The 61,616-nt window shown below is 40.8% G+C and overlaps 1 protein-coding gene and 1 long non-coding RNA gene across 2 annotated transcripts; both read right to left on the reverse strand.

Moving 5' to 3' along the window:
* Positions 1-2,170: 2,170 nt before the first annotated feature.
* Positions 2,171-9,419, reverse strand: LOC111551064. Its single transcript, XR_002734262.2, has 3 exons — positions 9,242-9,419; positions 3,190-3,274; positions 2,171-2,477 (listed from the first exon to the last, which is right to left on the reverse strand). It is a non-coding gene; the product is annotated as an uncharacterized LOC111551064 (long non-coding RNA).
* A 30,574-nt stretch (positions 9,420-39,993) lies between these two features.
* On the reverse strand, positions 39,994-46,152 carry LOC111551078 (zinc finger protein 669-like). Its single transcript, XM_026448882.1, is given in 5 exon segments — positions 39,994-40,736; positions 40,739-40,995; positions 41,419-41,476; positions 41,672-41,798; positions 45,903-46,152. Coding segments are annotated over 5 exon segments (1,134 nt in total). The 5' UTR covers positions 45,906-46,152; the 3' UTR covers positions 39,994-40,047.
* Positions 46,153-61,616: the final 15,464 nt, after the last annotated feature.

Consider the following 61,616-nt stretch of genomic DNA (forward strand, 5'->3'; position numbering starts at 1 on the left):
TTCCTTCATCCAGTTATACTGTCATTCCAGGTAGAAGTGACTTTTATCTATATTTGACTAAGCTTAATTTAAAAAAATTTTAAGTATAAGTTACATGTACTTGCTTACATACTTACCTAAATGTAAGTATACAGGTTGAAGAAGTTTCACAAACTGAACACACTGGAATAATCAAGAATCTGAACACTACTAGCACCCCAGAAACCCTTTCTGCAGTCACTACTCCCACCTAAGGGTAACTACAACTCACACTTCGGGATATAGATTAATTCTGAACTTTATAAAAGTGGAATTATAACATGTGCACTCTCTTGCATCTAGCTTCTTTCTCCTAACATTATGTTTATGAAATTCATATTGCTATAGTTATTTGTGAATGATTCATTCTTGTGGTGGTATAGTATTCCATTGTATGAATACTATCACAATCTAATTATGCATCTTTCGATGGGCTTTTTGCTACATTTAACATTCTGATGTATGTCTTTTGGTGAAAGTATGTATGCACTTTTGTTGTGTATACAGGTAAGAGTAGAATTGTTGGGCCATAAGGTATGTGTATGTAGATACTGCCACACAGTTTTCCCAAGTGATAACATCAATTTACATGCCCACCATTAATGTACAAGAATTGCAGTTGCTCAACATCCTCACTATTACTTGAAATCTCTAAACTGGCTGGATGTGGTGGCTTACACCTTTAATTCTAGCACTTTGGGAGGCTGTGGTGGGAGAATTGTTTGAGGCCACAAGTTCGAGACTATCCTGGGCAACACTGTGAGACCCTGTTTCTACATTAAAATGTTTAAAAATTTAAAAAATGTAAAAATTAGAAAAATATTTAATCTATTTTATTTTACTGATTCTGTTGGCATTGCATTGTGGTTTTAATTTGCATTTCTTTGGTTATGATCTAGAGTCCTAGTTTTTAAAAAACATTTATGTACCCTTTATTATTCTATAATGTCTTCTATTATGTATATGTACATGTCTGAGAGCAGAGATTAAATCCTGAATATATTTGTGCACTTCAGGTCATCTAACTTTTGTATGGTTAGTAATCGATAAGTATTTATTGAATAAATATGTAATCATTATTACCACTAATAGAGTATTTATTTTGTGCCAGGTACTATAATTAGTATTTTATATACATCATTATATTTGTTTGACACCCAAATGCTTTTAGATAGCTAAAAGTATTCCCCTTTTCCAGATAAGCAAATTAAAGCTCAGTTAGTTTAAGTGATTAAGTTTTTCTACTAGGTTTTCAGCTAGTGAATGAAGGAGCTGAAGTTTTATCTCTTTTACTCCACATTCTATGCTCTTAATTACCATGCAAAAAGGGAGCATGAAAAAAAATTTCAGTTTATTTTTTTTAAAGTGTCTGGTTGCAAGAAACAGAAACCAATCTGAAATGGCCTAAACGAAGAAGGGAGAATTTATTACAAGAATGTAAGGACCATATGAAGAGGCCAGTAGTTGGGGAACATGGAAGGAAGAGGATCAGTTTTGGAAAGCCATTAGGAATCTGGGATATATTCTCTTTCCATCTTTGATCTCTCCATTTCTGCCTTATGTCCATGTTACTATTTTCCTCTTGCTTTAGCTTTCTCTGCTGATCTGCCCTTATGACAGAATACAGCATCTCTACAGCTCCCAAGCATGCAAATTGTACCTACAGCCATGAAAACAGACTGGCTGGCTTTCCTTTGGTCTGGATTCCACATTCCTGAGAAGAAAAATGATTAGCTCAAACTGGGTCAAATTTTCCAGTTAACTATATCCAGATGAGTAGGGAGTTACAGACTACCAATATGATTCCTAGAAGCCCAAGCTATTAACTGGGGAGCCATTCCCTTTTTTGGGAAATGGGTTCAGTAGACCCTTCTAAAAGCATCTATCCCAGAGTTCCCATCCAGGCAATGCAGAGGCCCAAATCAATGTATAAAGGAGGGTTGTCTTTCTTCCTGTGAACCCCAAAAATTTGAGACAGGTGTCAGTTAATTTAAAAGTTTATTTTGCCAAGGTTGAGGATGTCCCCATGACACAGCCTCAGGAGGTCCTGACAACATGTGCCCAAGGTGGTTGGGGTACAGCTTAGTTTTATACACTTTAGGGAGACATGAGACATCAATCAATCAATATATGTAAGAAGTACAGTCAATATATGTAAAAAGATAGGTGAGACAGGAAGGGCTGCATTATTTTGAGTTTCTGCTTAGTGTTTCCAAAGGAGGCAATCAGATATGCATCTCAGTGAGCAGAGGGGTGCCTTTGAATAGAATGGGAGGCAGGTTTGCTCTAAGCTTGTGATTTGGGGGCCTCAAGATTTGTTTTCCTTTCACATTAAGCATTTAACTAGAAAATAAGTCTCTGGTCTCAAGTTTCACCTGATCTTTCATGGCTAGAATGGTTTATTCCTAGACAGGTAGGTCCTGAAGGCTCATTTTTAGCAGGTTGTGAAGTCTCATGTCCTGTGAAGAGCAAATAGTTGAAGAGGAAGTGAGAAAGAACAACAAACAAAAGAACACTCTTGGAAAATCAATATAGGCCCGACTACTCTGAAGTCTATACATCAGTAGCAGGTATGAAAGTGGCTTATGTATGTAAATAGGTGGCTGTTATTTTCTTCCGAACTTTAAGTTGTCTAGTTTCAGTTTGCAGGGCTTTAAGAAAGCACAGCTTGGTTTTCAGTGACTCCCAATAAGGAAAAAATAGAAGGAAAAAAAAGAAAAAAAATTGAAAACATTATTTTGAAGACTTGTAGTCAAGAGAAAATTGGAATTTAGCCCAAACCGTAGAAATAATAAAAATTGAAAAACATTAGGCAAGATTAGAATCTAACAACAGGTATACAATTGTTTTTGAAACATAATTTTTCTCTCTCCAGTTTGCCATTTTTGCTATGGACAAATCATGGTAGGACTGATTCGCTTTAATATACTTGGCCTAATTACTTATATACAGTGCAGAAAAAAAATAATTATTTTTTACATAGGCTTTATATTGGCTTTGATGGAATGTTGTTCCATAGAAGGAATCCCAGATAAGATTTTTTTAAAGCAGAGCCCAGCCATGGATTTGTGCCATCAAATATCTATGAGTTGGGTGAATTTTCTCTTCTCTTGAGGTTCTAAGATAAACCAGGGGCTTCTGTGCCTGTTAGAAGTGACATTCTTTACTTACCACAGATCAGAAACCGTGTACAGGGACTGTGTACACAAAATATGAGGTCAATTTTTTCAAGGGCTCCATAAGTCAAGTTTGATTCCTGAAACGAAAGCACACCATTCCAGTCAAAGCCTTGGCAAAATAATCAGTTTCTCCAATTGTGGTCTGTTATTAATGAAAACAGATTCTTATTGCACTTATGCAAATAACTGTATTGCCATAAGTTAAGAAGACTTACAAATAGTTTCCAAATTCTGGAGAAATCAATACAGAGAAACAAATATGCTCCCAATTTTGTTTATGGGAGTATACTAAATTGTTAAAAGCTGCCGATAGCTCAAAAGAAAAGTTAAAAGAAAAGTTTTAAGACTGCAAAACAAAACAAAGGATCAGCAATATTTTAAGCAAAAAGTCAAAAAGATCATTTCAGTCCATGCAGTTAATTCCTGTTCTGCTTGATACTCATGAATATTTTATAGCTCTCCATGAGTCCTGAACGTTTTTCCTCTATTCTGATGTCACAATCTCCAAAATTATCAGAAACCTGCATTCAAGAGCACCTGCTAGTTTTACAGCCGAGCATAAAACCACCTTCTAAAGAGGACCAAAACAAGACAACTATTGTCCACAGATGACAAAAAGTTTTAGGATGGCCATAGTCAAAAACACAATTGAAAAGGACATTTGTTACCCCTGTGGCACACAATAATTTTAACATAACAATTATGATTATTACTGATAGTGTACACTGAGTTATATAGAGTTATAGTAATTTCCCATAATTTTGGAACACATACTAATAACATATTTTACAAATACAGTCCTCCAAAAAACCAACACCATTTCATATTTAACAATGCTTCCTGTATAATTTTTGTACCAAATAAGCCAAATTATGTTATTTTCTGGACTTTACAGAACCTAATATGTTAAAGCTTTAATTAGGTCAGAAAAAGACATAATTTATAATTTGATTTTGGAAAGTTTGTCAAATATCAAAGGTTTTAAACACTTGATATCACGAAATTGGATCACAGGTTATTGTAAAATAAGTCATTCATTTAACCAAAGTGATAACTTCCGGACTTTAAAAAAAGGCAAGAACCTTTATTCTTTGAGAGGTGACTTAATTTTCCAAACAATAAGCCCTAATAAAACTAGCAAGAAGCCAATTAAATTTGTTTTTCAACATTTTATAAACAGTCTATAACATTTTTAATCTTGACCATAAGATACAGCTTCCATAGTGCTTTATAATCTTTATGACCTTTACTAAGGAGTTGGTTAATGCTTCAAGAAAACCTTGTTAATCTGACACAGGGACCCATATGCTGGTCTTGCATCAGTGTGCCTTTGACATTAATGATTGATTTATAAAGAAACTTAACTTATTTTATCTTTCAAAATTGGCCCTTACAATATTGCGTGCCCATCTCTTCTGTGATAGTCCCTGGGCCTTGAGGAGTTGAAATACCTTTAATTTCTTGCCCTGTGTCACGGAAATGTAGTTTATTTTGACTGGCATCTTCTACAAGGCCTGAAGATGAGGCTTTAATTGCTGTCGGTGTTTAAGATTTAACAGGACTTTGTGTCCTTTTTAGATGCAGGAGTTAAAGCCCTGTAACTCAATGTCACAAGGACTTTAAAAGCACATACAGAAAAATACATGGATGTAATAACCTTAATTAAAACAAATTTTTTTAATCTCAGTTTTTTTCCCTAAGCAAACCAAAACTTAATAATACTTGGACTTTTTGATTTGTCCTGAACATCCCTCCTTTTTAAACAACCAGTCATTTTATTTTAGGACTAAAGTTTACCATGTAAGATTCTTTCTCATATAAAATTATTTCTCTTTAAGCTTTCTTTCCACACACACACAAAAATACCTCTTTATTTTTATGACTTTACATCTCTTTTTATTTCATGGTTCCTTTTACCTTTGTTTTATATATAACCTTTAAATAAGCTTTGAATTAGACAAAAATTTTTAACCTTTTTTCTTTGTAAGAATATTTTGCTACAATATATATTTATTGGAAAATACCCAAATAATGAAATATATATTATTTAATTTAATATAACTTTATATTCTAAATTATGAAATTATGAACAGTTGGTCTACAAGTATTTATCCCATTACATTTATCTATTTTATTTTAATTGTCTACCTAGATTATTTATGAAAACTGTGATCGTCATGAATTTAAAGTTATGAAACTGCCATTGCAAAATTATATATAACTGAGACAGTGAATAAGGTTTGGCCAAATTGACTATAACCTGCTCTTAACCTCCAAACTGTCCTTTGTCCTAGGCGTAGGCCAAACTAACTTTGGGAGCAACTTAGTTTATAGCTTTGAAACAAAAGTGGTAACAGCCCTTTCCGAAAACAAACTTCCTTATTGCCTGTAGTCTAGACTGCCTAAAGCCACAGGATTAGAAGTTATGGTAATCTTACTAAATTCAAGATGCAGCTATTTTCATTAAACCCATATCAATGTCTTATTAAAAATTACACAACCAAAAATCATTCTGTTGTGGACTGAGTTTATAGTTTCATAATCCCATGCCAAATTTTGACACGTTATAGCATTTGGCAGGGATAAGTATGGAATTGCTTGATTAATAAATGCAAAACAAAAACTATGTGCTGGCAATTCTTAAGACATTTCTAATATTACTTTACCAACAATTTTAAAGCTAGCTTATATGTTAAATATTTTATTTAAGTTACATAAACTTGAAAAAGCGTTTGACTAGTCTTTTTTTTTTAGTATCTGATTTAAGAGCTTTTATTTTCCTGTAAGCCAATTAATTAGAGCTCTTTTATATATTTTGAGCAGTGAAACATTTTGTACACAACACATAAATACATACAAAGATGTATTAGGCATGCCGATGGAAGTACATTTTATAGATTTATAAAGACCCTGCTCCTTTTTTTTCCTATCTCAGACTTTCAGATTCTTGACAGCCTGTTTCACAACCCTAGGCAGTTGTCAGCTAAAGAGCCTTAAATTTACACACTAAAGGAAACAACTCAGGTGAAAATCCAATAGCAAAATTTACATCATAAGGTACAGAGAGAAAGAGAAAGTGTGGTGGTGCTAGAGGGAGATGTTTTTTATTGTATTTTGAGCCAAATGAAACATAAAATTAAACTACACTCTTTCTTAAAAACACAAGAGTAGCCTCTGTTGCAATAACTATTTTAGTTAAAAAAAAAAAAAAGAGAGAGAGAGAAAATCAGGTGAAAACAGAATTCAGTCAACTGAGAAGAAAAAGAAAAAAAAACTGAGAAGAAAAAGAAAAAAAAAAGACAAGGTCTTAGGAGAGGAAAACAAAAAGCAAAAACTTGTAGGCCTTTCAAATACAAAAATGCATTATCTGCACACATACACACACACATCTTGGATAGCCTTTTAATTAAGTTGATTTTTAACATTGAGCTCCTTTAAAATTTTTTTTTAAATCTTATTATATTTCAACTAGGACAAAATGCTGCTAAACTAACAATGATCACACAAAAATATACTATTTCTGAGCGCTCTAAGTGTTAAGAAGAAATTAACACCAGCTGGTTGTTAAATGCTAACTTTAGTCATTTAAAAGGAGTTTGCAAGATAGAAGCCCAAACCAGTTTTCTACCTAGTGATGGGTCTCAGGCTGTAGACTGCTCTCTACCATCCTAGAAGCAGGAAAAAACAACAACAACAAAAAACCAAGCTCATCTTCTCTGTTTTAAGCGAGCTCAAACTCTGTAAAGGAATTGCCTGCCTTCGGACATCATGGAAGCAGGAAAACTTGCCTTCCTTGTGTTGGGAGCAAGTAAAACTCAAAAGAAAAAGAGGAGTTGTACAGCAAAATAAAGTTGGATCATGACCAAATTTTGGGAAGTCAGGGATTCTCTGGAGGGGGTGCTCTCAGACCTCAGCAAATTGTTCTTTTGGTTTGAGCCATAAAGTTAGCTCCTGCTGGTATCAAGCACCAACAGGAGACTTGTCAAAGGTCAGGGCCATCTCCACTCAGAATCCCTCCATGGTTATCAAAATGCGAACCCTGAAAATTTGAGTAGAAAGTTTATTTTGCCAAGGTTGAGGATGTGCCTGTGACATAGCCTCAGGAAGTCCTGACCATGTGCCTAAGGTGATGCAGCACAGCTTAGTTTTATACATTTTAGGAGACGTGAGGCTTCAATCAATATATTTAAGAAGTACATTGGTTCAGTCTGGAAAGGCAGGACAACTTGAAGCGAAGGCAGGAAGACTTGAAGCAGGGAGGGGGGTCCCAGGTCGCAGATAGGTGAAAGAGTGAGGGTTACACTCTTTTGAGTTTCTTTCGAGTCTTTCCAAAGGAGGCAATCAGATGTGCATCTATCTCAGTGAGCAGAGGAGTCACTTTGAACAGAATGGAAGGTAAATTTGCCCTAAGCAGTTCCCAGCTTGACTTTTCTCTTTAGTTTAGTGATGTGGGAACCCCAACTTTTATTTTGCTTTCACATCCCCAGCCCTTCTACTTCATGTTTTCTATTTGTTTGTTTTTGTTTTAAACACACAAATTGAGAGATATATTTTTTTCTGATTTTAAAAATTGAGAGAGCATAGGAAACCTTCTTAGGTGCTAGAAATATTCTATATTTTAATCAGTGTGATGGTTACATGAGTGCATGTACATGCAAAAATTTTAAAAAATTAAGGGAGCATCAACAAATTAGGATCAAATTGTGATCCCTGATTCCAGTCCTATCCCAACAATCAGTGTGAAAAAGAAACTTACTTGAAGATATTTTCACAGTAAATTTTTGCCAGGCTGGAGACTAGATTAGTGAATTGAATGCATCCCGATCTGGAGGTTCTCAGAGAAGCAAACTTATTATTTGCAACACGGGGCCTATTTTTCTGCATTAATCATCACTCTAGGTTTACTTGATAGGAAAGAGGCCTTCCCGAGGGAAGATAAATGAGTGTGTGTTTCTTTCAAAGGCAAGACTCTGAATGAAGGGGTGATATTGGTGAGTCCTTTTTAATTTCCTTCAAATACCATGTTCGTGCTTTATTTAATCCACTTTTGTTTTGTTTTGTTTTTTGAGACAGGTTCTGGCTCTGTCGCCCAGTGGCACAATCAGCTGACAGGAGTCTGGACCTCCTGGAACTCAAGCCATCTTCTCACCTCAGTCCCCCAAGTAGCTGGGACTACAGGCTCGCACCACTGCATCTGGCTATTCAATTGTCATTTTGGGGGGCATGTTGAAGCCTAGAAGCTGGGCATGGTGGCGTGTGCCTGTGGTCCCAGCTACTCGGGAGGCTGAGGTGGGAGGATCACTTGAGCCCAGGAGGTTGAAGCTGCAGTGAGCTGTGATCGCGTCACTGCACTCCAACCTGGGAGACAAAGCCACCAGATGGTGAAAAAAAAAAAGGCCAGGCGCAGTGGCTCACGCTGTAATCCCAGCACTTTGGGAGGCCGAGGCGGACAGATTGCCTGAGCTCAGGACTTCTAGACCAGCCTGGGCAATACGGTGAAACCCCATCTCTACTAAAATACAAAAAATTAACCGAGTGTGGTGGTGCATGCCTGTAATCCCCAGCTACTCGGGGGGCTGAGGTAGGAGAATTGCTTGAACCCAGGGGGCGGAGGTTGTAATGAGCAGAGATGGCACCACTGCACTCCAGCTTGGGGGACAGAGCGAGACTCCGTCTCCAAAAAACATAAATACACAAATAAAAATAAAATAAAATAAATAAAAGGCAAAGTCTAATAAAAGTGTAAGATTTTAGAAATGCAATGGATCTACAAGTTTCTTAAAATGAGACTACGTTCTCGTTGCTATCCTTTGTTTCAAAGCAATACTGCCACCTATTGGTATAAAAAGACAGCTTTATCTCATTGTTTTTTTCTGAAAGTCCTGTTGCTGGAATGAGGCCCAGGTAACCACGGGCGAAAATTAAACTGTTAATTCAACATTGACACCCTGCCTGTCCCTCGCAAACTTCCCCTAAAGACATAGCTCACAGGAGTCTTAAAATTATGCCATCAAATAAAACAGACTAAAGCGTATTACCAGTACCTTAGAAAGCTGGAATTGTTGACTTCTGTATTTGCTTGAGAGAAACTTCCACTTTCATTGTCTCATTGTTCACTTTCGTTCCACCTAAGATTTTAAGATCAAAAAATACTTTTTCGGGGCCGGGCGCGGTGGCTCAAGCCTGTAATCCCAGCACTTTGGAAGGCCGAGACGGGCGGATCACGAGGTCAGGAGATCGAGACCATCCTGGCTAACACGGTGAAACCCCGTCTCTACTAAAAATACAAAAAAAACTAGCCGGGCGAGGTGGTGGGCGCCTGTAGTCCCAGCTACTCCGGAGGCTGAGGCAGGAGAATGGCGTAAACCCGGGAGGCGGAGCTTGCAGTGGGCTGAGATCCGGCCACTGCACTCCAGCCTGGGCGACAGAGCGCGACTCCGTCTCAAAAAAAAAAAAAAAAAAAAATACTTTTTCGGCTGGGCGAGGCGGCTCACTCCCGTAATCCAGCACTTTGGGCACTTTGGGAGGCAGTCGGATGGCTTGAGCCCAGGACTTCTAGACCAGCCAGGGCAACATGGTGAAACCCCGTCTCTACAAACAATACAAAAGAAAAATTAGCAGGGCATGGTGGTGCCTGACTGTGGTCCCAGCTACTCAGGAGGCAGAGGCGGGAGGATCACTTGAACCGGGGGCCTGCAGTGAGCCATGATTGTGCCACTGCATTCCAGCCTAAGCTACAAAGCAAGACCTTGTCTCAAAAATAATAATAACGATAACAAATATAAAGAAATAATTTCAAAAACAAAAAAACCCTAATTTTTTCATTTTCATGGTAGAAAATCGTCCTAGTAAATCTCTCACTTAATAAAAGAAATGTGTGTCATTATGTTTTGTATATTTATTTGGCAAATCCTACCTTATTCATTGACTTCCATCATTCAGTTTTATATTTTTTATTGCTGAATGTAATAGAGTTTTATTTTACCATGCAAATAAATGCTTTACAAAATAACAAGACTGGTCTGAAGGTATGAGTTATCTCAATTGATTGTTCATAGTTACAGATTGAACTTGTTGTTCCACTCTTCCCTGCCTTCTCGCTACTGCACTTGACTAGTCTAAGTTTTTTTCTTGATTGAAAAAATAACAAGAGAAAATACTTTTTTTCTGATAAAATACCAAAATTTTATGTTAACTATAACACTAATTATGTAACAGAGACCATAAGTAAAAATAACACTAGGAAATGTGTTCTGTGGACATATGACAATTTTGTTTTTTAGTGCATTTTTCTCTTATTTGTTTGCTTATTAATTTTCCCAGCATTTAATAGGAACCTACTATATGCCAGCACTATGCTAGAAGCTGGGATTACAAAGATTAATGAGACACAGTCCATGCTCATTGACATGTCACATTGTAGGTGGGTAAGACAGATACCAAGACAGATCATTATAATACTTTGTAGAAAGCATAGTTATAAAAATATTTTGAAGACATGGGAGAGGTATCCCAATCCTGAGAAAAAAATGGAGAGGAGGGAAGCTTGGTTTCAGGGAAGCTGAGTTTTAAATTATGTGTAGGTGTTCGCTTAGCGAAGGGTAGAGGTTAGGGGTGATGGGAGGGCTGGTATGGACTTTGAAGTGTTTGTAAGATTTCCAGCTATAGCAGGAATTGCAAATGGAAGTCAGAAAAAAAAAGCATAGGTAACAGTGTGAGATATAGACTTAGGACGTTACTCAGAAAGACTGTGTAGTAAGAGAAGACTCGTGGGCTGGGGATGACACCTGAGTAGGCAGAGGGAGGTTGGCTTACAAAGAACCACCAGCAGCAAAAACCAAATATTCCCAAAGAAAACCAAGAAAATTCAGCCATGGAATCCGGGGGGGCCTCATCCACAGCCTTTAGACCAAGTTGGCCCAAAGTTTCATTTTGTTTTCCTCACCAGTGTTTATGATATTAAAAAAAAAAAAAAAAAATAGTTGCCAACAGTTAAGAATTGAGAGGTATCTCAAAAAATCTGCATTTGTAGCTTCATTGGAAACACTGGAAATTTTGTTTTTAAGGCTGGAAGGCAGTCCCTCATAGGGGCCAAGGGGCTGCCCTATTGCTATGGGGTACATGCTCTCCAGTTCCCTGCAGGCTTTAGTATGTTAAGCCAATGTTCTTATCTTAATGTGGCTTTCTTCATTAATTGACACAGCTTTCCTGATTTCTCTTGGAGTTTGAATTTGAGTTCTTTCCCTAGAGTTTCAAGAAGGGTGTGATTTGTAAAACTTTTTTTACAAAGACAGGCTTCTTGTGGGCTATAGTTTGCCAAACCCCAGATGAGGTATATTTGTACAAGGGATAAAATGTTAGGTTGAGAGGAACATGAGCAGGTCTGTAGATACTAGAGGAGGACTCAGTGGAAAAGGTGAAGTTGAAGTTAAAGGAAAACAAGAAAAAGATTGATGAAGCCAATTCCAGAGGGAGCAGGAGAGAGTAGGTCCCCAGTGGTGGTGAGGGCAGGAAGAACGTGCCCTCTGAGACTTGGGCAGAGGAAGTAGGCAACTTTGTAGTGTGTATGAAGAGGATGATGTATGACGTTGTGCTGACACTGCCAATTTTGTAAATAAAGTATGAGATGGGGTGGTCAACTGAGAGCCACTGAGAAGTGGGATGAAAAACCTGGTTAAAGACAAATAGGAAGGTTGACAAATTGCTCAGGGCTAGGCTGAGATTGAAAAGAACAAATGAGGCAGGGCGCGGTGGCTCAAGCCTGTAATCCCAGCACTTTGGGAGGCCGAGACGGGCGGATCACGGCTCAAGCCTGTAATCCCAGCACTTTGGGAGGCCGAGACGGGCGGATCACGAGGTCAGGAGATCGAGACCATCCTGGTTAACATGGTAAAACCCCGTCTCTACTAAAAAATACAAAAAACTAGCCGGGCGAGGTGGCGGGCGCTTGTAGTCCCAGCTACTCGGGAGGCTGAGGCAGGAGAATGGCGGGAACCCGGGAGGCGGAGCTTGCAGTGAGCTGAGATCCGGCCACTGCACTCCAGCCTGGGTGACAGAGTGAGAGACTCCATCTCAAAAAAAAAAAAAAAAAAAAAGAAAAAGAAAGAAAGAAAAGAACAAATGAATTGTATAGTAACTTTGTGCCAGTGTGCACTTGCAGCAGGAACACCAGAGTTTAGAATCAGAGAAGGTAGGTTGTAACATTGATCATAGGTTTTGATCTTTCTGGTGAGGTAGTAATTTGGAACGAAGGGGTCTGGGCGGTGTAATGGAAGAAGAGAGACTAAGAAGATCCTGTTAGACCTTAATGAAAGCACAAGTCAAGGAATTAGGAGTCTCTGTGAATAGACGGTTTGAAGGTAGAGACAGCAGAAAGGATAGGGGATGATCTGACGCTAGACAATTGGAGTTAGGATTTCTGAATTGGGGCATTTGGAGGATATTAAGATCCAAGATCAGCTCCTTGGATTAGGAGGCTGAAATGCAATGCAGCAAAGGAGATTCAGGAATTACAAAGCAATATTGCTCACTGGCTATCTAAATAGAGGTTGAAATCTCTCAGGATTTGTGGTGGAGAAGATTTCTACACAATGACGTACAGTGATCTGAAGGCAATAGATGACTGCAATGAAGAGGAGTAAAAGGGCGGTATACTTAGATGACATGAGCATTAACAAGAAGAGGGCAGGGACACCAACACTCATTGCAGGCTTGCAGATGCCTGCCTGGTAGTCCTGCTGAGCATGCATGCCTCCGTTGCCAAGGAGACCCATTCATCACTATCTCCACATACAAGGCAAGCTGGGGCCTGCTGTTCAAGATACTGAGGAGTCTGCTGTTTATCTCTAACCCTCCTCTTAATCCACACAAGCCCTGCCATGAGCTCTCCTGTGACATAGTCCTGTTCATAGAGAATGTCAGCTTTCGCTGCCTGCCCATGGGCTACATGCTTCTTTTGCCTGTCTCTGACTCTGTTCAAATTGCAGCTCTAGCCACTAATGGACTGTCCTATCTCCTCTTTCTTCTGCCAGCAAAGTGATTGCAATGCCTGTTCAAATGTGTCTCTGGAGAAGAGCCAGGTGTCTTAAATGACACTGCCACAGTCTGAAGGGTCTGTAAGAACTGGGCTGTGGCAAAATCCATTTGGAATCTCATGTTAGGGATGGTGCAAGCTGTGAACAGTTAGTGACCACTCTCCTCCCAGCTCTGCCCTGAGACAGGCCTCAAACCAAGACTGTCCAAAGGGAGGATCACTATCAATGCAGTGATCGAAGACAACTGTAATAATGAGGTCTAATGAAAGAAGCCAAATACACTATGTGTAGTTTATTTAAATTGTATGTGGTATGCAATTTTTACAGTATTGTTTGCCATTTTTGTTAAATGAAATAAACCCTCCTTTTCTCCTCGAAATTGAAGCTTTACTTTTGGCACAACATATAAGCAGGCACTTATGGTCTAAGGAGAGGGACAAATGGGAAACAGGAGTTAAAATTGAATATGCCAGCACCCAGGGCTGTGCTATGCCCTTATCGCTTGAGCCTTAGAAACAGAAGTGAGTCAGCACTATTTCTCAGTTGCCTGTAGCGAGGGAGCTTTCCCATCAGCTGTTTAAAGACAAATAGCTGAGAAAGGAAGCCTGCATTCCCTTGGGCTCCCTCTGCATATTTTAGGCATGAGTCAGCTCCCAGGGCTGGCATTTGTCCCTCCATTAACAGCTAAGTTCCCTGTGTCTTCAGACAGACAACTCTCAAAATAGCCAATGCCTGGGCAAATGACCTGCAAGTGGGAAGGGACAGTCAGAGAATGCCAGTTCTTCTTGATCCTATGGGGTGGGAGTGGGGACAGACAGCTTTCAGCCTTCAGTTGAGACAGGAAGTGGAGGAGAACATTCTCCCCTGGTTCTCACTTTAGAGGGAAGAATCAATCCTTATGGCATTAACATTTTCGATTTTTTGGTTTTTAACATGTCTCAAAGCTTTCCACCCAACATATCTCATTTTACTCCAGGGAAATTTTTAACATGTCATCTCAGCCAACCAACATTCACCTAGCAATATTTAGATAAATCTTATGGTATACACAGACAAGAATATAGAACACAAAGCTAAGACGTTGTTTCGTTTTCATTTAGTAACGTCTATTCCCTGCAATATGGAAAAAATTGCACCAGTTAGCTTTTCAGCCTTAAGCAGTGATTTGAAAACTTTGTGTAAGAATCAGCTGGAAATTTTTAAAAAGTTCTAATGCCAGGCCTCCCCCAAGCCAATCATGTTAAAATCTATGGGCGTAGGCATCAATAGTTTTAGATTTCCCCAGGTATTTCCCATGAACAGCCAAGGCAGAGAACCACTAATGAGTATCGTTTACCCAAGTAATGACAGGTGTCTTCATTGAATTCATGCTGTATTCATTGCCATTATCAGTTAGCCCTCTGTGAGGGTTGATTTGATTATCATGATGGTATTTATGGAGCCTAATACAATCATAATCATTGTGAAGCAAGCTGGGACAAGAGTCAGATGGGAGGCAGAGGTTTCATGAAACAGAGGAGAACGTCTATCAGTCGCCAAACCTGACGGAGCCCAAAGCATTGATCAAAGTCAGAGGTACTCCGCCCTGCATTCAGAGAAATGGAGGATAGAAGCAAAAGTAGTGGATCTGGTATAAGTGGGGAGTATGCCAGGGAAATTTTCTAGAATCATTTATCTCTGCAACTAGATCTTGTGGGCCAGATGCAATAGGATACTTGGGAGGGCCTATTGTGTTTAAACACAGAGGAACAACAGTAAATCGACCCCCAAAACCTTTTAGTCCCTGAGGCGAAATGATTTTTAGAATGACTTTTTTTGTAGTCAAGAGATTATTATCATTTTGTCAACAGAATAATCACATTCATTCCTCAAATGTGTTGAGTGCTTTTTCTGTGTTAGGTGTATCACTAGTTGGTAAGGATAGAGAGATTGAACAAGAGACAGTCTTATACCTGTCAGAATCCATAACCTAGATGTGGAAAGGGATGCATAAATTAAAATCTTTTAAATAAAATGTGGCAAAAAACTGTGCCAGATCAAACTTCCATGCATATAGTGTTAACTTTAATGACATTCACCTTCGTTAATTTCATTTTTCTTCTTCCATTTTCTACATTCTGGACTTTGTGTTTTTTGCATATGATGTAAACTAATACTCTGTGGGTTTGCCTTGTTTTTGTCATTTGGGAGATGCACAGAGTGAGCCATAGGAAAGCTATGAAGGGGCTTGAAACTCACACCATTATGATCAATCGGTGCAGTTTCAAAAAGCCCTGTCTTCAACATGCTTAGCTGGCTTGTCTTCTTAGCTCTTATATAATCTTTAAGTCACTTAACTTCCTGAAGAGGAATTGAGTGTTCGTGTCGACCTATAAAAATAGCAAAATTTATGACTTCATTGCAGAAAACTCCAGACTCTACTTGACATTTGAAAGACTTATTTTTCCTACACTTACAAATCAAGGTTACCTGCTCTGAATTTTGTAGCCTTAGTATTCTAACAGGGTTCTTGTACAATTTTTGCTAAATAAAGCTTTGAGACTCCATGACTGTTCAAAGCCATCTCTGATGGTATATGTACAGCTTTGCCAAATATTAACCCATAAATATCGTCTCATTTTGTTTAACAAGAGAGAATAACCCATCTTCCTAAGTTTTGAACTCATTAATTCCCCGGGCACTCTATCTGAAAAGGACACTTATTTTATTCTTTGATAAGTCACATGCCTGTGTCTGTCAGTTCAATAATTTATATACAGGGATTTTTATGCAAGGTTATTTCACTGTTGATGATCATCAATAAATTCATCACATTGTGGGGGGATTTTCATAAAATTGCTTACATCTTGTCTTATTTCTTACTTTGTGACTCAATGATTGGGAACCAGCTGTGAAAGCTGATCATACAAATTGGGTCATTCTTGTTATACTCAACTAAATCAGAGTTGAGGAGCCAGGGGGAAAATGCACTCAGGGCATATCATATTGCTCCAAGAATGTAATTCTCTGCAAACCTGGCTGCTGAAACTGCCTGTTTTAACATGAACCAGTTTTAGTCTAATAGCTACAGAAACAGCCTGCTGTAACTCTACAACTAGTTTTAGTCACCACCATCATTCACCAGTCAGAGCTTGCCAGCTATTCAAAACCTTACTAGTGCCAATGAAATTACTTTCAAAATAATATGTAACATCTGTCCTTTTTATAAAAGCCTCCAACCTTCTCTTTGTGTTTCAGACATACTAAAGGCCACCCAGTCTGTGGGTGTGTGCTCAATCCAATCTTTGCTTCCCAAATAAAATGTTTTAAATTTAGAGATTAGTCTCTATATTTTATTTGACTTCAACACAACTATGGGCTGATCTGTAGAACTCGATATAGAAATCTACTGTCCTGGTCAAGGTTGGTAGAAATACTCTCTTTACAAATCATATCTGTGTTAATTTTGAATCTGCAAGTGAGTAAAATAGGAATTTGCTCTCTCATCTCTTGGAAAATTGATCCAAATCTATAGACATTGTGGTCAGAGAACAGTGAATGCATGAATAGAATGGTCCCATAAAGTCGAGATCGAGGAGCCATTTTTTGCCCCGAGCTTTAGAGTGAGAAAAACTTGTCTTTAGAGAGAGGCTGAAGGGTACGACAGACAATACAGAGGTGAGGAGAGGAGAGGCTGTGTGACTCCGGAGAAATGAAGGGGGAAGACTTCCTTGAACCTCACTCTAGTTTTCCGTCTTGTGAATTGGCTCTGTGCAATTCCTCTGTATCTTCTCAATAAACCCTTTGTATTCATGTTTACTCATTGGGGATTCTGTTCCATTCGCTTAATATAATAAACTTAAAGCTGAAATTAAACCTGTTGTTTCATTGCATCTGCTTCATTCATATCTCTTATATTCTTTACAGTTTTTTGTTTTTTGTTTTTCCAGACACCATTCTCCCATGGCCTTTTCCTATGGTTTCTCTCTCCTTTCCTTGGACAAAGTACTTTCAGTTGCAGTTTTGAAATAATAGAGGGACAGAAGGCCTTCCAGTCTATTCTGGAGGCATCTGGCACTGCTAGCTCACCTGGGGCCAGGCAGGGCTGCTGCCAGCCCATGATGTGCCTTTGTGTGTACTTTTAAAAGGTACCCCTTCCTCTTGGGGGACTAAGGCCTACACAGAGCATAGGGCTTTCAGGCAAAGCACAGGCTGAATTCAGTCACTCTTCTTCCTTGACTGGGCACCTTTGACAGGTGTAATCTTCACAATCTTATGTGGTAGCCCAGAATCATGAACCCATACATATCCTCCAGGCAGTTGAGAAAGAAAAAAATCATCCGCAAATTAGAGAAAGTGACCACAGCAGAGTCAATATAGTTGCAAATGTCAGGCTAACAGGAAACAGCAAAAGCAATATACATCCTCCTTCTTTTCTAAGTGCTCTGGCTGGTGGCCTTAAAAATATAGATTTTCTTTCTTTTCCAATAAAGAAAAATTAAGGCCGGAAACAGTGGCTCACGCCTGTAATCCCAGCACTTTGGGAGGTTAAGGTGGGCAGATCACGAGGTCAGGAGTTCGAGACCAGCCTGGCCAAAATGGTGAAACCCCGTCTCTACTAAAAATACAAAAATTAGCTAGGCATGGTGGTGTGCACCTGTAATCTCAGCTATTCAGGAGACTGAGGCAGGAGAATTGCTTGAACCTGGGAGGTGGAGTCTGCAGTGAGCTGAGATCACACCACTGCACTCCAGCCTGAACAACAGAGTGAGATCGTCTCAAAAAAAAAAAAAAAAAGAAAAAGAAAAAGAAAAAGTAAAATACAAAAAGGAAGAAGAAAAGAAATACCTGCAGCTCCATCACCTATGAACAATTTAAATACAGCTGTTATATGTGACTCTTTATTGCCTATCAAAAAAGCTCCAAATTCCTTAGTGTGGGAAAGATACTCATTATAATCTGATCCCCACTCCGCTCTCCCGCATCAGTCTCTCTCCAGTCACTCTCTCTTTGGAGACTCTTCAGTGCTGTTTTGTTTCATAGTGAGGCTTTCATTTTTCAGCTCCTTTTTCTCACTCAAATTTACCTTTTGTGCCCGTGTACATTTTTTGCTGTCTGCCTGTTTAGAGGCAGAAGTTTTATAACACCTGTTGTAGTTTTAGGAGATTGTAATGAATAATTTCCTGTTTCCTCATTTGAGTTAAAAATCATTGTAAGATATATGTAGAGATCAGGCATACAGAAAGCAGAATATTACCTGAATTGGAAGAGATCTCCAACTTCAGGCTGTGTAGGCTAGGCAGGACTTGCTCTCTGGGTCTAGGGGAAGTCCACTCCAGAAGGAGTTGAGTTACAGGACTGATACATTTATGCAGATTCACTACTTTACATCCACTGAGAAAGAGAGGGGAATCTTCTTACTGTTTGCAGGCTTTAAAAAAATGAGCATCATGTGTTAGTCTACTTTGCATTGCTATAAAGGAATGCCTGAGGCTGGATAATTTACGAAGAAAAGATGTTTATTTGGCTCATAGTTCTGTATAAGAAGTATGATACCAGCATCTGATTCGGTAGCACCTCAGGAAGCTTCCATTCATAGTGGAAGGCAGAGCGGAAGTGGACTTATCATATGGCAGGAGAGAGGGAGCAAGAGAGGGAGGAGGAGGTCCCAGTCTCCTTTAAACAACCAGCTCTCATGTGAACTGCCAGAATGAGAGCTCACTCATTACCATTGGGATGGCACTAAGCCATTGATGAAAGATCTGCCCCCATGACCCAAACCCCTCTCACTAGGCTCATCTCCAACATTGGAGGTCACATTTAAACATGAGATCTGGAGGAGACACACACCCAAATTATATCACATCGGTAGGCGGCAATGAGATCTGACTCAAGAACATGTATAAACAAAGCTGGGGCTTTCCTGGATATTTGTGGAGAGAAAAGCTAGGATGTGGGGGCATACTGCTAGTTTTTGAGGTAGAATCTCAGAGTCATTGTAATTAGGGTGTTAATGTGGTAAGCAGAAGAGAGATGGTCTATGAGATAAACTTACTATTATATAAACATTCATATCTTAAACATATGTTAAAATTATTGCAAGATATAAAACATAAACCAGCACACAGACAAACTATATAAACAGACTGTTTCATAAAAACAACTCCAGGAATGTTTTTGATTATTTTACTGTATATTTTTAAGGCATTTTTGTTTTGATATATTACAAACAAATAAATTATAGAGAATAATATAAAGGACTCCCATATACTTATTACACAGCTTGATTGAAGCTCCTGTGTAAAGTTTTAAAAATATAGTTTAAATATAAAACGCAACTTTAAAAAAAATTCCCAAATACATCAACAATTCATGTTCCTCCAAATACTCTTTGAGGATTATGAGCATTGGGCTATGTGACCAGCAGCCTCTACGAGGGCTCCCTGTGATCCCTGCTGCCTGGCATTTACACCTTTGCATAACCTCCCCACCTTCAGTGTGGGCTGAGGCTTTTGAAAGTGAAGTCTTATTGGAACACAGCTACACCCATTTGTTTACATGTTGCCACTGCTGCAATGGCAAAGTTGAGTTGTTTCGACAGAGACATACATGACCAGCAGAGTCTAATATATTTACTCTCTGGCCCTTTGCAGAAAAGGTTTTGTTGACCCTTTTAACTCACTATTCCTAATGGCTAGCCATGGCTTCTCAGGAGCCCATTAAGCTATTAAAACACCATTGAATCTGTATATTCTACAAGCTTAACTGTCGTGTGAATGAATATGGCTCAACTATAAATTTTCAAATATACGTTGTCATAAACAAAATACAAATTAATTTCAAAGCATTAGAGGATTTACGGTAGCGTTTAATCTTTATGTATTTTTTTCAGCTAGGGGATAAATCAAAATACAATTTATATAATTTACATCACATGGAGTCCTGTGAAATGTTTTTGCGTTATGGGCTTCATTTTTTTTTTTCCTTTAATGATTGTAAACCATTGATCTAGTTAGACTCTATGGGCCAAGATTACCTTAATGAAACATAGAAATGTAAATATTCGAGATTAGTTATACCATGTATGTGGTCATTGATTGCCAGGGCCAAATTCTATTTTACAATAAATATGTTGGGTGAAAGATAATAGCTTGAGACCATTAAGATGCAATAATAATAATAATTTCCGGAACACATAGCTTGTGCCAGACACTGTCCTAAGTGTTTTTCATGAATTTACTCCTTTAATCATCATAACATCATGTGGAGTTGTCAGGACATAAAGCCACATGTTAGATTCAGGTTTAGAGACTGTTATTAATGCTTTAATTTTGCAATTTAAAATATTATAGACTGGGCACAGCGTTTCACACCTGTAATCCCAGCACTTTGGGAGGCTGAGGTGGGCGGATCACTTGAGCCCAGGAGTTCCAGACCAGCCTGGACAACATGGTGAGACCCTGTCTCTACAAAAAATAAAAAATTAGCCAGGTGTGCTGGTGTGCACCTATAGTCCCAGCTACTCAGGAGGCTGAGGCAGGAGGATCCCTTGAGCCTGGGAAGTCAAGGCTGTAGTGAGCAGTAATACTGTCATTGCACTCCAGCCTGGGTGATAGAGTGAGACCCTGTCTCCAATAATTTTGTTTAAAAATTAAAAATAATTTGTCTTATTAGCTTATATAAAAGGGACCATATTAATCTTAGTCATTATCTCAAAAAAACAAAATTGTTCTCTCTTGTGATGGCGTTTTGGAGAACAAAGAAAGAAGAGAAAAAGAAAAAATCATGACTTAACTGACATACATTTCATTAATATGATTTAGCAAAGTTCGACAACAGAAGAGTCTTCTTTTTTTTTATAGTGAAAAGAAGGAAATCACAGAAGAGGAAAACTGCCATGATTTGTACAGAGGAGTTACATAGTTAAATGTATTCATACCATATTAGGTTTGTTTATTGTTGTTGTTGTTTTTAAGACAGGGTCTCACTCTGTCACCCATGCCGGAGTACAATGGTGCAATCTTAGCTCACTGCAGCCTCGACTTCTCAGCTCACACAATCTTCCCACTTCAGCCTCCCAAGTAGCTGGGACCACAGGTGCACACCACCACACCTGGCTAATTTTTGTATTTTTTGTATAGATAGGGTTTTGCCATGTAGCCCAGGCTGGTCTGGAACTCCTGGGCTCAGATGATCTACCCACCTCGGCCTCTCAAAGGACTTAGATTACAGGCATGAGCCACCATGCCTGGCCAGTTTTGCCTTTACTTAATCAAGTTTTAGTACCACTTCCATTTCGTCACCTGCTCAAAATAAGACATTTACATCTACTGTTTATCAATAAATTATCTGTAGTTTCTACTTCACTCTTTTGCCTTCAAGTTTCCTCAGCTGATTCCTTTTTAACCAAGAATGGACAAAAAACAAACAGACAAAAAACAAAAAAAACCCAGAAATATAATTTTTTAGCTCCTCCTTCTTTTTCTGTAAGAAAAGGAAGGTGTGTTTTAAAATTCCATAATAGTTACTGATATTTTCTTAATTTTTCCAGAAGTGAGAAGCTGAGGCAAGAGGAGGCCAAGTAATTTGTACAAAGTTATATGATCACCAAAAAGCAGAAATCAGAGTAGGCTCTTAACCTTTACTGCATCTTATCATGTAGAGGAAGATTTTATTCCGAACCCTTAAAGATATAGCTAAGAGATTTTTTAATGTTACCATCAAGACTTCAATGTCAGGGTTGGGGATGAAGTCAAGAAGAGATGTTTCATAATAAATGGTACAATTGAAATAAAATTGCAGTTGCATCCTGCAGTAAAATTAGAGTATATGAATTATTTTCCATTCTGTTTTTAGCTGCTTATCCTTTAGTCATTCTTTCCAGGGCTGTTCTGTGTAGGTTAGGCTTCCTCAGTGAAAGTAGAGGGTCATGGTGGGGAAAACATAGGCTCTATATTCAGATCGACTTGGGGGTAGGTGGGAGTCCTGGATCCACACTTAATACTTCTGTATCATTTACAAGTGATTCATTTGGCATCTGTTTCTTTCATTTGTTATGCAGAGAGATACTTATTTCTGAAAGTTGTTTGAAATTTAAATGGGATTATGGTCCTGACTGTTAATAAATACTTATTTCCCTTCCTTTAGGGCTGTGCTTCAGAGTCACCCATGCTTATTAAGTACATTCATGCTTGGGTGTACATTATGTTGTATGAGTCTGTCATGAGGAGCATTTTTTCTTCCTTGACTACAGGAGTCTTTTGAGAACTACTTGCTTAGGGCATAGAAATTGAGGGCTGGAAGTATCAGCTTGAATCATATGAAATAGCTGATTTGTGACCATTTTGGAACCAAACAAATCCCATTTTCATTTGGGCCAGTATTATACCTTAGGAAAACACAAAAGAGGGTAGCTAATTGGTCAAATGTCATACTACTAGCTAATTATAAAACTCCACATAAAACTTGGTGGTCTTGGCTTCTGGCTAATATACATATAGATTTTATTTAAGACTGGTCTTATTGCCAATCAAGTACCAATAAGGTGTTGCATTGAATATTTGCAAACCTGCTTAGTGCTTGGCTCCTGTGGTGGGTGTCAGTTATAAAAAGGTGAAGAAGAGCTTGTAGCTGTTTGTGAGCCACAGATCTGAGCACAGCCACAATATTCCAAGGCCAAGATGTCAGCTCTATTGGATATTCTAAGTGCTAATCACCAGGAAGGAGTGATTAGTTTCCCTAGGAACAAATGGGAAGGACTGGTTCATTCTATTAATACTTTACCTGTGATGAGTCTTGCTCTAGCTAAGCCCTCTTGTCATTCAGCAGATATTCATGGAGCACCATCTATATGACAAACATTATGGAATGTTGGTAGTGGGATAATAAAAATGAACATTTATAGACTATATAGACTATGCCAGGTACCATTCTATGGACTTCACAGGTATTAATTAATTTAATTTCCACAATAACCCTAAGGAAGTAGTATCATATTGTCATCATATCATTTTTATAGATGAGGAACTGTTAAGTAACATGGCCAAAATTATACAGCTGGAAAATAGGGAAGGCAGCATGTGAACCAGGAAGCCTGCCTCTATAGCATATACTCATAACTCTGCTATGTGACCTACTTACTTAAAAAGGTAAATAATGTCATTCTCAAAGTATATAGAGCTAAGGAGAGAGGTATGATGAAAGGGAGATGATAATCATTATGATGAATCTTTTCATTAAAAAGTCAAAGTGAAGACACCTCTCTTTTTGTAAAACATTAAAGTAACTTCTCAAAAACCTGACCTGGAGTGTGGCCCTTTCAAGAGACAGCCGGGGGAGTCAGAGAGCCAGGTCCTTGTCCTTCCACGGAGCTTTAAAGTGTGTAGATGCTTAAACTCCTCAAAAAGTTAAATGTAGAGTTCCCACATGATCCAGAAATTATTTTCCTAGGTATGTAGCCAAGAAAAACAAAAATATGCATTCACACAAAACTTATACATAAATGTTCATAGTAGTATTATTCATAATCATCAAAAAGTAGCATCTCTCTGTCAATAGATAAATGAATAAGCAAAATTAGCATCTACATAAAATGAAATATCATTTAGTGTAAAAAAGGAATGAGGGGGTTGGCAAGATAGCCAAATAGGAACAGCTCCGGTCTGCAGCTCCAAACGAGATCAATGCAGATGACAGGTGATTTCTGCATTTCCAACTGAGGTACCCAGCTCACCTCATTGGGACTGGTTAGACAGTGGGTGCAGCCCATGGAGGGTAAGCAGAAGCAGGGTGGGCCATCACCTCACCTGGGAAGTACAAGGGGTCCAGGAACTCCCTCCCCTATCCAAGGGCAGCCATAAGGGACTATGCCATGTGGAACAGTGCATTCAGGCCCAGATACTATGCTTTTTACACTGTCTTCACAACCCGCAGACCAGGAGATTCCCTCAGGTGCCTGCCTATGCCACAAGGACCCTGGGTTTCAAGCACAAAACTGGGCAGTCCTTTAGGCACACACCGAACTAGCTGCAGGAGGTTTTTTCATACCCCAGTGGGGCCTGGAACACCAGTGAGACAGAACCATTCACTTCCCTGGAAAAACGGTGGAAGCCAGGGAGCCAAGTGGCCTAGCTCAGTAGATCCCACCCCCATGGAGCCCAGCAAGCTAAGATCCACTGGCTTGAAATTCTCGCTGCCAGCACAGCAGTCTGCAGTTGACCTGGGATGCTCCAGCTTGGTGTGGGAAGGGGTGTCCGCCATTACTGAGGCTTGAGTAGGTGGTTTTCCTCTCACAGTGTAAACAAAACTGCTGGGAAGTTCAAACTGGGTGGAGCCCACTGCAGCTCGGCAAAGCTGCTGTAGTCAGAATACCTCTCCAGATTCCTCCTTTCTGAGCAGGGCATCACTGAAAGAAAGGCAGCAGCCCCAGTCAAAGGCTTATAGATAAAACTCCCATCTCCCTGGGACAGAGCACCTGGGGGAAGGGGCAGCTGTGGGTGCAGCTGCAGCAGACTTAAACATTCCTACCCACTGGCTCTGAAGAGAGCAGTGCATCTCCCAGTGCAGTGCTCAAATTCTGCTGAGGGACAGATGGCCTCCTCAAATGGGTCCCTGACCCCCATGCCTCCTGAATGGGAGACATCTCCCTACAGCAGTCGACAGACACCTCATACAGGAGAGCTCCGGCTGGCATCTGGCAGGTGCCCCTCTGGGACGAAGCTTCCAGAGGAAGGAACAGGCAGCAATATTTGCTGTTCTGCAGCCTCTGCTGGTGATACCCAGGCAAAGAGTGTCTGGAGGGGACCTCCAGCAAACTCTAGCAGACCTGCAGCAAAGGGGCTGACTGTTAGAAGGAAAACTAAGAGAAAGGAATGGCATCAACATCAACTAGAACTTGGACACAAAAACCCCATCCAAAGGTCACTAGCATCAAAGACCAATGGTAGATAAATCCATGAGATGAGGAAAAATCAGTGTAAAACGCTGAATATTCCATAAACCGGAATGCCTCTTCTCCTCCAAAGGATCACAACTCCTTGCCAGTAAGGGAAGTAAACTGGATGGAGAATGAGTTTGACGAATTGACAGAAGTATGCTTCAGAAGCTGGGTAATAACAAACTCCTCTGAGCTAAAGGGGCATGTTCTAACCTAATGCAAGGAAGCTAAAATCTTGAAAAAAGGATGGAAGAATTGCTAACTAGAATAACCAGTTTGGAGAAGAACATAAATGACCTGATGGAGCTGAAAAACACAGCATGAGAACTTCCTGAAGCATAAACAAGTATCAATAGCTGAATCAATCAAGTAGAGGAAAGGATACCAGACATTGAAGATCAACTTAATGAAATAAAGCATGAAGACAAGATTAGAAAGAAAAAAAATGAAAAGGAATGAACAAAGAGTCCAAGAAATATGGGACTGTATGAAAAGACCAAACCTACATTTGATTGGTGTACCTGAAAGTGATTGGGAGAACAGAACCAAGTTGGAAAACACTCTTCAGGATATTATCCAGAACTTCCCCAACCTAGCAAGACAGGCCAACATTCAAGTTCAGGAAATACAGGGGACACCACAAAGATACTCCTTGAGAAGAGCAACCCCAAGCCACATAATCCTCAGATTCATCAAGGTTGAAATGAAGGAAAAAATGTTAAGGGCAGCCAGCCAGAAAGGTCATGTTACCCACAAAGAAGCCCATCAGACTAACAGCAGATCTCTCTGCAGAAACCCTACAAGCCAGAAGAGAGTGGGGACCAATATTCAACATTCTTAAAGAAAACAATTTTCAACCCAGAATCATATCCAGCCAAACTAAGCTTCATAAGTGAAGGAGAAATAAAATCCTTTACAAACAAGCAAATGCTGAGAGATGTTGTCACCACCAGGCATGCCTTACAAGAGCTCCTGAAGGAAACAGTAAACATGGAAAGGAAAAACCGGTACCAGCCACTGCAAAAACATACCAAATTGTAAGGACCATTGACACCGTGAAGAAGCTGCATCAACTTACAGGCAAAATATCCAGCTAGCATCATAATGACAAGATCAAATTCACACATAATAATATTAACCTTAAATGTAAATGGGCTAAATGCCCCAATTAAAAGACACAGACTGGAAAATTGTATAACGAGTCAAGACCCATCAGTGTGCTGTATTCAGGAGACTCATCTCATGTGCAAGGACACACATGGGCTGAAAATAAAGGGATGGAGGAATATTTACAAAGCAAATGGAAGGGGAAAAAGGCAGGGATTGCCATGCTAGTCTCTGATAAAACAGACTTTAAAACAACAAAGATCAAAAAAGATAAAGAAGGGCATTACATAGTAGTAAAGGGATCAATGCAATGAGAAGAGCTAACTATACTAAATATATATGCACTGAATACAGGAGCACCCAGATTCACAAAGCAAGTTCTCTACAAAACTCTCCACCCCAAATCAACAGAATATACATTCTTCTCAGTACCACATTGCACTTATGCTAAAATTGACCACACAATTGGAAGTAAAAGATGCCTCAGCAAACACAAAAGAATGGAAATCATAACAGTCTCTCAGACCACAGTGCAATCAGATTAGAACTCAGGATTAAGAAACTCACTCAAAACCACACAACTACATGGAAACTGAAAAACCTGCTCCTGAATGACTACTGGATAAATAATGAAATTAAGGTGGAAATAAATAAGTTCTTTGACACCAATGAGAACAAAGACACAACATACCAGAATATCTGGGACACAGATAAAGCAGTGTTTAGAGGAAAATTTATAGCACTAAATGCCCACAGGAGAAAGTGGGAAAGATCTAAAATCAACACCCTAGCATAACAATTAAAACAACAAATTTTGTTCTTTTGCAAAGAGCAAGCAAATTCAAAAGCTAGCAGAAGACCAAAAATAACTAAGATCAGAGCAGCACTGAAGAAGATAGAGACATGAAAAATCCTTAAAAAATCAGTGAATCCAGGAGCTGGTTTTTTGAAAAGATCAACAAAATTGATAGACCGCTAGCAAAACTAATGAAGAAGAAAAGAGAGAAGAATCAAATAGACACAATAAAAAATAATAAAAGGGATCTCACCACTGATCCCACAGAAATACAAACTACCATCAGAGAATACTATAAACACCTTTACACAAATAAAGTAGAAAATCTAGAGGAAATGGACATATACATATAACAGACATATACATATAAATCTAGAGGAAACTGCACATATACACCCTCTCAAGACCAAACAAGGAAGAAGTCAAATCTCTGAATAGACCAATAACAAGTTCTGATATTGAGGCAGTAATTAATAGCCTACCAACAAAAAGAGCCCAGGACTAGACAGATTCATAGACAAATTCTACCAGAGATACAGAGAGGAGCTAGTATCATTCCTTCTGAAACTATTCCAAACAACAGAAAAAGAGGGACTGCTTCCTAGCTCATTTTATGAGGCCGGCATCATCCTGATACCCACACCTGGCAGAGACACAACAAAAAAAGAGAATTTCAGGCCAATATCCCTGATGAACATTGATGTGAAAATCCTCAATAAAATACTGGCAAACCGAATCCAGCAGCACATCAGAAAGCTTACCCACCATGATCAAGTTGGCTTCATCCCTAGGATGCAAGGCTAGTTCAACGTACACAAATAAATAAATGTAATCCATCACATAAGCAGAACCAATGACAAAAGCCACATGATTATCTCAATAGATACAGAAAAGGTCTTTGATAAAATTCAACACACCTTCATGCTAAAAACTCTCAATACGCTAGGTATTGATGGAATGTATCTCAAAATAATGTTACTTATGACAAAACCACAGCCAATATCATACTGAATGGGCAAACGCTGGAAGCATTCCATTGAAAACCAGCACAAGACAAGGATGTCTCACTACTCCTATTGAACATACTATTGGAAATGTTGGCCAGGGCAATTAGGCAAGAGAAAGAAATAAAGCATATTCAAATAGGAAGAGAGGAAGTCAAATTGTCTCTGTTTGCAGATAACATGATAGTATATTTAGAAAATCCAATCGTCTCAGCCCCAAACCTCCTAAAGCTGATAAGCAACTTCAGCAAACTATCAAGATATAAAAATCAACGTGCAAAAATCACAAGCATTCCTATACACCGGTAATAGACAAACAGAGGGGCAAATCATGAGTGAACTCCCCTTCACAATTGCTATAAAGAGAATAAAATACTGAGAAATCCAACTTACAAGGGATGTGAAGGACCTCTTCAAGGAGAACTACAAACCAGTGCTCAGCGAAATAAGAGAGGACACAAACAAATGGAAAAACATTATATGCTCATGGATAGGAAGAATCATTATTGTGAAAATGGTCATACTGTCCAAAGTAATTTATAGATTCAGTGCTATCCCCATCAAGCTATCATTGACTTTCTCCACAGAATTGGAAAAAACTGCTTTAAAGTTCATATGCAACCAAAACAGAGCCTGTATAGCCAAGACAATCCTAAGGAAAGAGAACAAAGCTGGAGACATCATGCTACCTGACTTCAAACTATGCTATAAGACCACAGTAACCAAAACAGCATGGTACTGGTACCATGTAGATATATAGATATATAGACCAATGGAACAGAACTGAGGCCTCAGAAATAATGCCACATATCTACAACCATCAGATCTTTGACAAACCTGACAAAAACAGGCAATGGGGAAAGGACATCCTATTTAATAAATGCTACTGGGAAAACTGGCTAGCCATATGCAGAAAACTGAAACTGGACTCCTTCTTTACACCTTACACAAAAATTAACTTAAGATAGATTAAGGACTTAAACATAAGACCTAAAACCATAAAGACCCTAGAAGAAAACCTAGACAATACCATTCAGGACATAGGCATGGGCAAAGTCTTCATGTCTGAAACACCAAAAGCAATGGCAACAAAAGCCAAAATTGACAAATGGGATCTAATTAAACTAAAGAGCTTCTGCACAGCAAAAGAAACTCTTATCAGAGTGAATAGGCAACCTACACAAAGGGAGAAAAATTTTGCAACCTATCCATCTGACAAAGGGCTAATATCCAGAATCTACAGGAACTTAAACCATTTTACATGAAAAAAACAACCCTATCCAAAAGTGGGTGAATGATATGAACAGACACTTCTCAAAAGAAGACATTTATGTGGCCAAAAAAGCATATGAAGGAAAGCTCATCATCACCGGTCATTAGAGAAATGCAAATTAAAACCACAATGAGATACCATCACATACCAGTTAGAATGGTGACCATTAAAAAGTCAGGGAACAACAGATGCTGGAGAGGATATGGAGAAATAGGAATGCTTTTACAGTGTTGGTGGAGTGTAAATTAGTTCAACCATCATGGAAGAGTATGGCGATTTCTCAAGGATCTAGAACCAGAAATACCATTTGACCCAGCAATCCCATTACTGGGTATATACCCAAAGGATTATAAATCATTCTAATATAAAGACACATGCACATGTATGTTTACTGCAGCACTGTTCACAATAGCAAAGACTTGGAACCAACCCAAATGCCCATCAATGATGGACTGGATAAAGGAAAGGTGGCACATATACACCATGGAATACTATGCAGCCATAAAAAAGGATGAGTTCATGTCCTTTGCAGGGACATGGATGAAACTGGAAACCATTCTCAGCAAATTAACACAGGAACAGAAAACCAAATACCACGTGTTCTCACTCATAAGTGGGAGTTGAACAATAAGAACACATGGACACAGGGAGGGGAACATCACACACTGGGGCCTGTCTGGCAGTGGGAGTCTAGGGGAGGGATAGCATTAGGAGAAATACCTAATGTAGGTGACAGGTTGATGGGTGCAGCACACCACCATGGCACGTGTATACCTATGTAACAAATCTGCACATTCTGCACATGTATTCCAGAACTTAAAGTATATTTTTTAAAAAGGAATGAAATACTGACACACCCTACAACATCGTTGAAACTTCAAAATATTATGTCAAGTGAAAAAAACCAATCACAAAAGGTTACATATTGTGTTGTTCTATCTATATGAAGTGTCCAGAATATGCATATTCAAAGATACAGAAAGTAGGTTAAAATGTCCAGAAAGTGAGTCACTCTAAAGAGACATAAAGTAGGTTGCCTGGGACTGTGGTTCAGGTGTGAGACTGGAGAATGAGGAGTGACTCTTAAAGTGTATTGGTTTCTTTTTCAGAGTACTGAAAATGTGTTAAAATTTAATTGTAGTGATGGTTGCAAAGTTCTGTGAATATACTAAAAACTGTCCATTTGTACACTTTGAATGAATAAATTGTACAGTATGTGAATTATATGTCAATAAAGCTGTTAAAAAAGCAATGGCAGCCAGGCATGGTGGCTCATGCCTGTAATCTCAGCACTTTGGGAAGCTGAGGCAGGAGGATCACTTGAGACCAGGAGTTTCAGATCAGCCTGGGCCACATGTCAACATTCAGTTTCTACAAAAAGTTTAAAAATTAGCTGGGTGTGGTAGCATGTGCCTATAGTCACAGCTACTCAGGAGGCTGAGGTGAGAAGATCTCTGGAGTCCAGGAGATTTAGGCTGCAGTGAGCCATGAACATGTCACTGCAGTCCAGTCTGGGTAACAGAACAAGAGTCTTCTCCAAAAGAAAAAAAGAAAAAAGAAGGAAAAGAAAGAAAGAAGGAAGGAAGGAAGGAAGGAAGGAAGGAAGGAAGGAAGGAAGGAAGGAAGGAGAAAGAAAGAAAGAAAGAAGAAAGAGAGAGAGAGAAAGAGAAAGAAAAAGAGAGAGAGGGAGGGAGGGAGGAAGGGAGGAAGGAAGGAAGGAAAAAGAAAAGAAAGAAAAGAAAAGGAAAGGAAAGAGAAAGAAAGAAAGAGAGAGGAAGGAAACAACAACAAACAAACAAAAAAACAATGGCAAGCTGGGCATGATGGTGCATACCTGTGGTCCCAGCTACTTCAGAGACAGAGGCAAGAGGATCACTTGAGTTCAGGAGTTTGAGACTATTCTGAGCAACACAGTGAGACCCTATTCTTAAAAAATTCAATCAATTAAGTTTTTAAAAAATCAGTGACAGAAATAAACACACACACACACACACACACACTTATACATAGACCCACTATCAGATGCCTGGGCCACACTACAGAGCTGCAGATTCCTAATATACAGAGATATATTTAAGAATCATTGCAAAGGATGAGAACCAAGATAGCATTTAAAATTTTTATTTATGGAGTTTTGATTGGAAGGTCCATTTTTTTGCACTAACCTCACCTAAAAATGATTAAGTATTCATATTTTTGTGTGATAAATAAAGCAACAGAAAGAAATCATTTAAAATATTTATAAGTATTTTCATATAAATTTAAATCTCATCCCACCTCAAGCCCTGTGAGGTTAGAACGGTGGGAGACCTCTGTGGGGGAGGAGGGAGGCATCTGACTCTGCTCTTCACCTCTGGAGACATGGGCCCAGGTGCTAAGACCTCAGGTGCTGAGTGCCAAATAATTATATTTTTCAGTCCATGGCACATTATCATTATAGGTCCATGTGATCTTGGGAGGCCTCTCTTGTTTTGTCTATTCCTGTTTATTTACAAAGCTCCATACATAACCATTCTCAAATGTTTAACATCTTTTTGTTTGTATTCTTGCATGATGTGTACCATTTTGTGTGCTAAATTTCTAATATGTAGAAATTTATGTAAACATTTCTAAGTTATGTATCTCATCGTATCATTTATGCCTAGTTTACTACTTTGGAAGGAATGAGAAGCTATCAGAGCCCTGCAATGAACATTCATTTATTACATTTTTAATGAAATGGCTACTATGTGCATTTCTGTAATAAGGAGGAAGGCAGTATGACAATGTGGCAAGGAGCTCTGGCTCTGGGTTCTGAATGCCAGGGTTCAAATTCTCGCTCCTCCATTTTACTAGCTGCTTGGGCTTAAACAGGTTACTTGGACCTCTTTGCTTTTCAGTTTAATCACCAGTAAAGTGTGGATACTTTCTTTCTTTTTTCCTTTTTTTTTTTTTTTTTCTTAGACAAAGTCTCACTCTGTCACCAGGCTGGAGTGCAGTGGCACGATCTTGACTCACTGCAACCTCTACCTCCAGGTTCAAGCAATTCTCCTGCCTCACCCTCCTGAGTAGCTGGGACTACAGGCACGCACCACCAAGCCCAGTTAATTTTTGTATTTTAGTAGAGATGGGGTTTCACCATGTTGGCCAGGCTGGTCTCAAAGTTCTGACCTCAGGTGATCTGCCCGCCTCGGCCTCTCAAAGTACTGGGATTACAGGCATAAGCCACTGCACCCAGCTAAGTGTAAATTCTTTAGCACACATCTCAGAGGTGGTTATAAGGATTAAATATCCAGGGGGGAGAGGATGATATTAATCCCAGTATCGCAGGGGGTTTAAAATACCTTTCTTCTGTGTGTTCTGATATCCTTGCTCATAGGCTCTCACATGGAATCTTTCAGAGTGGTGATCTTCATATTTTCCAGCCCCAGTGCCCTTTTTACAAAATTGGGTAGCTGTAAATACATTGATACTTGGGCACAGAGTTGGCACTCAATAGGTGTTAAGTAAATGAATCAAAATAAGTGCAAGATACAAGATACATAGTCCCTTCTGTCAAAGAGTTTATAAATCAAGTATGAATGATATACCTGAAATCACTTAAAAAATCTAGGTAAGCGGGGGCGGAGCAAGATGGCCGAATAGGAACAGCTTCAGTCTCCATCTCCCAGCGCGAGCGACACAGAAGACCGGCGATTTCTGCATTTTCAACTGAGGTACTGGGGTCATCTCACTCGGGAGTGCCGGACAATCGGTGCTGGTCAGCTGCTGCAGCCCGACCAGCGAGAGCTGAAGCAGGGCGAGGCATCGCCTCACCTGGGAAGTGCGAGGGGGAAGGGAGTCCCTTTTCCTAGCCAGGGGAACTGAGACACACAACACCTGGAAAATCGGGTAACTCCCACCCCAATACTGCGCTGTAACACAGGCACACCGGAGATTATATCCCACACCTGGCCGGGAGGGTCCCACGCCCACGGAGCCTCCCTCCTTGCTAACACAGCAGTCTGGGGCAATCTAACCGCAAGGCAGCAGCGAGGCTGGGGGAGGGGCGCCCGCCATCGCTGAGGCTTAAGTAGGTAAATAAAGCCGCTGGGAAACCCGAACTGGGTGGAGCTCACAGCAGCTCAAGAAAACCTGCCTGTCTCTGTAGACTGCGCCTCTGGGGACAGGGCTCAGCTAAAGGAGCAGAAGCCTGTGAAACGCGAAAGACTCTGTCTGACAGCTTTGAAGAGAGCAGTGGATCTCCCAACACGGAGGTTGAGATCTGAGAAGGGGCAGTCTGCCTGCTCAAGTGGGTCACTGACCCCTGAGTAGCCTAACTGGGAGACATCCCCCACTAGGGGCAGTCTGACACCCCACACCTCACAGGGTGGAGTACACCCCTGAGAGGAAGCTTCCAAAGCAAGAATCAGACAGGTGCACTCGCTGTTCAGCAATATTCTATCTTCTGCAACCTCTGCTGCTGATACCCAGGCAAACAGGGTCTGGAGTGGACCTCAAGCAATCTCCAACAGACCTATAGCTGAGGGTCCTGACAGTCAGAAGGAAAACTATCAAACAGGAAGGACACCTATATCAAAACCCCATCAGTACGTCACCATCATCAAAGACCAGTGACAGATAAAACCACAAAGATGGGGAAAAAGCAGGGCAGAAAAGCTGGAAATTCAAAAAATAAGAGCGCATCTCCTCCTGCAAAGGAGCACAGCCCATCGCCAGCAACGGATCAAAGCTGGTCAGAGAATGATTTTGATGAGATGAGAGAAGAAGGCTTCAGTCCATCAAACCTCTCAGAGCTAAAGGAGGAATTACGTACCCAGCGCAAAGAAACTAAAAATCTTGAAAAAAGAGTGGAAGAATTGACAGCTAGACTAATTAATGCAGAGAAGGTCATAAACGAAATGACAGAGATGAAAACCATGACACGAGAAATACGTGACAAATGCACAAGCTTCAGTAACCGACTCGATCAACTGGAAGAAAGAGTATCAGCGATTGAGGATCAAATGAATGAAATGAAGCGAGAAGAGAAACCAAAAGAAAAAAGAAGAAAAAGAAATGAACAAAGCCTGCAAGAAGTATGGGATTATGTCAAAAGACCAAATCTACGTCTGATTGGGGTGCCTGAAAGTGAGGGGGAAAATGGCACCAAATTGGAAAACACTCTACAGGATATCATCCAGGAGAACTTCCCCAACCTAGCAGGGCAGGCCAACATTCAAATTCAGGAAATACAGAGAACGCCACAAAGATACTCCTCCAGAAGAGCAACTCCAAGACACATAATTGCCAGATTCACCAAAGTTGAAATGAAGGAAAAAATCTTAAGGGCAGCCAGAGAGAAAGGTCGGGTTACCCACAAAGGGAAGCCCATCAGACTGACAGCAGATCTCTCGGCAGAAACTCTACAAGCCAGAAGAGAGTGGGGGCCAATATTCAACGTTCTTAAAGAAAAGAATTTTAAACCCAGAATTTCATATCCAGCCAAACTAAGTTTCATCAGTGAAGGAGAAATAAAATTCTTTACAGATAAGCAAATGCTTAGAGATTTTGTCACCACCAGGCCTGCCTTACAAGAGACCCTGAAGGAAGCCCTAAACATGGAAAGGAACAACCGGTACCAGCCATTGCAAAAACATGCCAAAATGTAAAGACCATCGAGCCTAGGAAGAAACTGCATCAACTAATGAGCAAAATAACCAGTTAATATCATAATGGCAGGATCAAGATCACACATAACAATATTAACCTTAAATGTAAATGGACTAAATGCTCCAATTAAAAGACACAGACTGGCAAACTGGATAAAGAGTCAAGACCCATCACTCTGCTGTCTTCAGGAGACCCATCTCACATGCAGAGACATACATAGGCTCAAAATAAAAGGATGGAGGAAGATCTACCAAGCAAATGGAGAACAAAAAAAAGCAGGGGTTGCAATCCTAGTCTCTGATAAAACAGACTTTAAACCATCAAAGATCAAAAGAGACAAAGAAGGCCATTACATAATGGTAAAGGGATCAATCCAACAGGAAGAGCTAACTATCCTAAATATATATGCACCCAATACAGGAGCACCCAGATTCATAAAGCAAGTCCTTAGAGACTTACAAAGAGACTTAGACTCCCATACAATAATAATGGGAGACTTCAACACTCCACTGTCAACATTAGACAGATCAACGAGACAGAAAGTTAACAAGGATATCCAGGAATTGAACTCATCTCTGCACCAAGCGGACCTCATAGACATCTATAGAACTCTCCACCCCAAGTCAACAGAATATACATTCTTCTCAGCACCACATCACACTTATTCCAAAATTGACCACATAATTGGAAGTAAAGCACTCCTCAGCAAATGTAAAAGAACAGAAATTATAACAAACTGTCTCTCTGACCACAGTGCAATCAAACTAGAACTCAGGACTAAGAAATTCAATCAAAACCGCTCAACTACATGGAAACTGAACAACCTGCTCCTGAATGACTACTGGGTACATAACGAAATGAAAGCAGAAATAAAGATGTTCTTTGAATCCAATGAGAACAAAGATACAACATACCAGAATCTCTGGGACACATTTAAAGCAGTGTGTAGAGGGAAATTTATAGCACTAAGTGCCCACAAGAGAAAGCAGGAAAGATCTAAAATTGACACTCTCACATCACAATTAAAAGATCTAGAGAGGCAAGAGCAAACACATTCAAAAGCTAGCAGAAGGCAAGAAATAACTAAGATCAGAGCAGAACTGAAGGAGATAGAGACACAAAAAACCCTCCAAAAAATCAATGAATCCAGGAGTTGGTTTTTTGAAAAGATCAACAAAATTGACAGACCGCTAGCAAGGCTAATAAAGAAGAAAAGAGAGAGGAATCAAATAGACACAATAAAAAATGATAAAGGGGATATCACCACCGACCCCACAGAAATACAAACTACCATCAGAGAATACTATAAACACCTCTACGCAAATCAACTAGAAAATCTAGAAGAAATGGATAATTTCCTGGACACGTACACTCTTCCAAGACTAAACCAGGAAGAAGTTGAATCCCTGAATAGACCAATAGCAGCCTCTGAAATTGAGGCAACAATTAATAGCCTACCCACCAAAAAAAGCCCAGGACCAGATGGATTCACAGCTGAATTCTACCAGAGGTACAAGGAGGAGCTGGTACCATTCCTTCTGAAACTATTCCAATCAATAGAAAAAGAGGGAATCCTCCCTAACTCATTTTATGAGGCCAACATCATCCTGATACCAAAGCCTGGCAGAGACACAACAAAAAAAGAGAATTTTAGACCAATCTCCCTGATGAACATCGATGCAAAAATCCTCAATAAAATACTGGCAAACCGGATTCAGCAGCACATCAAAAAGCTTATCCACCATGATCAAGTGGGCTTCATCCCTGGGATGCAAGGCTGGTTCAACATTCGCAAATCAATCAACGTAATCCAGCATATCAACAGAACCAAAGACAAGAACCACATGATTATCTCAATAGATGCAGAAAAGGCTTTTGACAAAATTCAACAGCCCTTCATGCTAAAAACGCTCAACAAATTCGGTATTGATGGAACGTACCTCAAAATAATAAGAGCTATTTATGACAAACCCACAGCTAATATCATACTGAATGGGCAAAAACTGGAAAAGTTCCCTTTGAAAACTGGCACAAGACAGGGATGCCCTCTCTCACCACTCCTATTCAACATAGTGTTGGAAGTTCTGGCTAGGGCAATCAGGCAAGAGAAAGAAATCAAGGGTATTCAGTTAGGAAAAGAGGAAGTCAAATTGTCCCTGTTTGCAGATGACATGATTGTGTATTTAGAAAACCCCATCGTCTCAGCCCAAAATCTTCTTAAGCTGATAAGCAACTTCAGCAAAGTCTCAGGATACAAAATTAATGTGCAAAAATCACAAGCATTCTTATACACCAGTAACAGACAAGCAGAGAGCCAAATCAGGAATGAACTTCCATTCACAATTGCTTCAAAGAGAATCAAATACCTAGGAATCCAACTTACAAGGGATGTAAAGGACCTCTTCAAGGAGAACTACAAACCACTGCTCAGTGAAATCAAAGAGGACACAAACAAATGGAAGAACATACCATGCTCATGGATAGGCAGAATCAATATTGTGAAAATGGCTATACTGCCCAAGGTTATTTATAGATTCAATGCCATCCCCATCAAGCTACCAATGAGTTTCTTCACCGAATTGGAAAAAACTGCTTTAAAGTTCATATGGAACCAAAAAAGAGCCCGTATTGCCAAGACAATCCTCAGTCAAAAGGACAAAGCCGGAGGCGTCACGCTACCTGACTTCAAACTATATTACAAGGCTACAGTAACCAAAACAGCATGGTACTGGTACCAAAACAGAGATATAGACCAATGGAACAGAACGGAGCCTTCAGAAATAATGCCACACATCTACAACCATCTGATATTTGACAAACCTGAGAAAAACAAGAAATGGGGAAAGGATTCCCTATTTAATAAATGGTGCTGGGAAAATTGGCTAGCCATAAGTAGAAAGCTGAAACTGGATCCTTTCCTTACTCCTTATACGAAGATTAATTCAAGATGGATTAGAGACTTAAATGTTAGACCTAATACCATAAAAACCCTAGAAGAAAATCTAGGTAGTACCATTCAGGACATAGGCATGGGCAAGGACTTCATGTCTAAAACACCAAAAGCAACGGCAGCAAAAGCCAAAATTGACAAATGGGATCTCATTAAACTAAAGAGCTTCTGCACAGCAAAAGAAACTACCATCAGAGTGAACAGGCAACCTACAGAATGGGAGAAAATTTTTGCAATCTACTCATCTGACAAAGGGCTAATTTCCAGAATCTACAAAGAACTCAAACAAATATACAAGAAAAAAACAAACAACCCCATCCAAAAGTGGGGAAAGGATATGAACAGACATTTCTCAAAAGAAGACATTCATACAGCCAACAGACACATGAAAAAATGCTCATCATCACTGGCCATCAGAGAAATGCAAATCAAAACCACAGTGAGATACCATCTCACACCAGTTAGAATGGGAATCATTAAAAAATCAGGAAACAATAGGTGTTGGAGAGGATGTGGAGAAATAGGAACACTTTTACACTGTTGGTGGGATTGTAAACTAGTTCAACCATTATGGAAAACAGTATGGCGATTCCTCAAGGATCTAGAACTAGATGTACCATATGACCCAGCCATCCCACTACTGGGTATATACCCAAAGGATTATAAATTATGCTACTACAAAGACACATGCACACGTATGTTTATTGCGGCACTATTCACAATAGCAAAGACTTGGAATCAACCCAAATGTCCATCAGTGACAGACTGGATTAAGAAAATGTGGCACATATACACCATGGAATACTATGCAGCCATAAAAAAGGATGAGTTTGCGTCCTTTGTAGGGACATGGATGCAGCTGGAAACCATCATTCTTAGCAAACTATCACAAGAAGAGAAAACCAAACACCGCATGTTCTCACTCATAGGTGGGAACTGAACAATGAGCTCACTTGGACTCGGGAAGGGGAACATCACACACTGGGGCCTATCATGGGGAGGGGGGAGGGGGGAGGGATTGCATTGGGGAGTTATACCTGATATAAATGATGAATTGATGGGTGCTGATGAGTTGATGGGTGCAACACACCAACATGGCACATGTATACATATGTAACCTGCATGTTATGCACATGTACCCTAGAACTTAAAGTATAATAAAAAATAAAAATAAAAAAAAAAAAAAAAAAAATCTAGGTAAAGGGCCGGGCACGGTGGCTCATGCCTGTAATCCTAGCACTTTGGGAGGTCCAGGCAGGTGGATAACCTGAGGTCAGGAATTCAGGACCAGCCTGGCCAACATGGTGAAACCCCGTCTCTACTAAAAATACAAAAATTAGCTGGGCGTGGTGGTGCACACCTGTAATCCCAGCTACTCAGGAAGCTAAGGCAGGGTAATCACTTGCACCCAGAAGGCGAAAGTTACAGTGAGCTGAGATCGTGCCACGGCACTCCAGCCTGGACGACAGAGTGAAGAAACTCTGTCACAAAAAACAAAACACAAAGCAAAAAAACCTATGTAAACACCATTATATGTGTTCTTACATTTAAGGGGCTTTATTTATTTATTTTTTGAGATGGAGTCTCATTGTCACCAGGCTGGAGTGCAGTGGCACAATCTCGGCTCACTGCAACCTCCGCCTCCTGGGTTCAAGTGATTCTCCTGCCTCGGCCTCCTGAGTAGCTGGGATTACAAGCATATGCTACCACACCCAGCTAATTTTTGTATTTTTAGTAGAGACGAGGTTTCAACAAGTTGGCTAGGATGGTCTCGATCTCCTGACCTCGTGATCCGCATGCACAGGGCTTCCCGCCAACCACCCCCCCCAGCTTTTTATGTTCTTGAAAAAGAACTAAGACAACTGAAATGTGCCACCATGCCCAGCTAATTATTTTCTTTCTTTTTTTTTTTTGAGACAGAGTCTCGCTCTGTCGCCCAGGCTGGAGTGCAGTGGTGTGATCTCAGCTCACCGCAAGCTCCGCCTCCCAGGTTCATGCCATTCTCCTGCCTCAGCCTCCCGAGTAGCTGGCGTGAGCCACCACACCTGGCATTATTTTATTTTTTGTAGAGACAGGGTTTCACCATGTTGCCCAGGTTGTTTCACATTGTTTTAATCCAGGCTGGTTACGAACTCCTGGGCTCAAGCAATACACACACCTTGGCCTCCCAAAGTGCTGGGATTAGAGGCTGAGTCACCACATCCAGCCTCTATATCATGACTTCTTTCATGGCGAGTAAGGTGACCAGAACGAGTGTAGGCTTTTCCGCATCTCTTACATTCATAGGGTTTTTCTCCAGTATGAATTCTTTCGTGGAGGTGAAGGGAACTGAGGCAACTGAAGGCTTGGTCACATTGTTTACATTCATAGGGTTTCTCTCCAGTATTAGTAGTTCTATGGTTACAAAGGGAACTCAAATGACTAAAGGCTTTGCCACATTGTTTACGTTCATAGGGTCTCTCTCCAGTATGAATGCTTCCATGGTCACAAAGGGAAGTGGAACAGCTGAAGGCTTTATCACATGTGGTACATTTATAGGGTCTTTTTCCAGTGTGAGTCCTTTCATGCGTCTTAAAAGAATAAGAAAATCTGAATGTTTTCCCACATTCCTTACATTTGTAGGGTTTCTCTCCAGTGTGAGTTCGTTCATGTATTAGACAAGAACCGGAAACAGTGAACGCTTTACCACATTGTTTACATTTATAGGGTTTTTTTCCTGTGTGAGTTCTCTGATATCTTTCAACTGAATTGAGAAAATAAAAAGCTTTCCCACATATCGTACATTTATAAGCTCTATTTCCACTGTGCATTATCATGTGTCTTCTAGCACAGGAACATAAATAAAGAATTTCCCACACTGTTCACATTTATATTGCTTCTCTCCATATGATTTATATCCTGAGTGAGCTAGGATGTGCCTGTTAAGGAGGGAATGACGTACAAAGACTTTTCCACAAATACTGCATTCATGTTGTTTTAATCCAGTAGAAATGTTCTCATTCAGATCAAGATTTGGAATTTGGCTGACAACTTGTCCATACTGACTATCTTCTTTGCTTTCACACAGTCTCTGTACCACATGATTTCTGTAAAAAAATGACAAGCACATTATTATTGGTTGGTTTAATAACTTTCTACTTATTAATAGGTCTTGGACTTACACTGCTACCAATACCAGGGAAAATGCTTTTTTTTTTTTTTTTTTTTTTTTTTTGCCATGACTGAATTATTTGAAAGTAAATGGGTTACTACTGAAAACACAACTACCACCTACAAGGCTATGACCAAAATAGGAACATTCATATACACAATTTTGTAGTACTATTTTCAAGTAAACTGTTTTCCAAACACTGACTGCTACACTGAAGTATGCTACATTTTGGGTGAAATTTTTCTAAAAAGAAATAAATTTCAAGCAACTCTTATTTGTTTTGATTGCTTGTTTTTAAGTTCATGACATGCTAAGATTCCTTCAGAGGACTTTATTTCCTCTTCTCAGTGCAAATTATCTTATATCTTTCCCAGGTTTTTCGAAGTGATCTTCAATATTCTGGTCTTTCGATTTGTTTCCTAAAATGCAGACCCACACAATTATCATGAATTATTATAAACTATAGAAACATTACTAGATGTCATGTTCATTGTACACAGTGCCCATGCCTGATTTATTCACCAAATCATTCCCTTGCCACATTCCAAATCACAAATAGCACTGATGATAGGGAAATACTTCTGTAATTAAGTGAAATGTGTTATCATTCTTACCTACAGAAGCCAGGTTCCTGCAGGTTTCCTGCATCACTTCTCGGTAGAGATTCTTCTGAGAAGAATCTAGCAAAGCCCATTCCTCCTGGGTAAAGTTCACAGCCACATCCTCAAATGCCACAGAGTCCTAGAACATTCCACATATATGGATAGAAGGATGAGTGAGACTGACAGCACTGGGAATCTGTACTCAATTCATAAGCTGTTTACGTGATTCTAAAATTTCCAAGCATTTATTCTATGACTTGATTGTCACAACTCTTACTCTGTTCACACATACTCCCTCCCACACAGCAGTACTAATGCTAGAATTGAACTATTCAAAAAGGCAACAGCAAAGTAGAAACACCCATCTCATTAGAGAATCCAGGGAGTAAGATGTGCTGCTAGGAGTTACCTTTAAACTTCACTTTGTACATCTCTAGCATCTGCCATAATAAAGTCCTACCTGATGTGCATAAGTGAATTATTATTATCAGTCCTGAGACTGCTTATTCTTAAAAATGCCTGCTTACAAAGTTCAATCTTTGTTTGTATTAGTAACTTACATTTTGAAAGGGATTCCACCAACCCAAGTAATAAGAATGACTCACTGCACCTAAATGGCTTATGCAATATATTTGCCAAAACTTTTTCTGCTGAAGGTCTATTATTTTGTGTCACTGCAGTGGTGCTTACGGAACCAGACACCAAAACACAGTCTGAACACTAATTGTTCAATGAGTTTCCCTGGTAGACAATATTTTACATGTGCTATCACTTGTTAACTGGGGAGTTGAACCCATTCCATGTGATTACGTCAAGAGAGAATAGGCTTATTAAATTTAATTGAGTAGCAAATAAAACCAATAATTGATATTTAACAATACTAATAAAACAATTTTTAAAATTTCTATTGCACAATGTCAAGGCAGAAAGGAGTAAGAGGAAATATGACACATGTTTTTTAAAATGACATTAATGTCACCACTTCCAGATGCAATTTCTATGAAATCACATAAATTCCCAAATCAGGTTTTTTTTAGGCAAGAAAAACTACTTTTTCATACATAGTAAAAATGACAAATGTCTAATGATTTTTAGTCATCTAAAAAAAGAGTGATGGCTTGTCTAACACATTTCTAAGATTTTCAAATGAAAATATTCAGGACAGCACAGTATTAGCAGAGAGATGAGCAAGCAGACCAAGGGGAAAAAAAGTCTTAATGACCGAGCATTTATATGAAAAGTGGATGAATGATAGAGTAGGCACTGTAGAACAGAAAATCACATGCACTTCAAACTATGAGGCAAACCAGGCTGGCATGTACTTGGGAAAATGCATTGCATTCTTCTCTATTCCGTGAACAATAATCAACTAATTATATATTCAAATATGAAAGATAAAACCAGAACACTTTCAGAAGTCACAGGAAGATTTTTTTTTTTTTTTTTTTTTACGAAGGATTAGGCAGAATTTTTTTCATGTAAGAAAAAAGTGATAAAGGAACAGACAAACTCAAACATGTTAAAATTTAGGAATAAAAAGAAAATAGAGTGGGCTGGGCGTGGTGGCTCACGCCTGTAATCCCAGCACCTTGGGAGGTTGAGGCGGGCAATCACCTGAGGTCAGGAGGTTGAGACCAGCCTGGCCAACATGGCAAAACCCCGTCTTTTTGTTGTTTGTTTGTTTTTTGAGACAGAGTCTTGCATTGTCGCTTGGGCTGGGGTACAGTGGCAAGATCTTGGCTCACTGCAACCTCCACCTCCCGGGTTCAAGCAGTTCTCTTGCCTCAGCCTCCCGAGTAGCTGGGATTACAGGTGCCTGCCACCATGCTCAGCTACTTTTTTTTGTATTTTTAGTAGAGACAGGGTTTCACTATGTTGGCCAGGCTGGTCTGGAACTCCTTACCTCGTGATCCGCCCACCTTGGCCTCCCAAAGTGCTGGGATTACAGGCATGGGCCACCGTGCCAGGCCTAAAACCCCCTGTTTACTAAAAATACAAAAATTAGCTGGGTGTGGTGGTGGGTGCCTATAATCCCAGTTACTCAGGAGGCTGACACAGGAGAATCACTTGAACCCGAGAGGCGGAGGTTGCAGTAAGCACAGATGGTGCCACTGCACTCCAGCCGGGCTACAGAGTAAGACAGCGTCTCCAAAAAAACAAAAAACAAAAAACAACAACCAAAAAACCCTCAGATATCCAGATAAGAGGATACGGACGTGTCCACTGTCATAAATTCTTCACTACGCTACAAGAGGGGAACTGACATTTTTGTGAATCTTTGTAAATCATCAATTTATCTATCACACTTTTATTTCACCAGTAGCATTTACAAAGCTAAGTCCTACAATTCCATTTGAAATTACCCTTAAAAAGAACAGACCTTTAAAACTTACTACACTCACTCTGGGGAAGAAATAAATACGAATTTTTAGCAAATAAAATACATCATTTTACCTTGTCTCTTTGGAAATAGTATTTTTATCTTTCAAGTTGTACTGACAAAATGTATCTTACAGTCAATGAAAAACTGAAACTCAAATAAGCGGACAAACCTTTTCAAGGTAACAAACTCAGGGAGAGGCGGTGCTGACTCCAACACAGACCTTTCTAAGTGTCATGGCAGGCCATTCTATCCCTCAGGACACCCATCCTGTTCAGTAAAGTACTCAGTGACCACCTAGGAGGCACTGGCACTGCTCTTTGTCCTCCTGTGTGCCTTAAGTGCATTTTAATATTCAGGTTCTTGCACATCCTCTCTGGGGTGGGTTTTCCTTATCCTTTAGGACAGTGCTATCACTTGTTAACTGGGGAGTTGAACCCATTCCATGTGATTACGTCAAGAGAGAATAGACTTGTCTCTTCACAAGTGTGAGACAATCTAGAGAGCAGAAATCATTTCTGCCTTTTCCTGTCAACATCGGCATCCAATTGGCAGACCATCAATGTGTCTCCGAGGAATAAAAACTCCGGCTAGAGGAACAATTTTAATGACCTAACTTTAATGACATTACATTGTATTGTCCATTAATTTTAATGTCCTAAAATTTTAATGACCCTAAGGGGTCACCATTTTAGATGAAACTATACCAGAAGATTCCTCTAAGGCCAAGAGTATCCAGCTGCTTCCCTGAGAGACTCTACCCCCTACCTCAGGCTGCGCTTGGGGATGAGATGACTCTGGGGCTGATACTCACTAGACCCTCCAATAGACATGGCCACTGTGGGTATCCTGGGTCATCCCCAGACAGTTCTAAAATGCCAGGACTAGGAAAAGACAGGAGGGTGGCTGAGGACATAACACCCTGTAAAGTTTTCATGGGGGGACCTCAACCTAAAGACATGTTGGTAATATGTACACTTAGGAAAGATGAAAAGAAGACAGGCACAAATTTTTTTTTACAGTAGAGTGTCAGATGATTTATTCTCCGCTTTCCTCTCATGTAAAATGTTTGGAAACAGAAAAATATTTTGGCCAAGGTGGTTCACGCCTGTAATCCCAGCGCTTAAGGAGGCCGAGGCAGGTGACCAATTAAGGTCAGGAATTCCAGACCAACCTGGCCAACATGGCAAAACCCTGTCTCTACTGAAAATACAAAAATTAGCTGGACGTGGTGGTGGGCGCCTATAAGCCCAGCTACTTGGGAGGCTGAGGCAGGAGAATCGCTAGAACCCGGGAGTCAGAGGTTGCAGTGGGCTGAGACTGCACCATTGCACTCCAGCCTGGCGACAGGGCGAGACTCCGTCTCAAAAAAAAAAAAAAAGTTTCCTTCCTCATTAACCTTATCAAAGCCTCTCATTTACGCCCCCTCCTGTGGATCGAAAACCACAAACCATGACTGCGGTACCCAGTTTATGAATCGCCGTTTGCTCAAACACACCGTTTAACGTTTTAACAAAGCCTCAGGTTAATTTTAGGGGGAGAAAGGTGGGACTGTAAGCCCCATGAACCACGGCTCCTCCCACGCTGGAACCCGCACACCGAGTCGGGGCTCTCCCGAATCACCCTCCGTGGTCACCGTACTACCTGGGTGGGGGAGGCGCGGGGTTCCCGAGAGGGCTCCGGCCGGCGGAAGTGGCGCCCACAGGTACAGACAGGACGCCCGCCCGGCCCTGCACAGAAGGAGACTGAGGCCCGGCTGCGCCGCGGCTACTCGGTCCGCAGGTTCCACAGCCGATGGCTGGTTCCAGCAGGTTTCAGCCAGCCCTCTTCCCCACTTCGGGAAGCCAGGCGCAGTCCACTCACCATTCCTCGGCTTCCGGGTGTCCTGGCGTCAGCTAGGGATGTCCCAATACCCGCAGGTCACAGGTGGCAGAGGCTGCTGCAGAGCCACCTGGGCCTCACAGAGCCAAGAAGTAGCAGCTGAGACTAACGGGAACAGCCTACTGTGGCGAAGGCGAGACAAAGCGTCCGCCAGCCAGATCCCAGAAGCCGCCCTCTCCTTTCCGGCGGCGCGCCTGATTGAAGGGTCCCCACCCCAGCGCCCCTGATTGTATGGGGCTTCAGGCCCCGCCCCCTCACGCCCTGAGTGACAAGAGATTGCGATCACGTGAGGCTGGATGAGGGCAGAATGCCCGTTTTGGCCTAGCGGTTTGTAGGGGGTGCGTCTTTCCTGCGCTGGGATCTGACCATGCAAGGAGGACATTCACATTTAACCTTGTATACAAGGTTATAGCTATTTGTGCATAATATAGATATAAAATTGCAAGCAATATAATGACAATTCTGTAACTGCCCAGCGGGTTCACCTTGCCCCCTACCTAGACACAGCCGATTTCTCAAGACAGGGGAAGAGCAATAGAGAAAGAGTAATTCACGCTGAGTCGGCTGTGCCGGAGACCGGAGATTTTTTTTTTTTTCTGAAACAGAGTCTTGCTCTGTCGCCCAGGCTGGAGTGCAGGCTCCGAGTTTTATGATTATTCAAATCAGTCTCCGTGAGCATTTGGGGATAAGAGTATTTAGAAAGTTTATTTTGCCAAGGCTGGGGATGCTTGTGCATGACACAGCCTCAGGATGTCCTGATGACAGTTGCCCAAGGTGGTCAGAGCACAGCTTGGTTTTGTTGGAGATAAATGCTCGGTGCCGCACAGTGAAACCAGCACTCAAGTGAAAGTTTTCTCAGCAACGCAATTTACTTCTGCAGAAGCCTGCTGCTCTCATGAATCACAATCGCAAGAGCACACAGAACAAAGGAAAGCAGGGGTTTTTATTCCTAACTCAATCCCTACCTCTGGCAAGGGCTGGGGCCAGACCTCAAGCTCTAAACTGACCCGGCTGGCTATTTGTGAATATTTTCCCAAATAAGGAAGGCGGAAGCGGGATGTGGGTTACAACCGTGGGACGTGTGGTTTCGAAGGGAGAAATGGGTGCAGAGCAGGTAACCAAGGGAACAGATGTGAGTTATTGATTAGAACCGACGGGAAGGTTGTTTACAGTAACTAAGGGCAAGGAGGCATGGAGAACAAGAAAGTTGAGTTCCAGAACAAAAAACAAGAACGTTAACATGCCAAACCTTGGAAGAGAAACTGAGTGTATCTGACAGTTTTATACATTTTAGGGAGACAGGAGACATCAATCAACATATGTAAGATGAACACTGGTTTGATCCGGTACAACCTGAAGCAAAAGTGGGACAACTCGAAGCCAGGAGGTGGGGCTTCCAGGTCACAGGTAGGTGAGAGATTGAACTGTTGCATTCTTCTGAGTTTCCGATGAGCCTTTCCAAAGGAAGCAATAAGATATGCATTCTTCTCAGTGAGCAGGGGATGACTTTGAATAGAATGGGAGGCAGGTTTGCCCTAAGCAGTTCCCAGATTGACTTTTCCCTTTATCTTAGTGATTTGGGGGGCCCAAAATATTTTCCTTTCCAATTTTCCCCTTTTGTTTTAAAAATATTTTGGAGAAAGCATTTTAGAAGAAAATCAGTCTCTGATGCCAGGTTTTGTATGATTTCTCATGGAGTAGCTGGGATTACAGGTGCACGACACCACACCTGGCTAAATTTTTTTTTTTTTTTTTTGGTAGAAACGGGGGTCTCCCTCGGTTGCCCAGGCTGGTCTCTGGTGCCCAACACGGGGCTCCGGTAATCTCTGCAAATAATCCAGTGAAGGAACACCAGAGCGTGGAAAGTGGAGGACGACCGACAAAGGACCCCCCGAGTAGGTTTTCACTTCAAGCTCTAGGGTAAGTAGGGTGCTCGGAGAATTCCAGGGAAACCTGGGTAAAATATGGGTCAGGCTGAAAGTAATTTCGCTAATTACTTAAGTCTTGTGCAGCAGTTACTGCACCACGGAGGGGTAATTGTGAGTACCCAAAATCTCACATCTTTGTTCCATCTGGTAGACAAGTATTCTCCTTGGTTCCCGGAATATGGAACCATGAATGTGAAAGATCCGACAAGGTCGGATCAGACTTAAAACGAGCACAACAAGAGGGCCACGATATTCCCATCTCTGCTTAGTCTGTGTGGTCGGCAATTAAAACAGCACTGGAGCCCTTCCACACTGAGGAGGAGAAGGAGGAGTTTCAGGATGACATAGGAAAGTTGAATAATCGGGAGTCTAATTATCAGCAAAGTGAACCATGACAGTTTAGTTTTAAAAAGGGCGAGAAACGGGAAGGTATGTATGCTAATCTCCAAAAACTTATAAAAGGATCAGTGCCACCTACTGCGCCTTTAGGGGAAGGTCTGGAATGACCACCCCCAGGCCAGCCTTAGGAATTTTTGGAATGGGAGACTGAGACGCGCCTTGCGGCTCCCTTTGTTGCAGGCCAAGCCAGTAACTATGGTGAAGGGAAGCTTCAGGCTTGTCCAAAAGCCAAGTATGATGAGGCAATGATCCAGGCTTGCCCACCTGTTAATTATGGTAAAGGAATGCTGTGAGCCTGTCCAAATACAAATTATGGCACAGGGACAATCCAGGCATCCATTCGCCAGGTACAAGAAATGGGGAATTTGAACGCTTGGCAGTTTCTGGTAATTATTTCGCCAGCTGAGGACCCCAGAGAACTTGCTCAAGCATGCTGGGAGCCATTTCCTTTTAAAATATTAAAAGACTTAAAGCAAGCAATTGGACAAGATGGGCCAAATTCTCCTCATGTTCATTCCTTGTTACAATGTATGACTTATAACAGACGTTGAATACCTATGGATTGGGAGGCATTAGCCCGATCCGCCCTGTCCTCCTCTGAATTTTTCCAATTAAAAACCTGGTGGACGGATGAAGCAACAAATCAGGCACGCAGAAATGCTCAAGCCCAACTCCCATTAATATCACATCTGATCAATTGCTTGGAATCGGACAGGCATGGGGTACTCTAAATCAACAGATGGTAATGGGTGATGAGGCTGTTGATCAGCTCAGAATGACATGCCTAAGAGCCTAGGAAAAAATTCACGACCCTGCTACTGCTTATCCTTCTTTTCACACAGTTCAACAGGGTCCAAGGGAGCCTTTCCCAGATTCTATCGCCCGTTTGCAGAATGCAGCTTAAACGGCTATTTCCGATTCTCATGCCAAGAAAGTGATCGTTCAGCTGCTTGCTCATGAAAATGCTAATACAGAATGTCAGGCAGCAATTAGACCTATTAAGGGAAAGGCAGATCTAAATGAGGAAAAAACTTTAAGTGAATACATTAAAGCCTGCGATGGCATTGGGGGGCACTTATATAGGGCCAGCCTCCTTCTATAAGGCCAGGGGGAGAGAGGGGGATGCTATTACTCCCCATATCGCGGGGGATGCCTCACCCCCCTGCGATGTGGATCCTAACAGCGAGGGGGAGAGAGGGGATTGCTATTACTCCCCATTATGATGTGGATCACAATAATTACTCCACCCTGCAATGCGTGTCCATTATTAGCAGTCTCTTTTGTTCAGGATATTAGGAACAATTTCACAGGTTGTGTGTACACAGCCTGCGATAGGAGAACGAATACCATCCTCTGCACCTCCGGCTGTAAGGAACCATATCACACCATGGGTGTACACATTTTGGGAGATTTGGGCTAATGTCGTCCTGTGTTTCCCTGAATATTCGGAGACATATCACAGGGAGGCTGTACACCCACTACTCTCTTGGCAGGAACATCATACTTTACCTACTGGAAACTAGGAGCAATATCACAGACTGGGTGTCAAGCCACTGTCATATTGGAAGTAATATCATGCTCTCCCCCACAAGTCATGAGGAACAATATCACAGGGGAGTGTGTACCTTCACCGGTAGTGAGAGTAGTATCATCATCTCTTCCTTTAGATGACAGGAACAATATCACAGGGTGGGTGTACACCCCATGTATTTTTGGAAGCAATGTCATTCTCTCTTCTTCTAGGTTTTATGATTCATATCACAGGTGGGGTGTACACCCCTTGTTATATTGGATGGAATCTCATCCTCTTTCAACCTGTATCTTTAGAACAATATCCCATGGGGGCTGTACATCTCTTCCATATTGGTAGTAATGCCATCTTCTCCTTTCCTGGATATCAGAAACAATATCACAGGAGGGGTGTACACCCCTTGCAATATTGGTAGTAATATCACCTCTCCCCTGTGGTTATTAAGGACAAAATCCCAAGGGTGGCTTTACAGTTCCTACTTTATTGGGAGTAATCATCCACTCACCCCCTGAATATCAGGACCCATATCACAGAAGAGGTGTCCACCCCCTTCGATAGTGTCAGCTATGTCATCTTGTTCCCGCCTGGATATTAGGAACGATACCCCAGGTTGGGGGCGGTGTACACCCACTGCAATATCGAAAGTAAAATCAGCCTCTTTCCCGCTGGATATTAGGAACTATATCACAGGTGTGTGTGCACCTTCTGGGATATTGGGAGTACTATCAGGCTTCACCCTGCTGCATATTAGGAACAATAGACGGGGGGCAGGGTGATTACACCCCCTGCGTTATTGAGAGCAATATTCTTCTCTTTTCCCTGTACAGTAGGAACTACACCACAGGGGTCTGTACACCTTCTGCGATATTGGGATTAATGTTATCCTCTCCCCCACTAAATGTCAAAAGCAATATCACAGAAGGGTGTACAGCCCCTGTGATATGGCCAGTAATATCATCGTCTCTACCTTTGGATACTAGGAACATCATCACCAGGGGTTTGTACACTCCCCTGCGATATTGGGAATGATGTTATCCTCTCTTCCCCTGGATATTAGGAACGATATCCCTGGTGGTGGGAGGTGGAGTACATTAAGAACAATTTCACTGGGTGGGTGTACACCCCCTGCGATATTGGGTGTAGTTTCATCCTCTCTTCCCTAGGATATTAAGAACAGTGTCACAGGAGGGGTGTACAGCCACAGCCCTTGTGTTATTAGGAGGAATAGCATCTTCTCCCCCTCTCGATATAAGGAACAATATCTCAGGGTCTGTTTACATCCCCCGCGATATTGGGCATAATGTCATCGTCTCCAAACGTGGATATTGGGCATAGTGTCATGGGGGGGGTGTACACCTTCTTTGATATTAGGAGTAATATCATCCTCTCCCCTCAGGATTGTAGGCAAAATATCGAAGGGGTTTTACAACTCGTGCGATATGGGCAGTAATATCATCCTCTCCCCACCTAGATGTTAGGAACTGTATCATAGGTGGCTGTACACTTGCTATATTGGGAGTCATATCATCCTCTCCCATCATGGATATTAAGAACAATATTACAAAGGAGGTGTACACCCCCTGCGATATTGAGAGTAATATTATGCTCTCCCCTTCAGGATATTAGGAACAATATCACAGGAGGTGTATACAACTCCTGAGATTTTGGGAGTAATATCATCCTCTCCCCCTGAATATAAGAAACAATATCACAGGAGGATGTACACCCCCTGTGATACTGGGAGTCATATCATTTTCTTCCCCTCTGGATATTCGTAACAATATCACAGTGGGTGTGTACACCCTCTGCGATATTGCCACTAGTATCATCGTCTCCCTCCCAGGATATAAGGAACACTATCACAAGGGGGTGTATACCCCCTGCGATATTGGGGGTAATATCTTCCTCTCCCCCGCTGGCTATTAGGAACAGTGTCACAGAAGGCGTGTACACGCCCTGCTCTATTGGAAGTGATATCGTCCTCTCCGTCCCTGGATATTAGGAACAATATCACTAGGGAGTGTACGCCTCCTGCAATATTGAGACTAATATCATCCTCTCACCCCCTGGATATTAGAAACCATATCACAGAGGTGGTGGACACCCCCTGCGAAATCGGAAGAAATATCATCCTCTCCACCTTTGGATGTTAGGGACAATATCACGGGGGAGGTCTACGCCCCCTGAGATATTGGGAATCATATCATCCTCTCCCACTCAGGATACAAGGAACAAGATGACTGAAGGGATGTACACCCACTGCAATAGTTTCAATAATGTCATTTTCTACCCCCTGGCTATTAGGAATAACATTATGGAGGGGTGCACACTTTCTGAGATATTGGGAGTAATATCCTCTCCCCTCCGGATATCAGGAACAAGTCTAATAATTATTAATATTAATAAATATAATAAAAATTAATAGTAATCATTCATATAAGTAATCAGAATAAAGATAGTAAAAATTAATACTGGTTAAAAATGCTAATGATTAGTATTAATAATTAATAGTAATATCACTATTAATAAAATAATGATATCAGCAATTAATGTTACTTAAATCAATACTAAGTGATGTTGGTAATAAAATAATAATTAATATTAAGAACTAACAATATTGTTAAATGACATTAATATTAATAATTAATTTTAAGTGTGCATAATCATATTTAAAATAATTATCCATAATTGATAATGGTATCCTATTAATAGTGTCATTGATAATTATTAAAATCGATCCTTGATGTTTAATAATTAATCATATTATTACTCGTAATGCCACAGGGGGTGTACACCTACCTGTGATGTTGTTCCTATTATCCAGGGACGGAGAGCACGATTTTAGTTTTAATATCGCAGTAGGTGTACACTCACCCTGTGACACTGATGCTAATATCTCGGGGAGTAGAATATGACATGACCCCCAACATAGCAATGAATGGACAGCCACCCGGTGAGATTGCTCCTAATATTCACGGTAGAAGCGTATGATATTACTCCCAATATCGCAGGGAGGGTACAGTTCTTCTGCGATATTGTTCCTAGTATCCAGAGGGGAGAGGATGATAATAATTCCAGTATCACAGGCTGTGTTCACCCGCCCTGTGATATTGTTATTAATATCCTGGAAGGGAGAAGATGATATTACTCCCCATAGGGCAGGAGGCGTACACCCAGCCTGGGATATTATCCCTAATATCCATGGAGGGGAGAGGCTGATATTACTCCCAATATGGCAGGGGGTGTACGTCCACCCTGTGATGTTCTTCTTAATATTCCAAGGCCGAGAGATTGATATTACTCCCAGTATGGCAGTCACTGTGATACTATTCCTGATATCCGGAAAGGGAGAGGATGGTATTAATCCGCATATCGCAGGAGGTGAACACCCACTCTGTGATATCTTTGCTAACATGCAAGGGGAGAGAGGATAATGTTAGCCCCAATATTGCAGAAGATGTGCACGCCCCCCATGATATTGTCCTTAATATTCCAAGGCACAGAAGATGATGTTACTCCCAATATCACAGAAAATGTACATCCCCCAGTGATGTTGTCCCCATGATCCAGGAGGGAAGAGGATGACATTCCTTTCAATATCGCAGGGGGTGTCCACGCCCCGGTGATCCTGTTCCTAATTTCCAGCTGGGAGAGGATGATATTACTCACAATATCGCAGGGGTTATAAACACTCCTTTGATATTGTTCCTAATATCCAGGCAGGGAGAGGGTGATATTCCTCCCTATATTGCAGAGGGTGTACACCTGTCTTTGATACTGTTCGTAGTAAGTATCTCAACAATTCACAATCATTATTCACCGGTCCATTAATCACAGAACAATATATACAAAGCAATATCACCCCCCTTCCCCCCCATGGATATTACGACCCACCTCGCAGGGGGGTGGACACCCACAGCGAGGAGAGGAGCAATATCACCCCCCTCTCCCACCCTGGATATTACGACCCACCTCGCAGTGGGGGGGACACCCCCTGTGAGGAGTGGAGTAATATCACCACCCTCTCCCCCGCCTGGATATTGTGATCCCCGGTGGTCCCACAGCGTGTTTACAATACTTTGAGTAATAGCATCTCCCACTCTCGCAATTGGGAGCTATTTCCAGACGGGTGTACGCCCTCTGCGGCATTCGGACTAATACCATCCTTTCCCCACCCTTCATGTTAAGAACAGTATCACAGGATTGTTCATACTCTCCGTCATATTGTATCATCCTCTCCCACGTTGAAATTTGGCACGGTATCACTGCCTGCAGTTACACCTTCTGTGATGTGGAAAGTAATATCATCCTCTACTCTCCTGGATGATGGGAACAATATCACTGGGGGTTGCACACTTTCTGCGATATTGGGAGTAGTATCATCCCCTCTGCCTTTGAATATTAAGGACAATCTCACAGGTGGATGTACATCCCCTGCCATGTTGGGAATACTATTATCCTTCTCCTCCCTGCATATTAGGAAAAATAACACAGAGTGGATGTACATCCCCTGTAATACGGGGAGTAATATCCTCTTCTCCCTTCCGGATATTAGGAACAATATCACAGGAGGGTTTACACTTTCTTCAATATCTGGAGTTATGTCCTCCTCTCCTCCTTTGAAGGTTAACAACAGTATTGCAGGGGAGATGTATATCCTCTGCGATATTGAGAGTAATATCAATCTCTCCCCAACTCCCCTTGATATTAGGAACAATATTCCAGCGTGGGTGTACACCTCCTACTATATGGTGAGTAATATCATTCTCTCCCTTCGTGGATATTAGGAACAATATCATAGGCTGGGTGTACACAGCCTGCAATGTTGAAAGTAATATCATCCTTTACCCCTGATATTAGGAACAATATGACAGAAGAGTTGTACACTATGTGCCATATTGGGAGTAATATCATTTTCCCCTTCCCTGAATATGATGAGTAATATTCCTGGGTGGATGTACACTCACTGTTATATTGGGAGTACTGTCATACTCTACCCCCTGGACATTAGGAGCAATATCACAGGGTGGGTGTACACCGATGGCAAGATTGGGAGTAATATCATGCTCTCCGTCCCTGGATATTAGGAACAATGTCACAGGTGGGTGCACACCCCCTGCAGTATAAGGAGTAATATTATCTTCTTTCCCTTTAGCTATTAAGAACAATATCCCATGGTAGGTGGACAACCCCTGCACTTTTGGGAGTAATATCATTCTCTCTTATTCTGGAGAGCAGGAATAATATCACAGGTGGGGTGTGCACACCCCTGTGATATTAGGAATAATATCATCCTCTCCCAATGTGGACATTAGGAGCAATATCACAGGGGGCATGTACACTTCTTCAATATTGGTAGTAATATCATCCTCTCCCTTCTGGATATAAGAAACAATATGACAGGCGGGGTGGGCACCCCTCGCGATATGGGGAGCAACATCACCCCTCTCTCTCTCCCTGCCTATTACGATCCACAGTGGACACACCGCGTGTTTACGATATTGTAATACCATCTCTCTGTCTAGAAATTAACAAACAATATCAAAGACGGGTGTACACCCTCCACGATATAGAGAGTAATATCAGCCTGTCCCCCCAATCCGGATATTAGTTACAATATCAAGGGAGTGTTTATAACCTCTGCGATACTGGGAGTAATAACATCCTCTCCCACGTTGAAATTAGGAACAGTATCACTGGGGGCATGTACACCCCCTGCGATATTGAAAGTAATATCCTCTTGCCTCCTGGATCATGGGAGCAATATCACGAGGGCGTTGTACACTTTCTGTGATATTGGGAGGAATGTGATCCTCTCACCCTCCCCGCATGTTAGAAAATATTACTATATATAATAAATATCACATTATATATTTCATATATCTTAATATATTTTATATATTTCATATATATCTAAATATATTTTTTATATATTTACCTATATATAAAATATCACATCATATATTAAGGACAATATTGCAGGGGGACCATACTCTGAGAACCTGTGGTCTAGGGTGAGTTACAGATCTCTAATATCACCAAGTACAGGGCAGGCCAGCTGGAATAGCAGCTCTAGAGAAGTGACAGGTACAGCAGAAGAAAAGAAAGGAGGGATTTGATTTGTCTGCAACAAAAAGTGAGGCTTGGGAGGTCTGTCATATATGTGATGAGGGTCTTCAATTGTTCTGGCTCTTCCAACTTGCCTCATTATTCACTAATTCAATACAATCAATTTATGGTGTAGAAATGCTAATTTTGGACTACATAGGATTTTGTATTTGAAAACAACTAACAGTTTAAGGGAGCAGGAGGAAATAAGATACAGAAGCGAACGATGCAACAATTTGATATTTTTCCCTAAATGAGGCGTAAATGATTACAGAAGTCCCCTGATTTATAGTGGCAAAAAACTGGCAACCATCACGTAGCTAAGGATGGGAACTGTTGGGAAAAACTCAAACTATGTTTTTTCCTCTGTTCTCATACCACACATCAATAATCATCAACACAGAAGCCTTCTGTGACCCTAAAATATGTGGATATTTCTTCCCCCTAGCAAGCAAGCAATCAATTCTGCAGCAGACACCAGCTGGGTGTCCTTCAATTCAATTCCAATACTATCTACCTGGAGATCATGTCAGATCCCATAGGTGAAGAGCTCAGTCCTCAACATTGCTCCTCCCTCTCAGGCACCAGTTGCAAGTCCAGGCCTCTAGAACTTCTGACCGACTGGCTTCAAGTTGGGGTTCTCACAATCCCCTCTTTGGGTTTAATTAATTTGCTAGAGTGGCTCACCAGACTCAGGAAACACTTACTTATGTTTATTGGTTTATTTTAAAAGATTTTCCTTTTTTTTTTTAAGACAGGATCTTGCACATGTGCCCAGGCTGGAGTGTAGCAGTATGATCATAGCTCACTGTAACCTTAAACTCCTGGGCTCAAGTGATCCTCCTGCCTCAGCCTTCCAAATAGCTAAGACTACAGGCTCATGCCACCATGCCTGGATAATTTCCTTTATTTTTCATAGAGACAGAGTCTTACTATATTGGCTGGGCTGGTCTTGAACTCTTGGGCTCATATGATCCTCCCACCTTGGCCTCTCAAAGCGTTACTGGGATTATAGGTGGAAGCCACAACACCTGGCCTATTTTAAAAGATACAAATAAGCAGCCAGAGAAGAGGTACATAGGGTGAGGTCTGCAAGGGTCCCAAGCACAGGAGTTTCTGCCCCTGTGGAGTTGGGGTGTTCCATCTTCCTGGCACATGAATCAATTATTGTTCACCTTCCTGTCAGCCTGCATGTGTTCAGCTCTCTGAATTCTGCCCTTTTGGGTTTTTAGGGAGGCTTCATTACATAGGCATGATTGATTAAACCATTGGCCATTGGTGATCAACTTGACCTTCAGCTTCTCTCCCCTCCCTGGAAGGTTGGGGAGTGGGGCTGAAAGTCCCAACCCTCTGATCATGCCTTTGTCTGTTTAGTGGCCAGTCCCATCCTGAATCTATCAGTCAACAATTGCATACCAAAAACCAACCAACCAACCAAACAAACAAACAAAAAACACTTTGGAGATTCAAAGTATTTTAAAAGTTGTATGCCAGGAAAGGGGACAGATACCAAATATATATTTCACAATATCACAGGGGCTCTTTGTCTCTCTGAAAAACAGATCCCTTTGGCTGAGACTTTCATCATCCAGAATTACATTTCTTTCCTGGCTCAAAGGTACACACAGCATTAACACCTCATCCTCCTCTCTTATGTCTCCTCCCCTACTCCCCAGCTTCTAGCCTAATCTAGAATCTGCCCAACAACATTGGAGTCTGTATCCCCTTTCATAAGTCCTTGTAATAAACGATGAAATGTCTAGTCTGCATTCAAATTGCCAGACAAGCAGGGCATGAGAAGGCGGAGGAAAAGTGGAGGAGAAAGCTGTAGCTGGAAGCCTCCTCTATCTCTCCTGTTCTTCGGGACCGCACTCTGCTCCAGTAATTTGCAGAACCCCAAAAACATTGGACTCTGCCCTTCTGGCAAGTGTACATCACCACTGTGCCCCCACATCTGGTCAGAGGAGGATTCCTGGCTGTGCGCTGGGACTAATCAGAGTAGCACGAGGTGGAGGAAAGCCAGCACTTATTTTCTCGCTTCCTCATAGCTTCTGTCCCTCTTCCCTCTTGCCACACTTCTAGACATGCAAGCAAATGTTTCTTCCTAGAAAATGGACGACACCGACAAATGAGAGCACAGAGAAGTGTAATTCACAGGATTTTCACAATTGCACAAAACAACATTGTAAGTGTACAAATTGCAATGTTAGAGAAAAAAAGCAACTCAGAATCCCACCATTTTAATGTTTCCCATAAACCACAGACATTTTTCAAGAAACGGGGCTTCCAGTCCTTATGTTTGCACACATATTTATGAACAGAATATTGATCGAAGTTCCTTGCCCTGGCTGCCCATTTGAATCACTAAGAAACATAGATGTCCAGGTGTTGAGGCTAAGGTATATGTACCTCTATTTTGGTTAAATTTTTATTGAAATAAACATGTATCATAAATGTGAAGCTAGATAAATTTTCACAAACTGAACAAAACTGAGTAACTAGCTTCCAGATCCAGAAACAGATTCTCACCAGCAGATCAAGAGAGCCATTAGGGCCGCTTTCTAGCTACTACAGCCCAGTGAAAGTTGTCAACATCCTAACTTCTAACATCATGGGTTAGTTTTGTTTGTTTTAGAAACAAACAAACAAAAAATTAAAATAATATATACTCCTGTGCTAGCTTCCTTCCCTCAATGTTGTATGAGATTCACTCATATTTGTTGTAAGTAGTTGTGATTTGTTCATTTTCATTGCTTTATAGTATTTCATTGATTGAACAAACCACAATTGATTTATCCATTTAACTGTTGATGGGCACCTATGTAGTTAACAATTGATAAATTGGAGTATATTAAAATTAGGGAACAACAAAACTTTCTTTTATTATTATACTTTAAGTTCTAGGGTACATGTGCACAACGTGCAGGTTTGTTACATATGTATACTTGTGCCATGTTGGTTTGCTGCACCCAGCAACTCGTCAGCACCCATCAATTCGTCATTTACATCAGGTATAACTCCCAATGCCATCCCTCCCCCCTTCCCCCTCCCCCCTCCCCATAATAGGCCCCGGTGTGTGAGGGAAGAACAAAATTTAACAAAAGTCACCATTGAAGAGAGTGATATGTGAAGAAAAATATTCTCAATACACATATAAAAAATAAAAGACTTGTACCCTAGTGAGAGGGAATGAATATATGAATATATAGACAGGAATCCTATGTATTAACCAGTAAAACACAGCTCAATTTTTAAAATACTTGGCACACCTCAGAGAAAATATGCAAATACTCAATAAATATATGCTCAACTTCATTTATGGCTCAGGAAATAAAAATTAAATTTCCCACTGGAGTGGTTAAAATTAAAAAGATGTAAAATACCAAGCAATTGTATTGAATATGGAATGATGGGGACTCTCATACTGCATTGGTGTGAGTGTTAATTTGTACAACCATTTTGGAAAACTCTTTGGTGATATCAATGAAAGCTAATCACATGCATATCCTGATTTAGCAAGTCTATTCTCAGATATACACTTCACAGAGATGCATACATATGTGACCCAAAAGATAGGTACTGTATAAGATGTTCTTAGTACTACATTTGTAATGGCCCCAAACAGCTATCTTTATGTTTAAGATGCTCTACAGGTGATTCTCAGGACCAATAAGGGCTGGAAACTATGACAATAAATATACTTTTAACAGAATTTTGAGTTAAAATTGCATTTTATGTGCTGACTTAATAGGGAAATTATAAGCCTTTACCTTTCTCCTTTGTGAGAGACAAAGCCTTAATAATAGCTATGGCTAAAATTTATTTATCGATAAAATACTAAGGTTTTTGTTATTTGTTGAAATACTAAATGTTTTCAAGATCATTTCTATTTTTTATGTGGTAGAATCTTAAGTATTTGGCTTTGATGATAGGACCTAATATGCAAAGAGATTAAAGTCAGGAAAAAGTAATAATAATTCCTTAGTAATAAATCTGTACAGTAGTACAATATAACTTGGTCCTCAGCTACATCCTGAAATTTTAAAAAAGAGACTGAAAATGATTTCCCTTCCCAGTGAAGCCATCAGTTTCAGGCAGCATTACCAGGTCATCAAAAGAGGATGGGTTAGTTTCTCATTAGAGAGGTCTTGGGTGGGATTCAGTCTCTCTGCTAAGTGTCTAATTCTTTAATTGTCCCAACACTTGAATTGGCCCTGGGAGGTGGTTCTTTTACTTCCATTTGACAGGTAAAGGAGTTGAGGCTTAGGGAGGCAAAGCCACCTGGTCACACAGCCTGCAGGTGATAGAGCCAGATACTCCCTAGGAGATGGGTATTTCTGGTGCTGAAAACAGAGGAACAGGCAAAAGGTGTTTATTTAGGGCTATTTGCTGGGCTCTGGGCTAAGCACTGGCTTGTGACAAAGGGTTCCAAAAGGAATGGAGACCAAGGAGTTGGTATAAGGCAAGATTTTCATTTTGAGAGATGAGGCTATTTTTTGGAGGCTGGCAGTCGTGGTGTCTTTTGAATATAAGAAGAAAGGGCAAGAGCTGATTCACTCTTTCTGGTTATTGTTGGGAGCTTGACAGGAGAAGATATTCAATGACAGTTTGAATAGTTGTATTAGTCCATTTTCATATTGCTATAAAGAACTACCCAAGACTGAGTAGTTTATAAAGGAAAGAGGTGTAATTGACTCACAGTTCAGCATTGCTGGGGAAGCCTCAGGAAACACAATCACAGCAGAAAGTGAAGGGAAGGCAAGACACCTTCTTCATAAGGTGGCAGAAAGAAGTGTTGAGCAAAGGGGGAAGAGCCCCATCAGATTTCGTGAGAACTCACACAGCATCAGGAGAACAGCACTGGGGGAACTGCCCCCCATGATTCAATTACCTTTACCTGTCTCTCCCTTGACATATGGGGATTTGGGGGATTAAAATTCAAGATGAGATTTGGGTGGCATAAGTATATCAACGGTACTCTGCAAAATAGGGATACACACTGAGATTGAGGTTATAAACTAGGTGGTGGGTAGTCTGAGAAAACAGAAAATCTCTTTGATCTCTAACAGATAGCTAGTACTGTTTGGCAGGAAGTGTATTTCAAAAGACAAATTAGGATTAATGTGGCAAATGAGGTTGAAGATGATTCTTGAAATGGAACTGTAGTCAGATTGTCCAGGAGCATTTGAGATAAAGTGTAGTGTGGCAGACCTTGGCTGACCAGGCTTATTCTTATCCAGAAGACGGGTGTCAAGGGTAGTGTTGAGTTGAAGAGACTAGGTCAGGGCTACAGACTGATAGCAGTGGCTCTTGATATTTTATTGCTGTTAGCTGTCAGTGGCTCCAGGAAAAGTGGGGACCAGGGAGCTGTTAAAACAGGAACTTATTGGGGGGAAATATGCCTTTTTGCATAGGATAGGTTAGTGTGTTGCACCAGCCATATCCGAGTACTGCTGGTTGAGAGCCCTCCATTGATTTCTTTCAGCTGAGGACTTTTCTTGCCCAATGTTACACTCCTTAACTAATGACTGGTTGATGCAGAGTCATAATGCCAACTTGGAACAACTTTAAGGGCTCTTCCAGCTTCAAAGCTCCAATAGGGTTGGATGACATGTTCAATAACACATTATAATCCAGCCTCTCCCTGCTCTATCCTGGCCCTTTCCCTTCCATAGGTGTTGATCTAAAGAGTACTCCCAAATAAAACTCCTTTATGTTAATTGCTTTCTC

This window comes from Piliocolobus tephrosceles, chromosome 8, assembly GCF_002776525.5.
Source record: "Piliocolobus tephrosceles isolate RC106 chromosome 8, ASM277652v3, whole genome shotgun sequence".
NCBI lineage: Eukaryota > Metazoa > Chordata > Mammalia > Primates > Cercopithecidae > Piliocolobus > Piliocolobus tephrosceles.